The 60,948-nt window shown below is 40.6% G+C and overlaps 8 protein-coding genes and 2 pseudogenes across 10 annotated transcripts; 6 read left to right on the top strand and 4 right to left on the bottom strand.

The window, feature by feature from the left end:
- Positions 1-3,533: 3,533 nt before the first annotated feature.
- LOC121766665 lies at positions 3,534-5,967 on the top strand (annotated as a pseudogene).
- Positions 5,968-6,406: 439 nt separating this feature from the next.
- On the top strand, positions 6,407-8,957 carry LOC121767126. The gene is made up of 2 exons (XM_042163319.1): positions 6,407-7,215; positions 8,490-8,957. The coding sequence occupies exons 1-2, from the start codon at positions 6,607-6,609 to the stop codon at positions 8,931-8,933; spliced, it is 1,053 nt and encodes a 350-aa protein (XP_042019253.1). The 5' UTR covers positions 6,407-6,606; the 3' UTR covers positions 8,934-8,957.
- Positions 8,958-16,720: 7,763 nt separating this feature from the next.
- On the top strand, positions 16,721-18,367 carry LOC121767127. The gene is made up of 2 exons (XM_042163321.1): positions 16,721-17,381; positions 17,876-18,367. Exons 1-2 carry the CDS (start codon positions 16,872-16,874, stop codon positions 18,185-18,187), a joined length of 822 nt encoding a protein of 273 aa, XP_042019255.1. The 5' UTR covers positions 16,721-16,871; the 3' UTR covers positions 18,188-18,367.
- A 7,925-nt stretch (positions 18,368-26,292) lies between these two features.
- LOC121766314 (dnaJ homolog subfamily B member 4-like) lies at positions 26,293-28,620 on the top strand. The gene is made up of 2 exons (XM_042162572.1): positions 26,293-27,181; positions 27,897-28,620. Exons 1-2 carry the CDS (start codon positions 26,688-26,690, stop codon positions 28,342-28,344), a joined length of 942 nt encoding a protein of 313 aa, XP_042018506.1. The 5' UTR covers positions 26,293-26,687; the 3' UTR covers positions 28,345-28,620.
- A 23-nt stretch (positions 28,621-28,643) lies between these two features.
- On the bottom strand, positions 28,644-29,529 carry LOC121766316 (annotated as a pseudogene).
- Positions 29,530-29,991: 462 nt separating this feature from the next.
- LOC121768784 lies at positions 29,992-32,591 on the top strand. Of its 2 annotated transcripts, none has more exons than XM_042165333.1 (4): positions 29,992-30,396; positions 31,122-31,560; positions 31,656-31,881; positions 31,967-32,591. In XM_042165333.1, exons 2-4 carry the CDS (start codon positions 31,297-31,299, stop codon positions 32,032-32,034), a joined length of 558 nt encoding a protein of 185 aa, XP_042021267.1. In that variant the 5' UTR covers positions 29,992-30,396; positions 31,122-31,296; the 3' UTR covers positions 32,035-32,591. The 2 variants fall into 2 exon arrangements, 1 of the variants encoding a protein (XP_042021267.1); XR_006043413.1 differs by having other exon boundaries at positions 29,993-30,396; positions 31,122-31,546.
- A 400-nt stretch (positions 32,592-32,991) lies between these two features.
- Positions 32,992-34,671, bottom strand: LOC121769307. Its single transcript, XM_042166071.1, has 3 exons — positions 34,596-34,671; positions 34,155-34,506; positions 32,992-33,822 (listed from the first exon to the last, which is right to left on the bottom strand). The coding sequence occupies exons 2-3, from the start codon at positions 34,335-34,337 to the stop codon at positions 33,427-33,429; spliced, it is 579 nt and encodes a 192-aa protein (XP_042022005.1). The 5' UTR covers positions 34,338-34,506; positions 34,596-34,671; the 3' UTR covers positions 32,992-33,426.
- A 70-nt stretch (positions 34,672-34,741) lies between these two features.
- Positions 34,742-39,339, bottom strand: LOC121769305. 2 transcript variants are annotated; one of them, XM_042166070.1, is made up of 5 exons: positions 38,479-39,339; positions 37,441-37,652; positions 36,347-36,424; positions 35,887-36,241; positions 34,742-35,187 (listed from the first exon to the last, which is right to left on the bottom strand). In XM_042166070.1, exons 1-4 carry the CDS (start codon positions 39,176-39,178, stop codon positions 35,900-35,902), a joined length of 1,332 nt encoding a protein of 443 aa, XP_042022004.1. In that variant the 5' UTR covers positions 39,179-39,339; the 3' UTR covers positions 34,742-35,187; positions 35,887-35,899. The 2 variants fall into 2 exon arrangements, with proteins under 2 accessions (XP_042022004.1, XP_042022003.1); XM_042166069.1 differs by lacking the exon at positions 34,742-35,187 and having other exon boundaries at positions 35,793-36,241.
- A 7,162-nt stretch (positions 39,340-46,501) lies between these two features.
- LOC121766537 lies at positions 46,502-48,465 on the top strand. The gene is made up of 2 exons (XM_042162795.1): positions 46,502-47,078; positions 47,673-48,465. Exons 1-2 carry the CDS (start codon positions 46,555-46,557, stop codon positions 48,082-48,084), a joined length of 936 nt encoding a protein of 311 aa, XP_042018729.1. The 5' UTR covers positions 46,502-46,554; the 3' UTR covers positions 48,085-48,465.
- Positions 48,466-57,778: 9,313 nt separating this feature from the next.
- LOC121767864 (homeobox-leucine zipper protein HAT5-like) lies at positions 57,779-59,729 on the bottom strand. Its single transcript, XM_042164194.1, has 3 exons — positions 59,353-59,729; positions 58,874-59,256; positions 57,779-58,149 (listed from the first exon to the last, which is right to left on the bottom strand). Exons 1-3 carry the CDS (start codon positions 59,453-59,455, stop codon positions 57,889-57,891), a joined length of 747 nt encoding a protein of 248 aa, XP_042020128.1. The 5' UTR covers positions 59,456-59,729; the 3' UTR covers positions 57,779-57,888.
- Between the last annotated feature and the right edge of the window lie 1,219 nt (positions 59,730-60,948).

Below are 60,948 nucleotides of genomic sequence, written 5' to 3' on the forward strand. Positions count from 1 at the left end.
GTCGGCGCGCGGCTGATTTCGTCATCCGCTTTGGCTTTTCGAATAGGTCAGAGTGCAGTTCGAAAATTTCCGCTCTCGGCTTGTTCAGCGGTACGAACTGAGCGGGCGGCTTCTCGGGATTGAGACGAGGTCCCAATCTGTCTTGCACCGGAGCCCTTTGAATTCTTTCAAATGGAGTCCGGCGAGGATGCCCCTGATCGCTATGATCGGGCTTCCTTCTGTCTCCTCGGGTCGACGAGCTGTCTAACGACCGTTTGCGACGGTCTGCCTCATCGGCCCGGGAGTACTGGTCCGCAATGTCCCACATTTCCTGAGCTGTCTGCGGACCGCACTCAACGAGCTTCCTGTAGAGAGCTCCGGGCAGGATTCCATTTTGGAATGCCGAGATGACAAGCAGATCGTTGAGATCGTCTACTTGCAGGCATTCCTTGTGGAATCTTGTCATAAAGTCGCTGATTTTTTCGTCGCGACCTTGACGAATGGAAAGCAGCTGAGCCGAAGTGATTCGGGCTTCCGCTTTCTGAAAGAACCTCCTGTGGAAGGCATCCATTAGATCTCGGTAAGATCTGATGCTGCCCTGGGGGAGGCTATCGAACCACCTTCTCGCGTTCCCGATGAGCAGCTCGGGAATCAGCTTGCACATGTGGACCTCGTTGAGACCCTGGTTCGCCATGTTATATTGATAGCGCCCCAAGAAATCGTGAGGGTCCACGAGCCCGTCGTAAGTCATCGACGGAGTTCGGTAGTTCTGTGGTAGGGGAGTTCGGGTGATGTCGTCCGAGAACGGAGTCTTCAGTGCTCCGTACACGGCGAATCCGATATCTCGTCGGTATGGAGGAGATTGAGTTCTCCTGTGATTCCGGTACCGAGGAGGAACTGGAATATGTGGGGGACGGGGATTCTTTCTCCTGGGAGATGCGACACTACTGCGGTAGTGACTTTCTTGTGCGGAGGGAGAAGGAGAATCCGCCGTTTTCGTCTCCGGCTGCTTTTGGCCTTTTCGCAGGAAGGTTAAGAATTCCTCCTGCTTCGCCTCCAAAAACTGCTTGACAGCCTCATTCAAATCGGGCTGCTGGGAAGACTCAGTGGGACGATTTTTGGAGCGGCTTGTTCCTTCGCCATGAGAACTGGTGGTGGATTTATCCCTAGGCTGTTTTCCAGACCTGTGGGATGGATTGGCTTCCTCCTGGTTCTCACGGGCAGGAATACGGGTACTCTGCGATCTGGTATGCATTTTTTGGGTGGAAAAAATGGATCAAAAATTCGCTTTATCACAAATTTTGTTCTCTGGTTCCCACAGACGGCGCCAGTGATGAATCCGCGAATTATTGATGATGATAAATGCTCGTAAAAATAAATTACGACACGGTGAATTTACGTGGTTCGATTTACTGAAGTAAATCTACGTCCACGGGAAGAAGGGAGGGCAAGATTGTATTGCTTGATCTGGGATTACAGCTTACAACACAGACTTGCTATATGCTTTTATCTCTAGAGAGCTTAACCCTTTTCTATCTGATCTAAGTTCTATTTATACATTGAACTAAGGTCGTGGTTTGCAGCCCCACTAACAAGATCGTGGGTGAGCAATAACTGCTCAATAACTGCTTCGTACCACTAAATAGATCGTGGGTATAGCGGAGGTCGTGGAGGCCTTTCATGAGTCCACTAACTCCTAGTTCGGTCGAATGCTGAGACCGAACTGCTGGACTTTACCGATCAGCTCTTGCCGATCTGAGAGGAGAGCTTGACTGGTCGGCTTTTACCGAGCTGTAGGCTGAGTCCGAACTCTTTGGTCGTGCCGAACTCTTTGGTGCCGAACAGATACTCTTTCTTGGGCTCTGGGCTGATGGGCCGTCACTGTTATTGGGCTTGCCATTAGGGTTTAGTTCGTACCCCATCAGCGACGGTCTCCCGCGCTCCACCGTCTCGCAGTTCAGCTCCGGGGCACGAAGTTCCTCCGGTTCATCCTCCACTCCCGCCATGTCCTCCGGCTCCGTCAAGTCGTGGGGGGCACCCGTATCAGTGGGTGGGTTGGGGTTCTCCTCCTTTTCACGCTTTCTCTATCTAGAATGAGTTCCTTCTCTCTCTAGACTTATATTGTGGTGGATATTTTGCGAGGGAGATAAATGATCGCGTGCGATCAATTAATTTCTCATGCTCTCGTCATTGCGAAATAGGGTGTAATTTTTCGGTAATTTGTATTGGATATCTGGTTTTGGAGAGACTTCCATCTCTGCCTTCTGATCGTTCCCCCAATAATTTTCCTTTCAATGGTTTCATTTCTCTCTCTCTTTCTCAGGGTGTGTTTTTAGTGCATGTGTGTTGCGAGGTTCAATTAATGAGCGATGTGGTGAAAGTTTAGTGATGCTAGAGTGTGAAAATATATCATTGAACGTGTGAAGTGATGGTATAATTTCTTTTTATTATGGGATTTTGGTTTGTAGCTGATAATGTAGCTGGCTAAGCGAGGTTTTGGTGATTGTAGCTCAACAATTTTAGGTATTACTTTGTTGTAGAAGAAAAAGAGTACAAGTGGGAATTCCAAGATTGATTAGCTGCTTTTGAGAATCTATGAACTCGATCAAGATTGATTATTTTGCCATTTGGAATGTTTTTTTTGTAGGATTTAGTAAATGAGAAGGAGAATTAGAACTCAGAATGGGTTATGGTGTCTAAGATGGTTAAGTTGGGATTTTTTAGCTGGCTAATGAGTGTGTTTAAAGTGTAACTCATGTTCGTATTATAGCATCTGGATACGTGATTATACGTTTAATTTATCAGGTAGATCATTAGGAGCATTATTGATTTTATTCATGTGAACTCATGTTGTATAATAGGCTTTGGTGACAATCACAGTTTAGTTTGATAATGTTTAGGCAGGTGAAGAAATTTATAAGATCAGAACTAAAAAATGAATTTTCGGAGTAGACTTACTTGGTTTTCATTGCTGGCATTGACAGGAAGTGGTGAAGAAGCAGGGCAGTCCCGACAAAATCAGAGGCCCTGTGCAAAAATTGCCTACCACTATAGAAAAAAAGACAATGCATTTTAAAGCTATATGATAATTAAAGAAATATACCATTTTGAACCTCGATTGCATAGTCTTTACTTGAACAACATCATTCTTTTGGTGTTCTTTGAAATGAAATCTTCGACGATGTTCTCATATGCAATCTTCTCCAGCATCTCACTCTCGAGTGCGATTATGGCCAAATCATTCAGTCTATCTTGTGTCATTGTAGAACGCAAATATGACTTCAATAGCTTCAATTTAGAAAAGCTTCGTTCTGACGATGCAACAGTGACAGGAATAGTTAACAGAACTTTATATGCAATAGTTGCATTGGGAAAGCAGCCATGTCGCTTCAAAAACTTTAGAATCTCAATAGGGCACTTGTTTTCTCTTGGAATGAAGCCTTGAAGAAACTTTAACTCTACAAAAAATTCATTAGCATCAATATCAGATTGTCCGTCTTTTCTAAGGGCAGCCTCAAGATTGTCACAAGAAGATTTCAAACTCTTATTATCCAATGACTGTAATGCATCATATGTAAATAAGAAGGCAAAAATATTTTGGTAACTTTGGTACTGTTCGAATCTCCTTGTAAGTGAGGAAATAGCTTGATCAACAAGAGAAAATACATGTATATGGGCTGAAAAAATAGGAATACATGTATATGAGCTGAAATATTTCAGAGGCCCCTGAAAATTGGGGGCCCTGTGCGGTCGCACAGGCCGCACTGGCCAAGGGACGGGCCTGTGACGATTCTGCTCTTGAATCTGACTGGAGTGATGATGATTTCCAAAGCATCCCGGATGGTTTGTAGAAGTCTAGGACGTTGCTTTTCTAAATACTCATTGTTGATTGTTGCAAGTAAGGAAGAGTGGTTGTTAACTAATTGTAAGTGAAAATTGCAGATGTGCCCTCTCTAAGCGGTTTGGAAGGACCATCCCTGGCGAGCTTTGCTTCTCCCAGAGATACAAGTCAAGTAAACTGTGATGTGAGCGTACAGCATGTTTCGTCTCTTGATCATCATGAGGAGTCGTGTAATGGAAGCTCAGCGCGCAATTCTGTAAGCATAGCATCTAGAAGCTCAGTCCATCCGAGTGCTTCTGACTTGAAACCGAAATCTGGTGAGCTGCAGAGTGGAAACACACCCGTATTCATTGATGAAATTTCCTCATCGTCTGGGGAAACTGCTGGAGCTGATGACAGTATATTGGACAATTGTGGACTTCTTCCAAATAACTGTTTGCCTTGTTTAGCTTCAACTGTTCACACTGATGAAAAGAAAAGTAGCTCTAGTCCGAGAAAAAAAGCTGCCTTGAAACTACTGTTCAAGTGGAAGGACAGGACATCCTGCACCGGCTTTATGTAAGTAGTGATTAAGTTTTGATTGGTACAACAAACTCTTAATCTTACAAATAATCCTAATTTTATTAATGGCTTCTTGTCCATGGATGTGTTTCGTTTTCTTTGCAAACTATTTGCTGGCTAAGACTTTGAATTCAATCCTTATGTCAATCATCTACACACACGCACACATATCCCCCCCCACACACATATGTATCCTGATATAGTTTTTTTAATACATTGCAGTTTCTTCAAAGGCGTTACTGCAAAGACCTATTGCTGGTTCCCAAGTGCCTTTCTGCCCCTTGGGGAAGAGAGTGCCAGATAGTTGGTGTTATGGAGTAAAGTAGCACAACTTTCACACACGCAAATTATTTGATAACAGAAGGCAAACGAAGGGTAAGAGTATTTAGTGGAATGGAAATAGGATAAAAAGGAATAAGTAAACAATGATAATCCTCCTTAAGGCCACGGCTACACCGTTTACAATGATTTCCCAGAGATACCTTCTTCTATTCTCTGCCATCTCTTATATAGGGCCTAGCAAATCAAAATCTCAGCCAATTAAATCCCAATCATTGACTAATCAATCAAATCATAATAATTGACTGATCAATCAATCAAATCCTAATCAAACAATCAAAGATAACAATAATATAAGAAAACAATAATAATAAGATAATCAGGATTTTCCTCAATCCTTGTCTTTGCGATCACGCCGTGTATACACCTTCCATGGGCGAGCAGTATCAGTTGGTCTGATGTCGAGCCAGGGACTTTTAGAGTCAGGGGAGTGAATTATTTTAGGTACGTCTCTAAGCTTTCATGGTTAGTCAATTCATATAAAAGAATGTACATATCCTACATCTAGTAAATCTTACTCTTTTGGCTTGGTCTTGGTTTGGTCTGGCAGAGATAAGATGAAGGATTCGGCTCCCAACTGCGCTGCATATTATCCTTTTGGTCTTGATGTGTTCTTATCTCAGAGGAAAATTCATCACATTGCTAGATTTGTGGAGCTTCCTTCTGTCAATTCTTCTGGGAAACTCCCATCGATGCTCGTTGTAAATGTTCAGGTACTGCATTCATTAAAAGTATTTGTATGCTTGATCAAGCAGTTGTGCATGTCCTATATGACATCTGATTTTTTTTCTGTTTGTGCAGATACCATTATATCCAGCAACATTTTTTCAAGGTGAAACAGATGGTGAAGGAATAAACTTCGTTTTGTATTTTAAGCTGTCTGAAAGCTTTGCAAAGGACCTTCCAACCCATTTTGTAGAGAATATTAGGGTAAGTTAATTATAGAATTGAACTTTGCTGTTTCATGTTTAATATTAAATCTATTTTTGAGTTTTGACACGATAAGATTTTAAACTATTATGATAGGACTCTTTTTCTGTATTTGAACTGCAGTATTTTTGCTGTTTCATCTTTTCTATTTCAAAATACAGTATTAGGCAGCTTACATTTCCCTCTATTCACTATTAACTACATCTTCATTGTAAATGCTTATCCAACCACAGAGGTTGATTGATGACGAAGTGGAAAAGGTTAAAAGTTTTCGTACTGAAACAATGCATAATCTTCTTTCTTTTCTTTTTAATTAGCTAGTTCATATTGTATCTTATCGCATGCCAACTAAAATGAATCTTTCCTTTTATTTCGTTTCTTTCTATTAATTCATATTGCACCTTATCCCATGGCAAACAATTTTCCTTTTTTTTCTTTTATTAATCCATATGGAATACATCTTATCTCATTCTTTTCTCGTATTTCTTTATTTTATTAATTCATAATAAATGCTATCTTATTCCTTTTCTTTCTTTTATTAATTCATATTACACCTTAAATTCGTATTTACTGAAATGGATACTTAAAATACTTTATGAGATTAAAACTTTATTTATATTGTTTTTTTTTAATTTATAGTTAAAATTAGTTGACGTTCCCCTCCTCGCGTAAATTTGGTCTTGTACATCGAAACTAAATTCCAAACATGACACAACCTCGAAATTTCAATACACTCAAGACGTCAACTCGTTCCCATTTCCCCTTAATTTAATTAACCCATCTCCCACACCAAGAAACAAAATCCCCACACTTATTAAATTTCTCTAATCACCCAAAACCCAAATTCCAATAACTCGACAAACAATCTCTTTTTCACCCACCTAGTATAAATTTCTTGCATGTCTCAACTATCCTCCAATTAGTACATCTTTTCCCCCCAAAAAAAGTAAAAAAAAATGGAATTCTTCACAAAGACTCCCGCCGTGAGGCTCAAAAGCCACCTCAACAAATACCTCTCCGCCGCCGACGATCAGTCGTCGACGAAGCAAACCCGCCGCGGCGACGCGAGGCGGACGCGCTGGCTGGTGGAGCTCGTCGACACCAACCCGCACGTCGTCCGCCTCAAGAGCTGCCACGGCCGCTACCTCACCGCCGCCGCCGATCCCTTCCTCCTCGGCATGACCGGCCACAAAGTGCTCCAAACCTCGCCGGAGAATCCGGCCAGGGATTTGGCGATCGAGTGGCAGCCGATCAGAGACGGATTTCAGGTCAAGCTCAAGGCGGCGGCGGCCGGCACCTATCTCCGGGCGAACGGCGGCACGCCGCAGTGGAGAAACACGGTCACTCACGACAGCGCGTGCGGCGCCGGCGCCGGCGCGAATTGGGTGGTGTGGGACGTGGAGGCGGTGGAGGACGAGGCGGTGGTGGATTATTGGTCGATGGTGTCGAGCTTCTCGTCCGTGGAGGAGATTTCGGGGCTGGATATCGGGTACGGGTTTGAATCGCCGATGAGGTCGCCGGCGATGACTCCGGCGACGCCTTCGAGGTGGTGGTCAATGAAGAAGGTATGTTTTTTTATTGCAATTATGAGAATAAGTTTTTTTTAATAATTTAATTTTGTTTTCTTAATTGGAGATTAATTGGTTGATTGGTCGTGATTATCATGAATTCGTTATATTTCTTGCGGGTTTAGTTGATTAGGAGATATGTTTTAGATTTGGTAATTAGATAGATTAAATGTTACTAATTCAGGGCTTCTTCTGTGATTAAATTTGGGAGTGAGAAGTGTGATTAAAATGATGAAAGTTGCTAAGATTGAATATTGATTTATTTTTTTGAATATACCGGGAGAAAATAATATGCGTAATAAATTCTATGAAGACATTACGTGGATAGGTTAGTTAAATAGTTGATGATAATTTAATGGAGCTATTTCTTTTATTAATTGTTAAGTACGAATTTTGATCTAATTTTCCACTATAGTTGATAATTTCAAACATTTTAATGATGTCCACATATTTTATCATCGAATGTACGAGCCACAATGTCTAAGCCGTCATTTTGAGTGGTTTGAAAAGTAGTCTTTCTAGTTTGCCGTAAATCGAATTGTGAAACATTAATCATTTTAAAAGTTGAATTATTATTATAAACTGAATAAAAATCATGAATTATTTGATGATATTTATTTTTCTTTTTTTATCAACATTTTCTAAGCTAAGCTCGATGACTTTGTCTAGTACACTGATTTTCTTTATTAGTTATTCCGTATATATCATAAAAGTTGATTTTATTCCGAATCTCCGATACTATTGTTGAATCTACAATTAAGTCATATAAATATTGTCTTAAGTATTTAGGAAAATGTCAAAAACTCTGTATGCGGAATTCCATACATTAAATATCATTGAATACGAAAGTTGACTATGAAGAACCACTTGCCACTATTTATAGCCAGTCCAATTGCTGTGACCCCTCGATATTCAGAATTTCTATCGTGTAAAATGGTTTAGAATCTTCTTTTTCGTTTAGACTAAAGTCTCAAATTTGGTCCTTAACATATTGTGTTTTTTTTTATAAAACATTATCTTTTGAATTATTCGGTTTCTCACATTTGAAATCGGATCACATTTAGTCCAAAATCGACGGATCCGTTAAAATGTAACAGTCAACGAAATTTAAATCAATTTTGACCGGATTAAGAGTTATAAAAATTCAATTTTTTATTCTTTTTCAAATAAATGCAAATTTGGTTCAAAATTATTTTTAATAAAATAAATTGGTTGTCATTTATAAAGAGAATTTTAATTGTTTTCTCTATTCATCTTCTTCGTCGATTTAGGCTGAGAAACGACAAGAAACCCTAGTTCTCGGAAGAACCTCAAGTAACCCCAACTCCCCAACCATGGACCGTTCGAACTATAGCAGAGAGACCGGTGAGAGTGGCGGTGGACGTGACCTCCGATTCCGGTACGAATTTTGCCATTGCAAGAATCGGGCTTCACTCCGAATCGTCAACACCCATGGAAAACCAACAATGGGGAAGCTATACTTTGTTTGTGAGAGAAAAGATTGTCGTTTTTTCAAGTGGTGTGAGCCAATCGACGAAGACGACGCCGTGACATCTGCAATGCCGCTGCCGGAGACCGAAAGTGAGAGTTTTAGTTTGATTTTGTCATCAATCGAGGAGAATAATAGGGCAATAGAGAAATTACGTAGTGTTGTGATGTACGGATTTTGTTTCTTTGTTGTGGTGTTGTTTGTTTGTATATTAGGGTTCAAGTAATGAAATTTCGTTTCCAATGGTGAATCTAGTATGGAATCTGAATCAAATTTCATTTTTGGTGTTTGTTGTACTCCAGAGTGGTATGAATTGCACTCCAAAATGAAGTAGAAGTAGTACATACTTGGTTGCACACCAAGTGTTTGATAAAATAGAATATGTGTTGCACACCAAGTGTTTGATAAAATACCCATTAAGAAGGATATCCTCTTTCTCTCTTGTCAAACACATAAAAATTGTTGATTTTGAGTGAAATTGGTGTATGAATTAGGTATCGTTTGAAGGTTATGTATATCTGCAACTCTATGCATATATTCTTGTTGGCTGTTACTGGACTTTCAATGGCAGAAGGATGGATCCAAAATTATGTTTTCAGATTTTATGAATGGAAGAATGATGGATCCAAAAAGCAATATTACTAAGTGAATGTAGCTTGAACTAAATGGGAGGCTCGTTATTGTGCTCTCGGGTGAGGAGGTGTGTTTAGGGTTTAGCCTTGTCCGAAGTGTTCTGGACGAAGTGTTATGGACGATGCGTCGATTGGAATTTCATGTTTTATTTTGATTTTATGTTTTATTTTTATGTTTAATTTTGATTTTTGTTTTATTTTAAATTACTTTATATTTTAAATTTTTTAGTTTTAGGTTAATTAGATATTAGCCATTAATAAAATATAATTATAACTCTTAATCCGGTCAAAATAGATTTAAATTTCGTTGACTATTACATTTTAACGGTTCCGTCGATTTTGGACTAAATGTGATCCGATTTCAAATGTGAGGGACCGAATAATTCAAAAGATAATGTTTTGGACCAAAATAAAAAAACGCAATATGTTAAGGATCAATTTGGGAATTTAGTCTTTCGTTTATATTTCTTATTAAAGAAAAAGCTGAGATATAAATTCATTTATTTTCAAGATTTATTTTACACTATAGAATGATTACGCCTAGTACTTAGAGCATCCACTATAGCCCCGACGCGGCTATAGCCCCGGAGGGGGCGACGGCGGGGCGCCCTATAGTGAGCGGGACGTCCGCCCCGAGGCGGACGAAAAAGAGGGGGCGGACGGACGATCGGTGACTTGCGGGCGAGGACACGGTGATGCATCGGCGGCGGGGCGATAGGCGCGCCGGCCTATAGTGGGGCGGTGCCCGGCGCGCCAGTCCGGGGCGGACGATTGATTTTATTTTTTTTAAATTCAATTTTTACCTATAAATACACCCCATTCCTTTCATCATTTTCACACCATTCCACCTCTTCATCACTCATATTTTCTCTCACTAGAATTTGTGGACTGAAATGGACGATTTATGGAACGACGCGTGGAATTCTCTGATTCAAGAGGTGCAGTACGAGGCCGAGGAGGAGGAAGCGGCGCGCGCGGCGGAACGCACGACAGAAGTGGCGAAGGGCGCGATCCCTCGTGCGATTAGTCGTCGGCGGACCATCCAACGAGACCATAGCGGAGCACACCAGCGTCTAATGGCGGACTACTTTGTGGATAACCCTAGTTATCCACCGGAGAATTTCCGCCGACGATTCAGAATGTCGCAACGGCTCTTCAACCATATAGCTACGAATTTGGCGGAGTGTTACCGGTGCTTCACCCTCCGGAGTGATTGCACTGGCCGGATCGGGCTGTCTACGCTTCAGAAGTGCACCGCTGCAATCCGGCAGCTTGCGTACGCCGGACCAGCTGATATGTTCGACGAATACCTACAGATGGGTGAAACGACTAGCCTCACGGTGCTTAGGCAGTTTTGTAAGGGGATTCGGGAAATATTTGGTGGGGAGTTCCTACGAAAGCCCACTCCTGATGAGTGTCAATGACTGCTGGATATGCACGGTTCGATCCACGGTTTCCCAGGAATGTTAGGAAGCATCGATTGCATGCATCGGGAGTGGAAGAACTGCCCGGTGGCGTGGAAAGGCCAGTTCACAGCTGGATTCAAAAGCAAACACCCGTCGATGATTTTGGAAGTTGTTGCTGACTACCGCTTGCGGATCTGGTATGCGTATTTCGGTGTTGCAGGTTCGAACAACGACATCAATGTTCTTCAGTCATCGCCGCTCTTCAATGACGAGTGCTGGGGTGAGGGTCCAGAAATCAACTTCGTAGCCAACGGCACGCAGTACAGTAGGGGATACTATTTGGCAGATGGGATATATCCTTGGTGGCCCGTATTCGTCAAGACAATTCGCCAACCGGTGGGACCGAAGAAACAATACTTTGAGCGGAAACAAGAGGGTGCTAGGAAGGATGTTGAGCGAGCTTTTGGTGTCCTCCAACAGCGGTGGGCCATTATACGGTGCCCGACACGAGTTTGGCTCGAAGATGATGTCGCGAATATTATGTTAACACGTATCATATTGCATAATATGATAATAGAAGATGAAGGATTTGCGGCAGAGCGCTAGGCACCGGAAGAGGGCGCAAGTACAAGTAACGGTGTTGCCTCCGTGCCGATCCAGATGGGCGTACCACGGAGCAATGAATATTTGATCCAATGTTTCAGTGATATGCGCAGGAGCACCAACGTTTCAGTGATATGCGCAGGAGCACAACACATACCACACCTGGTTGAAGAAGTTTGGGCACGTAGGGGAGGTGGCGGTGCAGTGTGAACATTATTATGATGTTCAATAGATTAATTTTTCGTTGTATAATTTCCCCCACACTTTAATACGATGAAAATGTAGTGTTTAATTTTAATTTCTTCACTTATAGCCGTTTTTTTTATAATTACGTATAGTCCGATAAATTTAATTACTTATAGTTAAATTAAAATAAACGAAAAAAAATCGGGGCTATTGGAAGTGTCCGTCTATAGTGGCGGAAACAAAAATTTGGGGTTGTGGACAAAAAGGGGGCGGGGCTATTGGGGACGTCCTATAGTGGATGATCTTAGTAGTATTATATTCGATGTTTAAGATTGATTGATTGATTGATTGCAGCATAAAGATTATCGGTAATAGGAGTACTAGTTGATAAAATTGTGTTTAAAGCTCTCATCTACCACTAAAAAGAATACAACCAACAAAACTTACAAATATTTATAGTACTCCCTCCGTCCCGCACTACTTGCACTTATTTCTTTTCTGGACGTTCCAAGTTATTTGCACTCTTTCCATTTTTAGTAACAATTTATACCTACAGCCTAATTGTTGACTTTGTCTATCACTCATTCCTTAATCTCCGCACTACTATCACAATTTATACCTGCAGTCGTAATTGTTGACTTTGATTTAATGAGAATGACTTGCATAATTAATACTCCCTCCGTTCCGGATAATTCGTCTCACTTTGACCGGACACGAGTTTTAAGAAATGTAATAAAAAATGAGTTGAAAAAGTTAGTGGAATGTGGGTCATACTTTTATATATTAGTTTTATAATAAAATGTGAGCACAAATGAGTTATTGGAATATGAGGTCCACTACCAAAATTGGTAAAATGTGAAATGAGACAAATTATGTGGGACGAATTAAAATGGAAAAATGAGATGAATTATGTGGGACGGTGGACGGAGGGAGTAATTAGTTTATGAAAGGGCATAATTGTGAAGCTTTAGGATCTTGAAAGGTGTGGTTATGTCATAGGTAGGAACCTCATTATTTAATTTGATAAGATGATTAGTTTTGGATTATTTGATTTATCAATTGGGTTTCTCATGGTAGGCCACACATGTTACCTTCTACTACTACTACTACTCCTACTCCCTCCGTCCCGCACTACTCGCACATTTCATTTTCGGCACGGAGATTAAGGAATGAGTGTATAGCAAAGTCAAATATTACGGCTATAGGTGAAAATTTTTACTAAAAATGGAAATAGTGCAAATAACTTGGGACGCCCAGAAAGGAAATAAGTGCAAGTAGTCCGGGACGGAGGGAGTACTATATATATAGACACCTTGTATTTATTTATAATTTATTGGTTGATTTGTTGCGTAACTAATTACTCCCTTTGATAAAGATGCAAAAGCATCCTACTTTTAATAGCCGGTTAGAGCATCTCCAATGACGGCGTCGTCACCGGCACGCCGATTTTTCGCGGACGCCGAACCATTGCGAGCGGCGTCGGCAAAATCGGCATGCCCACGCCGATTCTTGGGCTGACGCCGATTCTCACGCCGATCCTCACGGCGCCATTGTAGGCCCCGGATCGGCGTCAGACCGGCGTCAGTTTTTTAATTTTTTTTATTTTTTCGAAACACTATATATGCGCTCTTTGGACGGCGGGTAGGAGTGATTTTTTATGTAATTTTTTATTGTACTTTTTAATTTTTGTACTTTTTTTAATTAATGTACTTTTTTTAAAATTATTGTACTTTTTTAAATTTTAATAGTATTATTCAATTTTCATGTATTTGTCTCATAAATTAAATTCCGTATGTTGCTACGATTGTAAATTAAATTATATAATTGTTATTAGTGATGTGGATAGGCTATGGGAGGGCTATTGCATGTCCAGATGATGTGGCAGGAGGATTTTAGTGCTGATGATGTGGCAGTGGCAAGGCTATGGGAGGGCTATTGCATGTCCAGAACCACTGGAGATGCTCTTAGTATTTGTTTTTGTCTTTCATTTATTGAAATGGTTCTGATATTTTAGGATTTTGAGACTAATTTTAAGGTGCTAAGTTAATGAAAAATACACAGAATCATATGGTGTGTCATAGTATTAATTATCAGTCTATGCTCTATCAATAACAATCATTTGTATTAGATGTAACAAACAGGAAAACAAAAATTGTTAGTACAATTCAATTTCTTAGTAGTAATATACACTAAAAATTAGTTCATGAGACCAACCCACACTAAACCTAATAGATTATTGATGTCACGTTTTGCACTTTTGCCGATTCCTAAATCAGGTGATATTTGTTTCAGACTTTAGAGTTTAGCCTATTACTCCTCCATTTGGAGCGCTTCTTTTCAGCATGTAGATTAAAAATAGTATGTTAAGTAGATGATGAATAAATTAAAAGAGAATAAAATAAAAGAGAATAAAATAAAAGAGAATAAAATAAAAGCCAAAATTGAAATGACTTAATTATATTAAAACTTCATAAAGTAGAAAATGACTCAATTGATATGGATCAATTAGCATGGAACAAAGTGAGAATATCTATATAATGTATTTTGCAGATTTAATTTATAAATGTATTAACTAGGTGGCTAGGATCCACTATTATAATGTAGTAGTACTAGGAATGTTTTGTCACTTAAAAAATACAAAGAAAATTAAATTCTTTTAAGGCCATCCACAACGCTGTTCCTATACCGTTCCTAAACCGTTCCTTAAACTACTATTTGCGGGGCCCACTGTACTTTTTTACTTCATTCCTTAACTAAGGAACGGAACCTGCAACCCTCCGTTCCTTAACCGTTCCTTAAATGACTATTCATTCAATTTCATTTTTTATTTTTATTTCCAACTCAATTCAATTAAAACAAACACACTTTAATAAAAAAACAAACACACTTTATTAAAAAACACACAACATTAAAACAAAGTTACAACTTAAACTTAAAAAAATAAAAAGCACACAATTAAAATCCTAAAAAAAATAAAAGTACATAATTTTAATAATTTCATCCACCAAAGTTTACCCCATTTTATAAAGCCGGTTGTTGGAGACGAAGTTGATGGCCGGCGCTTTACCATCCAAAACTTCGGTCAAATAGGAGTATTTATAGAGTAAATAAATTATAAATAAATAAATAAATAAAAAATGGCAAAAAAAAACGGTAACAATACCGTTGCAATTTTTTTTTTAATTAAATTCGAATTTTTTTTTAAAAAAAACGAATTATTGCGTCACCGTGACGACGCCCACTCGCGGGGCAGCGAGTGGGCGTCACGCGTCGAATGGGAGGCCGCCACGTCGCCTCGGCGCGTGGCGGAACGTGTCGTTCCGCGTCTCGGCACGGCACCGGCACGGAATGGCGACGGCACGGCAACGGCACCCGGCACGGAATGGCGACGACACGGGCGGCTGCAACGCGTGCCGCCGCGGTTCCGTTCCTCCGGAACGAAATAAGGCACCGCAACGGCACGCGTTGCGGGTGCTCTAAAGGGCATCAGTAACCCCGTCCCCATTTCCGGCCCCAAGTCCCCTCCACGTCATCATTCCTCTACAGTTGCGGCCCAGGCCCCAACTGCTGTAACCTTGCAGGCCGCAACTCGGGCCGCAACTAATAATTGACAATATTCACAACTCCAACCTATTTAACTCGAAAACGCAATTCGTTGAACAATTGAAACCGGGAAAATGCATTGTTCATTCGAAATTAACATTACATTACTACACGAAGCAAATTTAAAATACAAGAAACCCGGGCCACGACTACTACTTCTTCATTTGGGCGCGAAGGTAGGCAATCATCTCACGGTGCAACTCGAGCTCCTCGTCCGACATCTTCGATGTATCCCTCGCTGTCAACTCCGTCAGCTGGCTCATCCGCCATGTAATATTCATCTCCGATAAAGTGTCGGACATCTTATCCAGAGACGGATTGGTCGGCGGTGGCACCATAGCGGAGTTGCTCGCAGTTGCCTTCCCCTTTGCTTTCCTCTTGGCCGCCTTTGTTCCTGTCGGGCGGCTCTGAATGCTAGGAGAGGAGTAGAAGACATCGTCGTCCGTCACGTTGAGGTCAATCGCCGGACCTCCTTCGCTCGAAGAGTAGTTTCCGGAGGCGGAAACTTTGGTTCTCTTCGCCGCCCCAGTTGCCGCTGGCTCAGCACCGCTGGTGTACTTCGGGCTCTTCTCGACGAGCTTCCAAACTTCGAAGTACTTGAAGGTCTTCTTCCCGTCAGTGAAGAACGCTTCCTTTGCCTTCTCGACGAGGTCCGCCTCGCTGTGCCCGCTCGGCCACATACGAACTACGTTGGCCCACTTTCCGTTCCACTTGCTCATATCCGCCTGGACCCGGCCCCAATGCTTGCGCAGCTTCACGTAGCTACGCTCGCTCGACCCTTCCGGACGGCCAGCGTTATATTTCTGCGCAATCCGCTCCCAAAAAGCCTTGCCGGTCTGCTGGTTGCCGATGATAGGATCCTCGGAGACGTCGATGTAGTTCCTCGCAAGCCACATTGTCTCGGGCGGAGTGTACTTCTTCGGCCCATCCTCCTCCCCGACCTTCTCCTTTCCCCGCTCTTGAGCGGGCTCCATCTCACTGACCTCGAACTCGTCGGTGTTGACCGGCGATGTAATGTTGCCGTTGCTACCGACTCCCGGACTAGGTTGTGTCTGTGATGGTTGCGATGACGGTATGTACCAATTGTTCGAGTTAACGAACTCCTCCATCTCACGTTGATCGCTGTTGAACCAATCCATTGGCGCCGAAACAAAGGGTATAATAGAGTATTGAAATGGAACGCGGGATTGAAATGGATGGAACGCAAGCTCGTATTTATAGACATCGAATTTAAAAAAAAATACAAAATTGGATTTGCGTCCCGGCCCGAAGACCGTGTAACGCTGGGCCGGGACGCGGGACTTGCGGCCCGTCACCGTGCAACCCCGTCCCGGGCCGGGACGCGGGACGCTCCCCAGGCCGGTCACGCGTCACCGGGACGGGCCTGAGCCGTGCCGCCCTTCCGTGTAATGCATGGGACGGGCCGGGACTCGCGAGATGCGGCCCGGCCCCTTGCGTTACGCATGCTCTAAAGACCTTAGTCAGTCACATACATGTTCAATGTTCTCACATTTTCCCTTAAATTAAGAAGGCATATATTCATAAATAGAGGTGAATAAAATAAAAATAAATAAATATTTCAGCACAACAAAAATATGACAGCAAAAAACCCAAATTATCATTCAAATCACACTAATTTCCCCACCAAAAACCTAATCCCCAATTAGCAACTCAATTTTTCTCTCTACAAATCTGCAGAATCATCATCAACATCTCTTCTCGATCGGGCCACGAATGTCAGCAATCGACTCGTTTCAGAACTCGAAAGCGGTGCGGCTTAAAGGTTCGCACGGCAAGTACCTCGTGGCCGAGGACGACGAGGTTTCCGTCACGCAGGAGCGCAGCGGCGAATCAAAATCGGCCAAATGGGCGGTCGAGTTCGTCGAGAGCTCCGACACCATAATCCGCCTGAGGAGCTGCTACGGCAAGTACCTGACGCTGCCCCCGCGCCTCGACAGCTCCGTCGAGTGGGAGCCGATCAGGGAGAGCGGCGCCGTAAAATTGAAGACTAGGTACGGGCATTTTCTGCGGGCTAACGGCGGGCTGCCGCCTTGGAGGAACTCGATCACGCATGATATTCCGCATCGGACAGTCACAAGGGACTGGATTCTTTGGGAGGTTCAGGTTGTGGAGTTTCTGCCGCCGCCGCAGATCGTGGTGGAAAAGGAGGATTGTTTTGCCTCCGACGAGACCTCGCCGACCACTAGCCAGTCGTCTCAGTCTGCTAGCTTTTCTAGGCAAGAGGTAGTTTCGACTATTGAGCTTTTTTTTTGTTCTGATCTTCATTTGTTTTGTTGATCTCTGGTTTTTTCCATTTGCGATTGAACGAATTGGAATGTTTAATTAAAGAATTAATGTTCAAAAAATGATGGTCGACTTTGTGTTGAAGCAAGTGAATACCTAAATTTTTCCCATTCTCTGTGTATGTTCATACTCTCCAATGGTGTGTAATGTCTATTGATAAAAAAATTGACAATATGAATACATTTCCTCTCTTCTGCTAATGATTCTTGGTGTGTGTGTGTTTATAGATAAAAAAAAAATTGGACAAAAAATTGAATTGATTTATTGCTGTTATAGGAATGCAGTTCATATGATTTACACTTTCATCTATGATTCTTGGTGTGTGTCTGTGTGTTCATGCTTACTGTAACAAAAATGAATCGATATCAGTTATCATATCCATGAATGTGGTTGGTTTGATGGAATGATTTTGGGAGTGTTTAATTTTGGTGCAGTGGGATGGTTCGCCTTCAAAGGCAAGCGATGGCAGGCTGATCTATTTCCAACTAGCCAATGAGTATGGCGAAGTCGAGAGTGAGTCCGAGGACCTCAGCATTGCATTCAAGGGCTTCCAAGTGAGTGAACTAGCAAGCAGGCTGGAGGACGAGCTGGGAATCCCTGGCCTCACGGTCTGCACCAAAAGCCCGTTGAACGGGAAGCTCTACCCTCTCCGCCTCCACCTCCCTCCCAACAACGCCACCATGCACGTTATCGTGCTCCCCCCTTCATCAAAAGTTGACCCTTCTCATATTGTACTTGATTCTTGAATATTGAACGAGCCCTTGACTCGAAATGCTTGCATTTGGTTGTGTTTTTATCTCTTGGTAGCCAAGTTCATTGACTGATTGCGCCATCTACATTATGTGTGTTTGTGTGTGTGTGTGTAATCTTGATTGTGTTCATTCAGCTTTGGTGAAAATGAAACATTTCTGTGACGTCTTCTTTTATTCTGGCAATGTCAGTTAGCGAAGAATCGAAGAAGACTGGAAGTATTGTAGAAAGGAGCTCAGAAATATAAACAGTTTTGCATGTTTGATAGTTAAACCTCGGAAGATGACATAAAAATCCTCAAGATTTTTGGTTCGTATAAAGTGATAGAAGGTAATAAAATGTAAGTGTAATTGCTAGTTTCTTTATGTTCCGTCCCCCTTTTTTCCATCAATATATATCCCAATAAATGGGATATTACTGTGTTTGGAACAGTTAATTTATGATTGGCTGCTGAGTTTGTTGATAATACAATAATGTCTTCAATCATGCTAACAAATCTATGCGACTGAATTTTGTATACTGTCACAACTTCCATTTTATGTTAAAACCTTAATCTACAATTCGAAGTACATTGCTCTAACTTTAATTAATTTTGCACGAAACGTCACGCGATATTGAGGATAAGATGGTTAAAGAAACTCGAAATTAATCAATGTATCAAATAAACAGTCACTTAATTTAGATTATTTTGTAATTGATTCGTCTTACTGCTCAAAGTGAACATCCTCTTCAAGTATGAGATCGAATACGATAAAATGCTCCAAGATAAGCTAAATGCATTGAAAGGCACAACGCCATAAACAAACAGCTAAAAATATGTCCGAATAGGCCCAAAAACTTGGGTTATGGTTTAGCCCAATAATCCAGTACTAACTTAATAGGTTTTAAATTGACAAATAAATGTAACAAATCAAGGTATAATAATGGCTTGTTATATTTCTGTTTAATGAGAATGAAAATGAAATAAACAAGGAGTACCATGTCCCAGGATCTCATCACGACATTCAATAAGTATGTAACTAAGTGTCGGACCTCATTACGACATTCAATAGATAAAAAAACATCTCAATAGAAAAGGTGTTCTCATCTCTCTATCAAAAGTAAAAGAAATTTGAAGCAATAATGATAGAAAAATAATGAATAAACCTTCCCTCCCAATCTACATAAAGAAAAAACAAGGTAGAGAAAATAAATAGCCGACTCCACAAGATCTTGGCCAGAATAATAGCCACGCTTCAAAACTCTAATAACCTCCACTTTTTTGAGGGGGGGTCCCCTCTTTGTGTTTATATAGAATTAGAAAATTTTCATTTAAATGAAAATAATAAAAACTTTAAGGAAATGGACAAAATTATTATTGGGCCAGGGAAATAAAGTTTTGACCCACTTGATAGTAACCCATTATTGTTAGTAATGCAAATGGGCCCAATGTTATGTCGATGAGCAGATCCCAAACGACGCCGTATTCAGACGAATGATTGATTCCTTGCCACGCATTTCACATCGCACGAGTAGACACTCGCGGTGGGCCCCACTCGATTACGCGCCTGCACGTTCTCGCCCTTTCCACACATGACATACACTTTCTATTTATTTTCTTTTCTTTATAATTTAATAATTAAAAATACTGTTCCTTTTTTTTGCTGAAACTGTTAAAGATTAAGAGCATCCGCAGCGGTGGCGGTCGTCGCCACCGCCGTCCGTGCCAGCGGCAAGGAGAAGGGTCGCCGCCGCTGCGCTCGCGCCGCTGGCACGGCGCTGCTCGATGTATCGAGCACGTTCGTGCCAGCGGACGCACACGTGGCGGCACGGGATTGGGCAACGGCGTAGCCGTTGCATTCAAACTTTTTTTTTAAATCGGTATTTAATTATAAATAATGCTAAAAAAAAATTCCAAATCCCAAAAATATGGCCGTTTTTTCCCCGTTTTTTCTGAATTTTTTTGATTTTTTTTTTATTTTTTTTCCCAAAATCATCTATAAATACACACATTCATCACTCATTTATCACATCAATTCATCTCTCATTCATAATTCTTATACAAACTATCAACACATTCAATCTTCACTCAAAACATCAAATGGATTTCACTCATCTCATGGCGGAAGCGGAGCGCGAAGAACAAGAATACTACGAACAACATCGTGCCGCTTACGAAGCATATGTCGCGGCGAATACCCCCGCTCATCCTCCTCAACGCACTAGATCAAATCGCCGCTACATCCATCGTGACCGGGAGGGAGCCCACGAAAGGCTCGTTGCCGACTACTTTGCCGACCATCCGCGGTTTCCGGCAGATTACTTCAGGCTCCGTTTTCGCATGTCAAAGCGCTTGTTCATGCGAATTGTCAACACATTGTCCGCACGTGTTGAATACTTTCAAACAGGTGTAGATGCAGCCGGCCGGCAAAGTATCACGGCGTTGCAGAAGTGTACGTGTGCCATCCGACAACTCGCTACTGGGCAAACGGCCGACATCTTCGACGAGTATTTGCATATCGGTGAGTCCACTGGAATCCTTTGTTTAAAGAATTTTTGCGAGGGCGTTCGTTCTGCTTTTGGGGATGAATTCCTTCGGGCACCCACCACCGATGATTGCCAACGGTTGCTTCGTCTTCACGAATCAGTCCATGGCTTTCCCGGAATGCCTGGCAGCATTGACTGCATGCATTGGAGGTGGAAGAATTGCCCGACTGCTTGGAGGGGGCAACACTTAAGCGGTCACAAAGGCGGCGGCCCAACACTTATCCTTGAGGCGGTCGCCGACTATCGCCTATGGATTTGGCATGCATATTTCGGCGTTGCCGGATCCAACAACGAACGTGCTCTATTCTTCACCACTCTTCAATGATGTGATGAATGGTGTAGCACCGGCGATCGACTTCACCATCAACGGAAATACATACCGCATGGGTTACTATCTCGCCGATGGTATCTACCCAAGGTGGTCGACGTTCATGAAGACTCTCCACAACCCGCACGACCCGAGCCGGGTTCTTTTTGCGCAGCGTCAAGAGTCAGCGCGGAAGGACGTCGAAAGAGCCTTCGGGGTCCTTCAAGCTCGATTCAACATTGTGAAGGCCCCGGCTCGGCTGTGGTACGTGAATAATATCGCCGACATCATGTTCACGTGTATTATATTACACAACATGATTATAGCCGACGAAGGGCCGAGGGCGGCTAGCTTCTACGACGAGGACGAAGCCGGAAGCTCAACAGCGAGGTCTCCCCCACTCCGAGGCGAGCATACGACGGTTGGCCAGAGGATCGAGACAAGACACACAATGCGCGATACTCGAATCCACAATCAACTACAAGAAGACCTAATCAACCACATGTGGACGAAATTCGGCAACGAGTAATGGTTTTTTTAATTTTTAGGATTTTAATTATGTAATTTTTAATTTTTAGGATTTTAATTATGTAATGTTTAATTTTATTTGTAATATTTATTGTGGTTTTTAAATGAATTTTAATATTATGGAAATGTTATTGTTTAATTGAATTTTAAATTAATTGTGCTCGTCCTTGCGGAAGAGCACAGTTGTGGGTGTTGTGCTCTTGCCAGAGAGCAGGCATGAATAGTACCGCCCGGGCCCACAACCGTGCTGCTGGCAAGAGCACGGTTGTGGATGCTCTAAAAGTGAAAGAGTCAAATCTCTCAATATTTGGGGTGCAACTAGAAAATAATTTACTTTTAGCTTAGGAGGGATGTGTTTGATATCTGAAAAGTGAAAAGGGTGTCTTCTTTTTTTCGTTTTGTTTAACTAAGGTGAAGAGACTAAGAGCATCCGCAGCGGTGGCGAAAGTCGCCACCGCCGTCCGCACCGTTGGCAAGGCGAAGGACCGCCGCTGCTGCAGCCGCGCCGCTGGCACGGCGCTGCTCGATGTATCGAGCACGTCCGTGCCAGCGGACGCACACGTATCGCGCTCCCATTCGTCAACGGCATAGCCATTGTGTTTAAACTTTTTTTTTATTTTTTTTTAAAAATCGGTTTTTTATTAAAAAACCGATAAAAAATAAAAAAAAATTCACTTCCCCAAAAAAATATATCCGTTTATAACCGTTTTTTACACCTTTTAATTTTTTTTCATTTTTTTTACCCCAAAAATACACACTTTCATCTACAAATACCCTCAATTTCACCCCAAAAATTCACATCAAACTACACAACTCTCATCATCATTCTCCAATATCCATTCTCATCTCCATTCTCTCATATCCATTTTCATCTTCATTCTCTCATACCCTACAACATCACTATGTCCGGCCAAGACGATAACCCTTCGGGCTCCCACGGTTGGAACCCCGAATGGTTCGGTTCACAACCGTTTCCTAGTCCGGAAACGGAATATTCGGCCCCTCCTCAAACCCAAGATTCGGCCGTTCCGAGTGGCTACCGTCCATACCCAATCGACGACCAAGGTGCCTCCGAAGGGCGCTACGGGTGGACACCGGAGCCTAGGCCTCGCGCCCCTTCCCAAATGCCGACTCCTCCATCTCGCGCCGGTGTCCGCACACCGTACTCACCGGCGGAGATGGAAAGATTGTTCAAGGCGTACTTGGAAATCTCCGAAGATGCGGTGGTTGGAACGAACCAATCCGGCGATCACTTTTGGTGGCGCGTCTCTAGCCGGTACAATGCAAACCGGCCGCCGGGAACGATCGAGCGCAACGAGAGTATGGTGCGCAACTGCATCGGCCGAGCCAATGAAGAAATTGGCAAGTTCAACGGCTATTTCATCCAGGAGTCCCGGAATGCCGGGAGCGGCCGAAGCGAGGTCGACATCATCACCGCCGCGCTGAGCACCTACCAATCCATGAACGGTAAGTCGTTCAAATATCTTAACGTTTGGCAGGAGACGCGGACGCACCCGAAGTATAAGGGAGGCATAACATCCTCCTCTAGCGGCTCCTCCAAACGATCAAGGTCGGTAGCCCTATCCGACTCCGGCTCGGAAGAAGTGGCTAGCCAACTCGCCGGAGCTAATTTGGGTAGCCCCGACGCCGGACCGAGCAGTTCCCAATGCCGCCCCCAAGGAAGGAAGAAGGCGGCGGCCAACCGTCGTCGCGGCTCGACTCCCGAAGCCACTCCCGAAGCCGCTCCCGCTCCCTATGTGCCACCTCCACCCCCGAACAACTCGCTGTGGATGCTCTTAAGCCAACTCAATATGGCCGATAGGTCATCTATGACCCCCACGCAACTTGAAACACACGAGACCATGATAAAAGGTCTCCAAAAACAATTGGGGTTGATCCCGCCGGATGCGTAGTCTTATTAGGAGTTTAATTATGTAATTTTTAATTTTTAGGATTTTAATTATGTAATTTTTAATTTTAAGGAGTTTAATTATGTAATTTTTAATTTTTAGGATTTTAATTATGTATTTTTTAATTTTATTTGTAATTTGTAATATTTATTATGGTTTTTAAATGGATTTTAATATTATGGAAATGTTATTGTTTAATTGAATTTTATATTAATTGTGCTCGTCCTTGCGGAAGAGCACAATTGTGGGTGTTGTGCTCTTGCCAGAGAGCAGGCATGAATAGTACCGCCCGGGCCCACAACCGTGCCACTGGCAAGAGCACAGTTGTGGATGCTCTAAGGAGTAAGCCCTCACTTGTTGAGGCAGTGTGTTTCATCTAAGAATTCAATTTATTTTTGGTTGTTATTAGAAATATGTCACATACCCCGCTCACGTGTGGGCCGGAAAGGATATCGGTCTTCCATTACGTGGGTAGGCAATGCAAGAGATAAGAGAATCATTATCGATGTAGGCTGGAAAGGACATCGGTCTTCCACTCGTGAGGTAGATAAGAGATAAAGAGAAAACCATCATTGACTTGGGTCCGCTCTGATACCATATTAGAAATGTGTCGCTCACCCATAAAAGACTTTATAAGGGGGTTATCCACACTTATATATATAGATTATATGAGATCTTCACAAAGTCGATGTGGGAGAGAATTTTTAGAGAATTTAACATTATCTTTGTTCATCGATGGAAATCGGAAAATTGAATCATTGTGTTTGGGGAAATTATAATATGGAAGTTTGAAAGATGTGTTTAAAATACACCTATTGGTTTTAAAATTGGTTTTCAAAGAGAATACTAGTACTTTGTTTGGAGATGAAGGGAGAATGATAGTAAAACTCAATCATGAGATTTTGAAGATGAAATTTATATTTCACAAACTTTAAGATTTATTTGGTGTATTGATGGAATCTTTGAGAAATATGGATGTAATCAATTATAGGAGTAGTACTTACTTTTCTTGGCAATGATGTATGCGTCAAAACTGCGTACCATTGTTTTCTGAAGAAAATTGGAGTATACTCCCTCTCACCCCGAAAAAGTATGGACTATTACTTTTTTTTTCTGACTTTGAAAAGTTATGATCCTTCTAATTTCGAAAGCTTTTTTCTTTTTAAAGAGGCTTGATTCATTCTTCGCTAATAATACGTTATTTACTTTTTTTTTATCTCTCTCTTTTACTTTACCAATTATGAATTAAAATCTGTATCAAACCAAATATTCATATTTTTCAGAGACGGAGGGAGTATTTTTTTCAAAGGCATAATTACAAATATCTCCATTTTAAGACGTGTGGGACGGAGGGAGACAAAATATATATCAAGTACTTATAACAATATAGGACTGCTAAATTATACTTCATTAGTCTAATTAAAAATAAAATAATTTTCTTTTTGGGTTATCTCATTAAAAATGAAACATTTTCTAATATAGAAACAACATCATCTTTACCTTTTCATCTCTCTTACTTTTACTTTCTCTTCATTAGCTTACAAAATAACACTAGATACAATATCACGCCGAAAACATATGTTTCATATTTATTGGAACGAAGGGAGTATATATTCTTACTTTTTTTTTCTTTAGCATATAAAACATGCACTAGGATAATTTGAGCTAATTCGCATTTAAACTCCTATACTATACACAAGTTAGCGCGGAAGAATGCATTAAGTTAAATTTATGTGACAAACACTGTTATGCTCGCACCATATAATCTGTCAGAATGTACGATTTGCATTTCATAGAAAGATAAACATAAACACAGAATTGCATGCGATGAGGAGGATGTGAAGTTGAGTGGTGACGATGGGGTGAAGGAAGATGATTAGAGAAAGTTGAGGCTTGAATTGAGGGGAGTTTGGGTGATCAGTGCATTGGGAGGGGTTCAGCACCGGGCCGGGCGAGGTTTGGGGCCACTGGAGGGGTGGGAGACTGCTCGTTGTCGCCTCGTTATGATTTCTTCGTAATTCTGATTTTATTATCTTATATCTTTACTTAATTTTGATTAATTGCAAGATGTGACAAACTTATCTTATTTTGGTGTGTTCATAGTTTTTTTTGTTTATTGTGGTGTTTTCTTTATTATGTTGATTTTTGCCCAATCTGATTGAAGGTTTTCTTGTGTTTTGATTCAATAGATAAAGGATATTGTTTATGGTTTTTGCAACATAGTAGCATTACAAAAATCCCTTGTGTATATCATTCATATCATTACAAAAATCCATTGTGTATATCATTCATATCAAATTTCATAAACTTTGGCGGCAATTTTCAGCTATAACGACAATTTTTTGACTGTACCATAAATGAATCAACAAAATTTTTTATTAAAAGTAATAAAATATTATAGTCATTTTGTAGGTCAAGATTAATATATTTTATTATTTTGAAATTTATGAATAAGTATTAATTTCAATTATATGAAGAAGTCAACTTAGAAATCACCGTAAACAAATTTGTCCACTTTTTTGGTATACATTTTTTGACCGCTAAATATACGTTTTCGAGTACGCAACAAACTAATCTTTTTTACTCAAATAAAAAAAAACTACATTCAAATCTTAGACGATTCATTTTTTTTATATATGACGCAATCCAAGTAGTTAAAGCAAAATATTTTTACTCCTTGAATACTCTTAAAAGATCAAAATTAAACTCAATTTATAAAAAAAATTATTTTACTTTTCGAACCCACAAACATTCAACTATACACTTGGTCACCCTATAAATTAATCTGCCCCAGGCAGAAGAAACATAAAATAAAACAAAACAATTGAAAAAAAAAGAGAGTAGAAAACATGTTCTTTTGTTGTTACTTTTGGTTAAGTACTTTTGGTTGAGATGGATTTATTCTCGTGATCATTCCCAAACACGCCCTAGGATTTCACGACCACTTTTCTTCCTCTCCTAACTGTAATCTCAGATTCTCCAAAAACTCCTCTCACTTTAACCAACCACCTTGAAAATATCGACACTCACTCACCTCTCTCTTCCCCAATTCCAATTCCAATTCCTCACCGGAAAAAAACTCCAATTTACCGTCTCCCATTTCGCCCTCTTCCCTGAATTTTCCTTATCGCACCTCGAAGCATTCCGATTTTCGATTTTTTGGGGGGTTTAGTGTCACAAAAGAGGGGAAAACCAAAAAAGGTGGAATCTTTATTCAGTTTGGAAATGGGGGTTGATTACTACAACATACTGAAAGTGTCTAGAAACGCGACGGAGGAAGATTTGAAGAAATCGTACAAGAGATTGGCGATGAAATGGCACCCTGACAAGAACGCGGTAAACACTAAAGAGGCGGAGGCCAAATTCAAGCAGATTAGTGAGGCCTACGATGTCCTGAGCGATTCGCAGAAGCGGCAGATCTACGATTTGTACGGCGAAGAGGGGCTGAAATCGGGTCTCTACCCGCCGCCGAGCTCGAAGGACAGGGATTCCGGCTACGGCGGCGGAGGGGCGGGGTTTAAGTTCAGTCCCAGAGATGCAGAGGATATTTTTGAGGAGTTTTTTGGTGGAATGGATGGAGGGAGTAGTGGCGGCGGCGGAGGAGGGGAATTGAAGAAGGCGGCGGTGATGGAGAGTAAACTGGCGTGTAGCTTGGAGGATCTGTATAAGGGGTCAAAGAGGAAGATGAAGATATCAAGAATTGTTCTTGATGGGTCAGGGTAGGTGATTTGTTTATTATTTATTGTGTTTCTTGAATTTTTTAATTTTTTGTGTCCAATTGTGATGAGATTTGTGAGGTTTATTGCAATTAGTCTAAGAAAGTTTGTGAGAATTTTTGTTGCTTGTTTTATGGTTAATTGATATTCCTTATTGTAAAGCTTTTGGCTTTGAGAATATTGGGTTTTTGGCCTTCTTGTGATTGAAGTGTGAATGAGGTAGGAGACAGGTTTTCCTTTGTTCTTATCTTGGTTTGCTATTTTGAGAAAAAGCATTACTTTTAAAGGTATATGTTTCTTGTTTTAGGTGTTGGTGGATAGAAGACAATAGAGTTAAACTGTGCTTCTTTTTTGTATAAGCATCTTCTGATGTATGTTCTGTGCAATGTTGCATCGCTTGCTCGGGTTAGCTTGAAGTCCTCAGGTTCATCATAGTGTCGTGGTTGTGGTTTTGTGTGCATTCTTGATCCCAATATGAGTTTTGCTATGTTGGATGTGTTCACGTCTAACTCAGTAGTTTGAATTGTTGTCATAGTATATGTTTTTCACTCGTTTCTTGCTTGTTCTTTCTGATCTCGAATAATATTAGATTCTCAAAAAATTTGTCAAGATGCATGAATTCTTAACCAGAAACATGATGCTAGAGATATGATAAGTGTTTGCTGCATTCTTTTGTTGTATTCTTGTTTTCATGTGAGTATCATGTTGTCTATTGCAGCAAGCCAGCCACAGTTGAAGAGGTTTTATCAATACACATCAAGCCCGGTTGGAAGAAGGGAACCAAGATTACCTTTCCTGAGAAAGGGAACCATGAAGCTGGCGCTGCCCCGGGAGACCTAATCTTCATTGTCGACGAGAAGCCCCACCAGGTCTTCAAGAGGGATGGCAATGATCTAATAATCAACCAAAAGATCTCTCTGCTCGATGCTCTCACAGGAAAGACTCTGAAAATATTAACCTTAGACGGCCGAGACCTCACTGTCACAGTGTCGGATATCGTAAAACCTGGCTATGAAATGATGATCCAGAACGAGGGCATGCCTATATCGAAAGAACCAGGCAAACGCGGAGATCTACGGATCAAGTTTGACATCAAGTTTCCCTCGAGACTCACGTCTGATCAGAAATCGGACCTCAGGAGGGTTTTGGGCAGGACATCCGGTTAATTCTTGGGTCAGTCGGAATGCTTATTAATTACCCATCTTAACTCTATTGTATATTCTTGAACCAATCGATTTTCGGAACAGAAAAAAAAAGTTCCTGTGCATAGTAGGCAAAGCAGATTGAGATTGGTTTCCTTTTCGTGCTTAGCGAATATCTTCTAGCTCAGACTTAGCTGCTAAACAGAAATCTTCCCTTGAAATTGATGTGGAAATCTGTAAAATGCAATATTTCTTTGTAATTTTGTTTCAAGTTATATATCTTGATTTCTTGGTTGTTTCTTTGGAGATGTCTTGTTTGTTCATTTTTTAACACAGAAATGTTCCTTTTACTATTTGTTTGGCCCAACTCACCACTAGAAACATATGGATTGCACTCTCTCAACTATTTGTGTGTTTAGATTCTATGCTTGTCAATCTTCTTCCTCAGGTCTTCCTTCTTGGCTCCTACAACCTTGTCGACCTCTCTCCCACTTTTCATCAGCACGAAAGTCGGCATTGTCTGAACCCCGAATTCCTGTGCCACATCCTGTTCGTATAATTACAGAAAGATCAGTTTTTTCAGACATAAATGGCTAGAATTTTGACTAAAAACAGGGCATCGTCCATACATCCAACTCATCAACATCAATCTTGACGAAGTCCACATCTGTTTATATTTCTGCAAACTCATCCACTGCAGGTTGAATATACTGGCAGTGCCCGCACCAGGCTGCTGTGAAGTCGACAACGAGCTTTCAACGCATGAGAATTTGTCAGAATCTCACATCAGTTCAGGTATCAAATTAGTAGCAAGTAACAAACACAATCTTTACCAGTTTCGGGGTCTGTTTAGAGGCTTCAAAGTGGATTTTCCAGGTCTTCGACGAATGGAAAGCAACCACATGGCCTTTCCTCGTCGCTGATCCATAAGTTACTGCAGGTGTAGTCTCATAACCAGTTGAAACTCCAGCTCCCATCTTCTTCTTCTTCTTCACTAATTTGAATGTATATTTTGGTTTGAATTGAGGATTGCTAGTAATGCTTGATTTTGTAGTGGTTGATGATCCACTTTTTCCATGCAGAATATGTTCCTGAATAGACTCTTTCTTTATGTTGATGGCTTCTATTAATCATGGAAATATAATATGGTTTTCATTGTAATCTATTTCTCATAAAAGAGTCCAAAAATTATTGTGGAGCACTCTTTATTCTAATATTCCTGACTTTTCATTTTTTTAATTTATATTTTATACTCCATTTAAATGTTTTAATTTGTTATAATTACAACATTTTTTGGTAAGAGTGCATGGAACCGGTGCTTTGATGAATAAGCATATATAAAAACGAAGTAGGTATGGTTAGGATTCGTACGAGTATCCTTATCTTGAATCGATCAAATGAAGCAACCTATGTACTCCCTCTTTTTAATTTTTTTTATGATTATGCAAACTACAAGTGCTATTCCATTGAATGTACAAGTCAATTTTCATATGATGAATAAAGTATTCTTTGCATAACGTGCCAAGGGTAAAAAAAGAATCTCTATGGATGACAAAAAAACAACTTAACTTAACCCCTGTCATCTAGATAATGAGGATTCCTTTTTTAACTACAATCGGCGTCTTCTTCAATTCGATTATTTTTTCCATAAGTTAGTTCAGCTTTCTTGTTTTTTCCTTAGTAGCAAGAATATGGTTAGGGCTTGATTGATTGGTAGTAATACGTCCGATAGAGATATTTATATAGGCTTTTCTAGCTGATTGATAGGAATGTTAGTCTCCCGGGTTTATTTTCTTGACCCGCTAAAATTTTGTTTATTATCTACCATTCACAGAATAGGCAATATCACCAACACCCTTCCGATAGTGTGAAACCCAAATTTACCAATAGAATTTAGGGCACTTTGCAGACCATTTTGCCCTTCAATTCCTCTTCTTCTTCTTTGTTGTGGCCTCACCCCAAATTGAAGTGAGAGCTCCAACACTTGAGTTTCTCCAGCTGTGGCCATAAGAGGACGATCGATTTAGAGGCGAAGGTATTAGCGTAGAAATGACAAACGAACTAACTCAGACTAAGGTGTGTCTATTTCCCCTCAATTGGCTTCCCTCTGTTACCCCTTTTGATTGAATTCACAAATCGATTTTGCTGATATGTTTCTGATATGGCGTCGAAGGGTTAGGGTTCCTTTTGTTACCATTTTTTGTCTAATTCAGAAATCGATTTTGCATTTCTGGTTCTGATATTGCGTCAAAGGGTTTGGGTTCCCCTCTGTTACCATTTTTGGTCGAATTCACCAATCGATTTTGCATTCACAGTTCTGCTATTGCGCTGTAGGGAGAGGGTTCCCTTTGTAACCATTTTTTGTCGAATTTCACAAATGGATTTCGCAATTAGAGGTTCTGATATTGCATCGAAAGTTAGATATAATGTTTTTTATTGACCACTTGTTCCACGAATTTGCAGTAAGGGATCAGTTCATTCAATTCTCAATTGGTTACTGTGTTGAAGGTGTAAGTGAATTTGCATTGAAGTCTAGATTCAATGAATGAGATGTAGAATTTATTATGTATGTTGTACTGAAGTATACTTTTGAAGTATACTTTTCAGTAGAAAGATTTCTGTAATTTGAATAAATTGATATCCTAATATTTCTGCAGTTTGGATTGAGCATCTTAGAAACTATGTTGATACCAGTATCTTGTTATGGTTTCCAGTTGGTTGACGAAACAAATTTATGATTTTTGTGGCAATCATTTTTAGCTATTGAAATCAATAATTCTCTGTTTTGCATCGTTCTTTAGGTTGCACGTCGGCGGAAAAAGCTTTCATACTTCATGCTAGTGCTAGAGGAGATATTTACAAGCCATTGCTCGAGCGCATTCCGGCGAATGTACACCACATCAACAGATTGGTTGGTGTAACTGATCGGTCATGCATGGATAATCTACGCATGGATAGGAACACATTCGGTCGACTATGCCGTTTATTGAAGGATGTCAGTGGTCTTTTGTGGATAAGAAGTTTGTCACCGTTGAAGAAATGGTAGCAATGTTCTTGGGTATACTAACTCACCACAATAAAACTCGTGTGGTTGGTTTCCATTTTCTCCGCTCATCGCAGACCGTTTCTTGCTACTTGTACGTTGTCTTATATGGAGTGCTAAAGCTTCATGAGATTTTGCTAGTGAAATCTGAATCTGTTGATGAAAATTGCATCGACGCAAGGTGTAAGTGGTTTAAGGTTTGGTTATTTGTGTCAATTAATAGTTGATTGAATCTTATATGCTTATCTCCAACTGAACTAATCCATCTCACTTGTTGTTACTACTTCAAAAGGGTTGTCTAGGAGCATTGGACACGACATATATCAACGTTTGTGTTCCTGCCACAGATCTTCCCAGATATCGCAATAGGAAAGGACAAATAGCCACCAACACATTGGCTGTATGTGACCACCGTCTAAGATTTGTCTATGTGTTACATGGGTGGGATGGATCTGCCGGGGACTCGAGGATATTGCGAGACGCACTCAGTAGACCACTTGGCTTCAAAGTACCAAGAGGTACTATATAATTTATTGTAATTTTTGGCTCAGTAGTTCCACTCTTGTTTTATATGTTCCTATAGCTTAGTATTGTCTTACGCAGGACAATACTATTTGTTTCGAATAGTGAAGGCTTTATCACTCCATACAAAGGAGTTAGATACCATTTGAAAGAATGACGACCCTCTTGTCAAGCCCCTCAGACACCGGCATAATTGTTCAACATGCGCCATACCAAGGCTCAAAACATCATAGAGCGAGCCTTTGCTGTGATGAAAATGCGCTGGGGGATTCTTCGCAGTGCAAGCTATTATCCTATTGATGTGCAAACAAATCTTATCAGTGCTTGTTTTTTGGCTCCACAATTTCATTCGCGGTCAAATGGATATTGATCCTCTTGAAGTGCAAATGGATAGCCAAGGGGACAATGGCAGTCGATCTGATCCTGATGATGATCGAGTGGATTTCATACAGAGCATCGAACCTACCACCCCTTGGGCTAAGAAGAGAGACGATTTAGCAGCTGAAATGTGGCTTGATTTCAGTTCATAATTTGTTGATGAAACTGTGTACTACTTAAGAACTTGTTTTCATTTTGATTTTAGGATTTTCGATATATTCCTGATGGTACTTTGAAATAGACAGAATTTTATATGCACTAGTTGATTTTATGGAAGCTACTGATCCATTATAAATTGCTACCAATTCTAATTTTCTTGGGACTACCATTGTCATTAGTTTCAATTTGTTTTTGTTTCTTTCTCCACAACGTTGCTCACATTTTGCTAAGTATCCATTATATTATGTACAAATGAATTGCAGCGTTTGCAATAGGAACACTAACCCATAGAAACCAAAGTACTAAATAATAAATGAATCAAATTGTGGGGGGAAATAAGCACAGTTAGGCACATAATAAGCAAACAAGGTAAGCAAAATTTTAGTCAAATTGAGGGATTTTTGGCTCCCAAAAAGCAAATAAGGTAAGCAAAATTTTAGTTTGAGGATTTTTTTTGCTCCCACAGATTAAGCAAATTCTCAAACATATTAAGATAACTTATGGAAAACAAATGTAACTTTCTCAAACAAGCAAATTCTCAAACATATTATGCAAACTTTCGGTAAACAAAGGCAACATTGATCACTTCCATTAGAATGAGGAAATAAACAAAGCTTCTTTACAAAAATTACAAAGTCATTTAGTTCCACAACTACAAAACAAGATAGCATATTGTTGAATGTTTGGCCCATCATGGAGCCATCATCAAAAAAACCTAATAACCATTCCACCATTTGCACTAGCAAAGTTCAAAAAAAGATGGAAAACAGTCTAACCAGTCGATCTGACTGCTATATCATGCCATCACTTTCCAGCTTGAACACCACAAATTCAGGGCGGTCATCCTCCGGCATACTCCTGAAGAGATCCAACAGCTCCGACTCTTTGACAAGTTTTGCAGATGTGTAGAATTTTTGCTTCATTGTTAACCCGGAGATTTGTCCTAGCAGCTTGTAGACCTCTTCCCGCTTAGCACTTTATTCGAACTCGTATCCTATCCTTTTTTATAAGGTATCTAGCCGTGCGGTTGTATTGTCATTCATCTTGTTCATGATATCAAGGACACACTCCAGCCGGTCTATAGATTTCCGTTTTTTACCTCCTATTTTGACAGGTTTTTGAGCAGACCTCTCCCCATGAGTGTTGCTTGAATTCCCAGGCTCTGGGATGGCATGTTCACCAACTACTTCATTAGCTACTACTTCATCAGGAAATAGTTCATCCAAGCTTGGATGGTAATCGACATCCATATCCATTGGCCTGCTCCCGTGCATCATAGCAGCGGACTCCGCTGCACCTCTCGACCGAGCACCAACAGCACGATCTTTGCCAAATATCTCTTTCCATTCTTCCCAAAGAGGCCAAGATTTGTTGCGCATGTATCTAGCGTTGTTGTCCTTCTAATTAATATCAGAGATCGAATACAAAGTCATTATGCATATTGAAATAAAGATGGACTACGACCTCAATTGACACATATGAATTATAGCATTGGATAAAATTTTGCAAGCAACCTGTTATAAACTAATTCATGATTCAGTCCAGAGCCTTTGTCCTAGCGGTAAGGAGCTTAGACATTATTGCATGAGGTGCCGAGTTCGAGTCCTCTTGACATTAGTTGTAATTTCCTCATATCTATAGTATACGAGTTTATTTGTAATTCTCTCCCTTATATAGGAGTTAATTTTTTTTTAAAAAAAAACTTATTCATGATTCAATACTCAGCTCGTACCTGCACAATCTGAGACCACTGCTCATCCTCGCACTCTATTTTGTAATCATCGTGTGCATTGAAACCTACCCCGCTCCGATCGAGGATGGAACAAATTGAGGAGTAGTTCTTCTTCCAAGTATTGACCTTCGAGTAAATATGGGGACGGGGCTTTATATCGGTTCTTGGAAATTCCTTTTTCATTGCTTCATGAAGACATTGTAAATATCCAGCTCTAAAACCATTATCGGATTCCACCCAATTGCAACCAATTCCTTCAATCCAGCTATTAGCGTAGCCTCCTCTCGGTCTGACCAACAACGTCTAGACCTATCTCCTTTCATTGCCTTACTTTGACCACACTCACTGCTATCTGTACAGCATACTCATTGACAATTCTTCATTCGTAAGAAGCACCGAGAGAAAGCAGTTAAATACCCAATTTGTAATGCATACACTAACCTTGAAAACTTGTATTCCTTTCGAAAGCATTGGAACGTAGTTGCGAGTCTGCCATAGGTCCTCACCAAAATCCTACATTTTATTTCATGCCATGACATAAACTGCCAACTATGTATAAATATTCTAGATGAAGAAACACATATGAAATCAATCAAGCTCGCCACACAACGTCATGAATAGAAACATGGTGAGTAATTCCCCGATTGAGAGCCAACATAAATCAACTGCCCCAAATTTGGGGGAAAAATAGGCACATATAAAGCATAGCAAATTAACAAACATAGTGAGCACAATACAAACCGCCGTCGACGATTTACGAAACAAAAATATGTTGTTCTAAAACCAGAAACCCTTCAACACAGACTAAGTTTCGGGAGTTTTCATAACGTTAGAGCGAGTAAATACGTGAATCGAAACCATGCCTGATTATACGCAGTGTAGCGTCGAGCGTCAATCTACGCCTCTTCCCTCATCCACAAGCTGCTGAGAGTCTCTCTCAATTGAGGTATGTATATGATTTCTAGAAGGCATTGCTGAAGTTGGAGGGAAGAAAATTTGGGGAATGCATTTTGGGAACAATGACTGCTATCACCTATCAAGCACCAGTTTGTCAAACCTAAGTTAGTAATGTAGATAATCAAACACTGATATGGGATTACTAACTCTGCCCCAAAATATGGAAAAGCATATTACTAATTTATCTGAGATTTTCCTTTCTCTACAATCAATCGCGCCGTTAGTGTTGAGTTAGGTGCAACGAGTGAAAAGAATATAGTCCACATATACGTAACTATCTCATACTCAAGTCCAATGTGAGAAAATTGTGAGGAAAGACTATTTTGTCATCTCATGCGTCGTCCAGCACTTGAAAATCATTCATTCTACGTAAATCATTGAACTTAAAAAAGAAATACTGAACCACTAGAATTTTAGCCACTTATATGAAGATAAAGACATACGTAATGATCTTAAAACACTTTTTTTTGCTAATATCATTATTCCCCCCCAAAAGCTGGCTTAGACTGGTAAATATCTGAGCCCAAATGGCTCAAGTTTGAGTCCACTGTAGCATAGTCTTTAAATTTTAATTCATAAATCCATAAAAAAAGTATAGCATCAAGACTAAGGAGATCACGATATCTTGAACGAACAATTAGCGTGCTAATCGACCAGTAAATCCTAGCTCAGATGGGCAAGTTTGAAGTTCAAAAGTATTTCATTTACTCCTCAATGTACTTCCACATTAAACACACACAAAAAAGGGTGCAGGTTTCCATGATACTAGTACTACCTTAGAAAAAGATCTAGGATGCAGTTTGAGCGTTGCCAGGTGGGCCCTGGTAACCAAAGTTTCCACCCATACCCCTGCCGCCTCGGCCTCTGTAGTTATAATTGTTCCTTGGCTGATAACCACCAGGCTGATCATAGCCTCCCCTATTGCCCCCTCGCCCTCCACGGCCATTGCTGTATCCTCCTCTGCGGCCACCACCACCACGACCACCTCTGTAGTTCTGATATGGCTTACGAGGGGCGTGATGCTGCTCCTTCATGTCAGCATCTGTCAAGTCTTGATAAGCATCACTGTCGGGAATGCCATGATCTGTTTCGGTCTGATCTTCTGATTGATTTTCTACATCTAATCCTCCCTAAGACCAATATGGCGGAACATTAATGAATGGTCAGGGCAGAGAGTGGAAATCGAAGTGCACTGCCTCTAGCTAAATACTTATACTAAGGGGGGAAAGGACTACCTGGTGCAGTTCTTCAACTCGTGCGGCTGCTTCATTGCCATATATTTCATTGTCGTGGGAATTGGGTGACTGTTCTTCCTGAAAGGCACAAGGTTCAGTTAATGGGATACAAAGGAAAAGAACATTACAACTAATATGAAATGAAAAATATCAAGACCAAATTAAACTATGTAGTAATTCGTAGAGTATAGATTCTGACAAATATGGTCTCATATCCACTTGAGTTCTGGTTAGCTTACTTTGACACCGAAATTGACCATGATATCCACTAGATAACCAAAAAATGCAAGAAAATGACCCACTTCTCATTGCTCACTACCATAGCCATAAAGATATTCAGCAATCTTTATTCTGGCAAGGTAGTACTAGTGAAACGAGTTTGAAAAAGATAAATAAAAGGATTTAAAGATGTCAACATAACAGTTGTCGACATTCTTGGGAAAACTCTTGTCTGCTCTTTTACTGGAGGAGGATTATATTAACCGTTCAAATTTTGGACAAATGGAGAGGATGGAGTGGTTGAGTCCAGTTCTTTAACTGGTGGAAGATCATTGGAGAAGACGATAGAGAAAGAGACGAATAGCGTTGAGGAAAAAGAGTTTATTTTGATTTCAGAATTTTTATTTATTTACTGATGATATGGATGGCAGCAGTTCATGATTTAAACTAATATAATCAGGTCATTTTGATATAACAGAAATAGTTTGGTATTAAAATTGGTATTTATCCAATTACACAAGGTCTTTTGAGGTTCTGAACAACAGGCATAAACTTGGTCACGAAGAGATGCTTGGAGGACTATTCTGCGATTATTCAGTGGTATAGATTTCTAAGCAAACTACTTGATCAGTTTCAAGATTCTAAAAAATTTATAAGTATAGGAACTTCCTAAATGATATACATGAGGCTTTGGGGTCCTGTTGCTATAGTTCATCAAGAATTGCAACATTTTCTCGCACAAAGAATGACAGACAGAAAATGATAACACATAATAATTCAGCATCATTCGATTAAAGAACTTCCAATTGTATAGACAATGTCAAACTAGACCTAGTACATTTTAGCAATATATACATATATCATGATGATCTTACCTCTTGCTGAAACTCAGTACCCGAGCTTTCCACTGGGACATGCATGCTGGCTGGAGGAATCACAGAACCATGGACTGGCAGCACCTGAAAAGTATAATTTCCAGCAGCAGCAGCAGCAGCAGCAGCAGCATCAACTGGAGCCTTTATCTCTGGAGTAGTTGTAAAGTACTCTGAAGCCATAATTTTGTTTAACTTTTCCCTCAATCCAGCATCTGAAACAAATCATGTGAGTGAAAAAATGTAAACACTAATTCCTCAAGAAACATCATTTTGCATTGTTGAAAACATATTTTATGAAAAATAAGCATCAACAAAATCACGTAGCAGAACATAATCAGGGATCAACAGCAAAATCACATTTCAAGACAGAATCAAAGTACCGGCCAGAGAATCATATTACAGGACAGAAGATATTGACATAAAAATCACATTACAGGACAGAATCAAGGTACCCACCCTAAATCATGACATGAATCAAGGTACTAGCAAAAAATACATATTACAGGATACAATCTCTGTATGAGCCACATAATTTCATTTGAACAACACAATCAAGAATCACAACAAGAATAGCACAATTAAAGTAACATTATAGTTATAATACATAATTCGGGCTTCGGCCATACAGATAGAGAGATACACATGCAAATATGAATGCCAAGAAAGAGACAAGACGACTTGACGTGATATTAGCTTCACAAATCAGTATTTTAACCAATAAGCCAAAAACAATACTGATAATATCAATCAACACCAGGCTAATCATGCATCGCAATTTACATATGCACAAAAACTAGCTACGCATTGCCACAATCCAAGGAAACATCTCTATCTAAATGATTAAACTCAAACAAACCAAAAATAGCCAGAACTGACAGCTAGTAAAAAAGAAGCAGATATAACTTCAACCAAAACTAGAATCTACGATATGACAATCACACAGTTATTACAAACACAACGAAGAATACGCATAAAATTCACAAATGTAAACATATCACAATCAAATTTCCACAAACAACGATTGCAAGGTGTTCATACAAGTGATATTTGACCCCGCCTCAATTGGTTGATCAGCGTTGGTGAGCCATAGCTTAGCATGCTTCGCACACTTCTCCAGTGAATCCTTATGCGACAAGTTCGAATTAACCGGCCGTGAAATCAACAAACCCCCAACCGCCGCAATCACGTCCAAATCTAACTCTTTCAGAGGATCGCCAGCAGCATCATCATCTGTAACGTAATCGTACGTCAAGCAGCAATTCCTCTCGTGCGTCCTCCTCAGCATGTCATCGTTCGCCCTCATTAGAGTCTGCACATCGAAAATGCTACCGAAATACAGCAGATTTAGCAGATCAGAAACCGCAGAAGCGTCGCCGATCTGTTGCTTCCCCTCCGGCTCGGCGGCGGCGACTCCTTCGTTCGCGAATTCGCCCGACGAGCTGCCGGTTTTGTGGCTGTTCTTCGCTAGAGCGAGTTCAATTTCCTGATCGACGGCGCTGAGGAGCGGCTGGCGGATTTTCTCGAACTCGTCTATGCCGGCAACGACGTAGGGTTTGGAACGGATAGTTTCCTCCTGCTCTTTGTTGAGAGTTTTTCCCTGAGCGCGAGACTCTTCCATCTGCGAGATGCGATTGAGCTTCTTCCGCAGCGCGCGGAGACGCTTGTTGACTAGATTGAGAACCGGTCCTTCGTTCGCGATTTCGGATTGAGACGGTGCTGGTGTTTCCGCCGCCGCCATTGATGATGGTTGGGGTAAGTGCGAGGGAGAGTTGAATCGGAGAAAGCTAGGGTTTTGCGCTGCCGCGGAGCAGCAGAAAGAGGCGAGAAAAAGGCGGGAGGAGGAAGGTGGGGTTTTGTGGACAGATAGATGAAAGGGTTTAAGTGAAGAGAGAGAGTGGATTTTTATTCAGTGTTTTGGAAGAGCGGTGAGATGAGGTGTTTTTTATCACCATTCTGAGCGTCTCCAGTAGGGATGTCAATTTAGCCCGCAACCCGTGGACTGACCCGAATAGCCCGCCAAATTTATAGGGTTAGGGTTGAAAATTTCCAGCCTGATAAAATTACAGCCCGATTAGCCCGCACCTGATTAACCCGCAACCCGTTAGGGCCAGACCCGAAAACCCGATGGGCTGGCCCGAAAACCCGATAAAATTTATATTATTCTATTTGTTTGACTCTAATTCGACACTTCATTGATTATTTTATAATACAGATTACTGAAAAAATAACTTTCCATTTTATATATTAAATATATAAATTATATATTAAGTTTTTATTAATATAATAATAGATAAATGAATTAGAAACTTCAAATTCACTAAAAAAATATATTTAAATTTCTAAACATGCTTTAAAATTTCTTGATGTTTATGTTTTATGTTGCATAAATCTCAAATATTAGTATTTGATCATGTTAATATTTGAGTTTATGCATATATCTCAAATTTATTATAATTAAATATTTTACATTTTATAAATATAACTAATTTTTACCAGTATTTATTGGATTGATCGCATGTTAATTTTATCGGTAGCAACCTGATTAACCCGATGGGCTAGCCCGAAACCCGAGCTTTTAGGGTTAGGGCTGAACTTTCATAACCCGAAAAAATAACAACCCGATTAGCCCGCACCCGATTGACCCGCAACCCGAATAGGGTTGGCCCGAAACCCGGTGGGCTGGCCCGATTGACATCCCTAATCTCCAGTAAGACTGGACGTCAAATAGCCCTCACATAGCCTTCACACTACCACATCATAAGCACTACAATTCTCCTACCACATCAGCTTGCCAAATCAACTGGACATCAAATAGCCCTCACATAGCCTTCACACTACCTATCCACATCACTAATAACAATTATATAATTTAATTTACAATCGTATCAACATACGGAATTTAATTTACGAGACAAATACGGGAAATTCGAATAATACTATTAAAATTTAAAAAGTACATTAATTTTAAAAAAAGTACAATAATTTAAAAAAAGTACAAAAATTAAAAAGTACAATTAAAAAAGTACAATATTTCTATATGGAAACATAAAACATTCAAAGATGTCTCTATAAAAGAGAGACAACCTAGAATGATTTTTGTCCCACATCGAATGTGAAACATAAAACATTCAAGGATGTTTCTATAAAAGATAGACTACCTAGAGTGGTTTTTGTCCCACATCGAATGTGGAACATAAAACATTCAAGGATGTCTCTATAAAAGAGACACAACCTAGAATGGTTTCATAATTCGCAAGCCCATTAAATATATATGGGCTATTACGAATTTCTTGTATAAATTTATTTGTAAAAATTGTTTTTAAATATTAAAAACAATTTTCATAAATAAATAGTATTTTTTTAAAAAAAATTTAAATTCGAATTTTTAAAACTTGAATTAAAAAAAAATTAAAAATTTGACGCCGGTTTGACGCCGATCCGGGGCCTACAATGGCGCCGTGAGGATCGGCGTCAGAACCGGCGTCATCGCGCGAATCGGCATGGCCACGCCGATTTTGACGCCGATTTCGCCGACGCCGGTCACAATGGTTCGGCGTCAGAACCGGCGTCGGCGAAAAATCGGCGTCGCGGTTTTGACGCCGGCATTGGAGATGCTCTTAATAGTCGGATTTTTGCATCATGCCATCAATATTATTATATTTTAAATTTTAATACTAATGACTAAAAGTTAACTAAGTGGGAGTAGTACTGTAGTAGTATGAAAACTCATCGTTATATTTTAATAATAACAATGTAATTGCTAACCTATGCTTCCCTGCGAGAATGACAAAACTCACTCGATTAATTCAATACATAACGACAATCTTGCACAACATAATTAGAGAGGAGATAATTCGATTTTCATAAAATTACACCACTTCACAAGTAATTTTTTCAAAAAATAATGATGTAGGGTAGGTAGAGATATACATCGACACATTATTCATGGCACAACATAATTAGAGAGGAGATAATTCGATTTTCATAAAATTACACCATTTCACAAGTAATTTTTTCAAAAAATAATGATGTAGGGTAGGTAGAGATATACATCGACACATTATTGATCATAGTATGTGTTTATTATGAGCATCTCATGTAATAGTATAACATACGTATTTACTTTTTAAGATATACTAAGAGCATCCTGTTAAAGACCTAAATCCTTAACGTCGATTTCCACACAAAATCAAGAAACGAGATGTCGTTGTTGTCGAGCGCCCAACGTTGGGTCGTGACTTGGACGGCAAAAAGGGGCAGTTGAGCGCGAGATCAGCCTCGTCGGCAACCTTAGGAGATGTTTCTTGTTTGCTACTCAATTGAGCCAAAAGAATGATAATTTCATATATTGATTGAATGAATAAAAAAGATAACAGTCTATCCTATTTATAATGCTACTGACTTAATGAACAAGAAAACAAAGATATAGAAAAAGATATGCTAAATCCCTATAATATCTAAACTAAATAATAATAATAGAGGTTCGTATCAACTCCCCCCGGTTAAAATCCACCTTGTCCTCAAGGTGGGAACCACGAAGCAAAAAGGAGAGATGAAAGCAGAAGCTTCGGCAATGCAACTCCTCCTGGATCAAACACACAACGAACAGATGAACGTCTCCCTTCTTCACTTCCATAAAAAATCAACAAAGGAGACCCAACTTTGTCGGAAAAATTCTTTGCCAAATCGAAAAGCTTGTCCACGCCTCCCAGAATGCCCAAGCATGGCATGTCATTACTCGGAGGGATCAACCTTGCATCTTTGTCGAGCGATGTTGATCGATGATTCATACTTGGAACATCACCGATATTCAAATCCATATAGACACAAGCAATTACGAGCAAATCGGTGTAAGCACCATCTCCTTTCTTGCCCCAACAATTTCCAACAACATTTTTGGATGACACTTGAACAACATTGAGTGAGGTGATTATCTTCTCCACTTCACCAATAGAACCATACTCCTCTTTATTTTCTAGCAATGTCTCCTCCTTTTCACCAATCTTCTCATCATATATCCCAACGAGCACTTGCGGTGACTCATTGTCGTTCTTGACAATCCCTTTGTTCTTGACGAACTCTCCAGGGGACTCGTTGTTTGGAACATCAAGAGGAGCGCCATCATTGTGAACATCGGTAACGTCATTGGGAACATCATCACCGAATACTATCGTGGGAGTATTATCAATTTTCTCTTCGGCTAAATTCTCATCTTGAATGTTCTCCTCAAACTCCTCCCCATCATCCACATAACATAGAATGTGTTGTTTACACACATGTCCCCTCACCCATTTCTCGGGACAGTGCCAGCAGAGACCCAACCTGGACCGTTCTGACTTCTCCGCTTGGGAGACCCGTATTAGCGGCAGGCGTGGCTGCTCTGGAGTTTGACTGGTCACACACGCGGGCTGACTGTACAGGTCCCGCGTTGGCTTTTCAGTGGAGTAGCGGGGCTGGTGGGAGGCGGGCTGGACTCGCGCTCTCACCTCCTCCCGAGGGCGAGGTCGGTCCCAGCACGTCTCCGAGCGTCGGGGCCGGTCAACGGTCGGGTAGCCGCGGTCCTGCTGTTGAGCCGGTGGGTCCCCCAACGTTGGACGGTGCCGCTGCGTTGCGGTTGGCGGGTAGCGATCAAACCCTAATTGGGTCTGATGATCTCCGCGATCAGATAGGTGCCCACCCCTCTCGACGTAGCCACCGTGGTGTCGGGGCCAGGCGTCTTGCGCGCGGTCGCGGTACCTGATGTGCTGGTATCTCGGCCGTGGGCGACGATCAGGTGGATCCAAGTGGTGTGAGACGTAGGGTGATTCTGGATCAGGCCACGAGGGCGGACGGATTACTTTCACCCGGCTGCTCGGAGGGTCCCAACTGGTTACACGGCGAGGTTGGGCCGGCTGGTAGGGACGGAATAACTGTGTGGCCTGAGGGAAGTCGTATTGACGACGGCGATAGCCGGCGTAGTCGTATGACATGTTGACGGACTGAGGCGTGGCTGTGGTGGATGATGATCGTCTGACTTCGACGCGGCACGCGAGAATCCTTCCCGTCGGCGTTGCAGAAGTAGTGTTGTCCTGCGGATAGAGCTCGGCAGGAAGACGGGACTCGACAACCAAAGCAGTTGCTGTGCGCGGAATGTTTTCCGTCTGGCAGCGGTGTAGCTTCGGTTCGAGATGGTGGGAGGGTCAGCTCTCAATGAAAGCACCAGTTGTTAAGGACCTAAATCCTTAACGTCGATTTCCACACAAAATCAAGAAATGAGATGTCGCGTTGTCGAGCGCCCAACGTTGGGTCGTGACTTGGACGACAAAAAGGGGCGGTTGAGCGCGAGATCAGCCTCGTCGGCAACCTTAGGAGATGTTTCTTGTTTGCTACTCAATTGAGCCAAAAGAATGATAATTTCATATATTGATTGAATGAATAAAAAAGATAACAGTCTATCCTATTTATAATGCTACTGACTTAATGAACAAGAAAACAAAGATATAGAAAAAGATATGCTAAATCCCTATAATATCTAAACTAAATAATAATAATAGAGGTTCGTAGCACATCCACAATTGGACGGATGTCCCGACGGACATCCCGACCGACTTCCCAAAAACACCTCATGTCACGTCATAAGGACCTCCCACTGCACTACCACGTCATAATGGCATCTCACTGTACAATGGCAGACATCCCGACGGACATCCACAGTAATAAAAAATCACAAATTCACCGAATTAAACAATTTACGGAATTAAACAATCTTGACACGAATACGGAGAAAATACAACCACTTTATTTTAAAAAATACATACATAATTATTTTTAAAAAATAAATACATAGTTAAAAAAACAACCCCAAGCTTCGATAAATGCGGCCCCATCTCACTCCTTGTCATCCTTGTCACTAGTCCCGGCGCCACTCCCGGGCAGGGGTGGCATCCCCAAATCGGCCCTCAGAGAGTCGATGGCATCCTTCAACATCATCTTGTATAAGGGATCAGTCTTAGCATGCCACTTGTCCATGATGTCTATCAGGCTCTGCGTTTGCTGCATGCGGGTGAGATGGTTGAGCTCGGGAGTGACCTGGGAAGAAGCTTCTGATTGGACCTTGTGAGACCCGCTGGCGCTTCTCCTAGCCATCCGCATCGCGGTCTTTTGCCCAACCGGGCGACGACGGCGGGAAGACGATTGAGGGGTCGGGAACTCTGCCTATGCGTCAGGGAGTTCGTGGGAACCAGCACTGCTGCTGTACTCGCCGGAGGCGTTGATTTTCGTCTGCTTCGGCCAGCCAGCTTCAACACCCGCACTAAACTTGGCGGAAGTCTGCACCACAAGATAGACCTCTCAATATTTGAATTCCCCGAAACCCAATTCACTGTCAGGGTAATGCTGGTGAGACAGAAGCTTCACATCATCGGCCGACATGCCGCTGGTTTCCGTGTGGAGGTTGTTTTGGTAGATGCCGGAAAATCGGCTGAGGTGCCTCCTCAGCCGCTGCCACTGTTTCCGGCATTGCTCTCCATCGTGAGGCTTCCCACCTGGCGGTTTGAATTGGAGGTAGCTTTGGCTAATGCGCCACCACATTCTGTCGATATGCTGGTTAACCCCGACGTAGGGATCCTCGACTACACCGACCCAGGCCTTCGCCAGCGTAACGCACTCCCCTATGCTCCAGATGGTCCTCTTTCTCCTGCCGGCTTCCTCCGCCCCCCCATCGGCCCCCGCCCCACTCTCGTTCCCCACACGCGAGGATGAGGTAGTGCCCTTGCCCTTCCCTCTCTCTTGCTTCCGCGTCCTCCCTGCCGCCAGTGGCATCTCACTGGGAGACTCCCTGGCCGGAGATAGCCCCAACTCCTCAAAAGAGAAAATCTCAATGCCGGTGAACTGAATCTCCAGAGGAGTACTCTGGGGAGAATCACTAGACAATAAATCCATGTAGGGGCGATAGACACTGTACCCAGGTGATTGGGGGACCCCCTGCCTGCTTCCCCCCGCAGCGGCAGGCATGCCTTGCATCATCCCGAGCATCATCATCCCGTGCATTTGGGGCATCATCCTGTCATCGCGGCACTCACCCCGGGCATTTGGGGCATCATCCCACCCATCCCTGCACACCAAGGGGGGTACATATTGTAGTACCCTGGCATCAACCCCGCCATTTGGGGTTGGGGCATCATCGGCGCCATTCCGGGCATCATCCCCGGACATCGGTGCACTTCCGCCGGCGTTTCCCCCAACTCTAACGGGAAACGTCGGCGTTTGTGACTCGCTCGTGACGGGGGAATCACTATCGTAGTGCTCCATTTATCTTCAAAAGAAATAAAAGTAGAGAGAGAGAAACTCGTTAAAACAAGTGGTGCGAATGAAATGAAGTTCAACGAGCCGTATATATAGAGTTTTTTTTAAATAAAAAAAATTAAAAATCGGGACGTCCGTCGTGGCACCGCAATGGCGGACGTCACGACGGACGTCGTCGGAGAGCCGCGGATCTGCGGTGTCTGCAAGCGACGTCTGCGTCTGCCTCCCGCACTCCTAATGGCGGACGTCTCGCGCGGACATTCAGCACGCCGGTCCGACGTCCGCCATTGCTGATGCTCTATGTATTTTACAATTTTGAATACTATGTAATTATATTCTTTACACCATTTTTAACTTTCCTCTATTCGGGTAAAAAATGCTCCATAAATACTCCTATTTAATTTTGTCATATATTTTGATAATGTGATGCTTTCTTAATTCTATATGTTCACATATTTCTTTATAAATTCACACGAACCATATAGAACTTGAGTTTCCCTAGCTCTATGGCATTGGTTTTTCGTCTACTCGGCTAGCCTATCGCAATAGCGGACTAGCCGAGCGCTTATTTGCACGGCCAGGGTACTGTGGATGCTCTAAATTACATGGGTCTAAATTACATGGGTTAATTAATTACCTCCAACTATATAATCCGATCTGACTGGTAAAAGATTGGTGTGACTAAATACTCACGATCTTTCAGTATTTCCCTAAATAAACTCCCAAAAATTAAAAAAAGAAAATAGTTTATATTAGTATTATCTAAAATCATGGAAATCAAATGCCGCTGCACTTTCACACTACCTCTCTATTTTTGCAGAACCCTCATCAATGGCTGCCGTTCTATCATTCTCTTCCAAAACCATTTCTACTTTACCTCAATCCAACTCCAATCCCAAATTTCCCTCTCAAAATGCCCATTTCTCTCCATCCCGAAACCCTCAAATTCTCCCCAAATTAAACTTCTCCCACCTGGGCCGTCGCAAAATCTCCTTAACCCGAGCAAAATCCAAAGAATTTATCCAGAAAATTGCCAAGGACGAACCTCTACTAACCTCCGACGTGAAGCCAGTGAAATTCCTATTCTGGGTGTTGCTGTGGGCGTCTGTCTCCGTTGGGCTCTACGCATTTTCCGGCGAAGCCAAAGCCGTCGTTGCAGCTGTCGCTTCCGATTCAATTAGGGCTTCGGGCTTCGGCGTTAGGGTTGTTAACTCATTGCGGGCTTCGGGATGGCCCGATGAGGCTGTTGTTATTGCCTTGGCCACGCTTCCATTGATCGAGCTGCGCGGCGCGATCCCTGTTGGTTATTGGCTGCAGATGAAGCCTGTGATACTCACTGTCTTGTCTGTTCTTGGGTTAGTCTCAATTTTCTGCAGATGTTTTTAGGGGTTTTAAAGTTCAATTTTTGATTAGTTAAGTATGGAATTGGCAATGTGAATATTTTGCTTGTCTTAGAGTTTTGTTTGAGGCTATTGGTTGTCAGAGAATAGAATTTTTAGGGTTTAGAATTTTGGTGAATTGGGATTTTGTGAATTGTAAGAATGTGTAATAATGAGAGATTTTTCCTTGTTCTTGAATTGGGAGAGCGAGTACTTTGATTGCAAATGTGAAATGTGAGAAATGATATTTTCTACAATTCTTTCAAAAGGAAAATTCGAGTATGTTTTAGCTTTTCTGTAAATTAAATTTGTGCCTTCTCTTTAGCTAAAAGTGCATCTCATTTACTGAATCTTGAAAAAAGACCTCATGTAAATTTGTAGGTGAATATTAGTATCATAGTCATTATCTACTTTCTTGGTTTGGGATCTGCTCTCAAGAATGATTTAAGATGTGATTCAGTTAAATATACACAGCAAATCTAGCTTTATTCGGTGTAGATGATGGATGTTGTTTTTGTCACTAAACACAAATCAGGATTCATCAACAACACAACCTTATACTTGCTGCAGGAACATGGTCCCCGTGCCCTTTATCGTGCTATATCTGAAAGCATTCGCGACTTTTCTAGCTGGAAAGAAAGAATCACCGGCTTCCCAATTCCTCGACATGCTATTCAAGAGGGCCAAGGAGAAGGCCGGGCCAGTAGAGGAGTTTCAGTGGCTCGGGCTGATGCTGTTCGTTGCAGTGCCCTTTCCTGGCACGGGGACAGGGGCCATCATTGCCTCTGTATTGGACATGCCCTTCTGGCCTGCTGTCACGGCCAATTTTGTCGGAGTTGTGCTAGCCGGACTTCTGGTGAACTTGTTGGTGAACCTTGGGCTCAAATACGCCATTGCGACCGGTATTGTTCTATTCATCGTCTCCACATTCATGTGGAGCTTCCTTCGAGGATTGAAGAAGTCTTTCTCTGCATCAAACTGATGTTAGCAGCATAGCACATTCTTAGCTTGGATCAAAAGCAGAATCCTTGAGACCTTGACTGTTTAGGTTTAGATGAGAGAAATCCGAGGGTATGTTAAAGTAGTAAACATTTAAAGTGAGGCTTATTGCGCAATTGCAAAATATGTGTCCATTAGCTTTGGGTTTATTGGACCTTTTACATGGTAACATAATATTGAATGTGCCTCAATCTAGGCCTCACCCACGAGCCCATCGGGCCATAATGGCACTGTCGTGAATATTTGTTTTTTATATGCTTCTTTAATTTTGTAGAAATTCGCATTTACATAACATTATATTGTATAAATAAGGATTAGATTCATATAACATTTCATTTAAAGTAATAATTTTAAACATTTTACACTTTGACGTTTCCTTATAAATTATTTTCATTTTCGTGGTTCCTATTCGAATCAACGGGATCATGGTGCAATTATGCAACCGCTAAAGTGTACTTACTTTATATTGTACTCTAAATATAGTTTATTTTTCTATTTTGGTGTCCATGAAAAAAATCTTATTTTTAAAAATTAAAAGTTTCTCTTGTATTTTTCTCCGCTCTCTTATGCTTTACTCACATTTTCTCCTTCTTTTATACTTTACTAATTTTTCATTAAAACATGTGTCGTCCTCATATAGGACTATTTTTCATGGAAAGGAGTACTAAATTCATTAACTATGCTATGTGTGTCAAGTTCAAGATTTCGTAGTTTTTACCCACAATCAAATTTTTATTATATCTCCACTCCTATCACTAAGAGCATCCACATCCGTGCTCTTGCCAACGAGCACGGATGTGGGCCCGGACCCACTTTTACTCTCCGCTCTTAGGCAAGAGCACAACACCCACATCCGTGCTCTTCCGCAAGGACAAGCTCAAGGGTCCCACCATTCTATTATTCAATTTAAATAAAAACATTTCCACAAATTTAAAATGCATTAAAAATATCCGAAATACTATTACAAATTACAAAAAATTAAAAATTACATAATTAAAATCCTAAGAATTAAAAAGTACATAATTAAAATCCTAAAAATTAAAAATTACATAATTAAAATCCTAAAAATTAAAAATTACATAATTAAATTCATAAAATAAAAAAACCCACTACTCGTGGTCGAATTTCACCCAAATGTGTTTGATTAGGTCTTCTTGTAGCTCAATGTGGGCTCGGGTATCGCGCATTGTGTTCCTCGTTTCGATCCTCTCGCCCACCGTCGTATGCACACCTCGGCGTGGGGGATACCTCGCGGTTGAGCTTCCGGCTTAATCCTCGTCGTAAAAGCTAGCCGCCATTGGACCTTCGTCAGCTATAATCATGTTGTGCAAGATAATACACGTGTGCATGATGTCGGCGATATTTTTCACGTACCACAGCCGAGAGGGGCTTTCACAATGTTGAATCGGGCTTGAAGGACCCCAAAAGCTCTTTCGACGTCTTTCCGAGCGGACTCTTGACGCTGCGCAAAAAGAACTCGTCTCGGGTCTTGCAGGTTGCTGAGGGTCTTCACGAAAGTCGATCACCTTGGGTAGATACCATCGGCGAGATAGTAACCCATGTGGTATGCATTTCCGTTGACGGTGAAGTCGATCGCCGGTGCTACACCATTCAAAACATCATTGAACAATGGTGAAGAATAGAGAACGTTCAAGTCGTTGTTAGATCCGGCAATACCAAAATATGCATGTCAAATTCATAGGCGATAATCGACGACTGCTTCAAGGATAAGTGTTGGGCCGCCGCCTTTGTGGCGGCTTAAGTGTTGCCCCCTCCAAGCAGTCGGGCAATTCTCTCACCTCCAATGCATGCAGTCAATGCTGCCAAGCATACCGGGAAAACCATGGACTGTTTCGTGAGGACGAAGCAACCGTCGGTGGTGGGTGCCCGAAGGAATTCCTCACCGAAAGCTGAACGAACGTCGTCGCAAAATTTTTTAAGACAAAGGTTAGCCGTTTGCCCAGTAGCAAGATGTCGGATGACACACATACACTTCTGCAACGCCGAGAGACTTTCCCGACCGGTTGCGTCTGTACTTATTTGAAAGTATTCAACACGGGCAGACAATGTGTTGACAATACGCATAAACAAGCGTTTTGACATGCGAAACGGCGCCGAAAGTAATCTTCCGGAAACCGCGGCTGGTCGGAAAAATAGTCGGCAACGAGACTTTTGTTGGCTCTCTCCCGGTCACGGTGGATGTAGCGGCGAGTTGATATAGTTGGTCGAGGAGGAGGGGCGGGAGTATTCGCGGCGACATAGGCTTCATATGCGGCACGATTTTGTTCATAATATTCTTGTTCTTCGCGCTCCGCTTCCGCAATGAGATGGGTGAAATCCATTTGAGAGGGTTTGAGTGAGAGAGGAAGATGTAGATAAGTTGTATGAAAAAATATGAATGAGAGATGAATGAGAGATGATTTGATGTGAATAATGGATAATGAATATGTGTATTTATAGATAATTTTAGGAATAAAAAAAATAAAAAAATACCAGAAAACAGAAAAAAAAACGGCCATATTTTTGGGAATCTGAAAATATATTTTTTTAAATTTTTGGTATTATTTTTTATTTTAAAAAAATAAATTTCCAACGGAAATGCCGTTGGCCAATCAGGAGCTGTCACGTCAGCTGCTCGATGGCACGGACGTGCTCTTAGCTCAGAGTAGCGCCGCGCCAGCGGCAAGAGCGCAGCGACGAGCAGGCGGTGAAATAGACGTGTTTCTTATAATACTCCTAATATTTTTTAAAATCTGTGCTCACATCAAATGTAACTCCTATTGTGAAACGTATGAAGTAATATTTAAAATAAAATTATTTATGAATTATTGAGACTTTCACAAGGGGCGAATTAGGGTTAGACGAAAATGTCATGGCCGCCTCCCGATTTTGCAGAAAATATTTTTTCGAAGAAGAATACATCAAAAAAAATGTTTTAGAATATTTGTTTTTCTCGATACATAGATTATTTGTTTTTTAAACTTACACTGTGAATACTCTACATTAATAAAGTAAAAATAAAACTCTTACCCGTTCGTTCAATTCAGACTATAAAGTATTTCACCCCACTAAATTTATCCCCAAACATGCATGTTTCTTATAATACTTTGGGATACGACATGAATACATCTCAAAATCGCAGATTAAATCCAGAAAAAGGAAAAAAAACTATCTAACACAACTTTATTATCTCGCCAAAATTGTATACTACCTCTCACCCAATTATAAGGCCATCCACAATAGCAATAGCCCAGCAATAGCCCAGCCATAGCCTAGCCACTGCCACATCATCAGCACTAAAAATCCTCCTGCCACATCATCAAAACAAACAAATAGCCCAGCAATAGCCCAGCCATAGCCTAGCCACATAATATCCACGTCACTATTAACAAATATATACAAAATGAAATAATTAACAATCACACAATATACGAAATTTAATTTACGAGACATATACGGGAAAGATTAATAATACTATTAAAATTTTAAAAAGTACAATAATTTTAAAAAAAATACAATAATTAAACAAAAATTACAATAATTTTTAAAAATGTACAATAATTCACTCCTCGTCGCCGTCGTCGTCTCCTCCGTCGCTATCGCCACCATCGCCTCCGCCTCCGTCGACGCCGCCTCTACTCCCGTCGGCTTCCCTCCGTGCCGCCTCCAAATCCTTCTGCATGCTCAGGAGCAATGTTTGAAGCAAACTCTTCTCCACGGGGTCCACCGCCGCCCGCCATTCGGCCACCGTCTTGACCATCTGAGCGCGCGTTTGTTGACGCGCGAAGAATTTGAGATCCGCTGTGGATTGGCCAAGGGGGGATGCCGACTGGACCTCCTGTGAACCCCCGGCGACCCCCCTCGCCTCCCGTTGAGCCCGCCTGTGCCCAACCGGGCGAGTACGGCGAGCAAACGAACGAGGGGTCGGGACCTCCTGGGCAGTCTCAGGGAGGTCGTGGGAACCACCGCTACTGCCGCTGAAATCACCGGAATAGTTCAACCGTTGCTTCTTCGGCCAGCCAGAGTCGACACCTACTCGGAACTTCTCGGAGTCGTTCAGCACAAGATAGCAGTTTCAGTAGGTGAAGTCCTTGTACACCCCCTTCAAGGGGAAGGCTTTCTCCGCTATCCTCCTGTTGTCGTCCTCCGTTCGCCCACTGCTCATCATGCGGAGGGCGTTGGTGTACAAGCCCGAAAATCGGGAAACCGCAACCCTGATTCGGTCCCACCCCTTCGGCAATCCTCCCCATTGCGTGGCCTCCCCTCCGGGCAAAACCTCTGGTAGGCTGCTGCTATCTTGCCCCACAAGTTGACGATCCTCTGGTTGTTCGAAACGAGAGGATCGTGACAAACACTCACCCACGCCTTGGACAACGCGACGTTCTCCGCGTCCGTCCACCTCCTCCGTACCGAATTGTCGTCCTCACCCGGCTGCGAGGACTCGCCGACCCTTTTCCCCTTGCCTTTCTTCTTTGGGGCGCCCCGACCCCGCCCTGCGCCCCCCGTTTGAACGGGAGCATCCGGAACACCGGAAAGATCTAACCCCAAGTCATCGAAGGAGAAAGTGTCAAACTGGGCCGGAGGCGCAGCCTCCGTTGGCGTCGATGTGTGCGACGAACCAGTCGAAAAATCAAAACTGGGGCGATAGACGTCCCCCGGCGTCCCCTGTGTCGCGGGCGTCCCCAGCGTCGCCGGTACCCCCCCCCGGGCATCATCTGCATCCCGGGTGTCCACCCCGGCATCTGGACACTGGGTGCCACCCCGACATCGCCAGAAACGCCTCCGGCGGACTCCCCCCCGCTGGTATCCCGGGCATCATCTGCTGCCACGGGTACATGTTGTAGTATGGGGGCATCTGACTCCATCCACCTCCCACGGGGATCGGGGGAGTTTGAGATCCGCTACTCCCTGAAGTAGGCTCGTTGTTGAGATCCATTTACCGTTGTTGATCTTGTACAAAAATTTAGATAGAGAGAGTACTCGTTAATACAAGTGGTGCGAATGAAAATGACAGGAAAGTCGCGTATATATAGTGTTTCGGAAACAAAAAAAATTTAAAATTCGCGCTATGCGGTGCACTAGGCGATCCGGACGCTGCAGTAGCGCCTAGCGGATCGCCTAGCTCACTGCCTACCTCCGCGGAACCGCCGAGCGCTAGGCGGTTTTTTTTCGCGAAATCCGCTAGGCGGCTGCAATAGATCGCCTAGCATACCGCCTAGCGCCGGCGCTCGGCTAGGCGGTGCGCTAGGCGCTATTGTGGATGCTCTAAGGTATATGATGAATAGGGCCCGGCCGACTCGAGTTTAATGGGGCCCGTAATGTAGAGTTAGTGAAATTAACTTACATCACCTTCCACTTATTTAATGCCTTCCTTCTCTGGAATAAAAACGCGCGACAACGACGTGTTCGCTCGCGTAGGCCCGGTCCACACCTTCACCGTAGGATGCGTGCCACGTCTCAGGCCCTGTCACGATCAGCCCACTGTTGGCGGGTCCATTAGTCCGTGGCGTAGGCATCTATCTGCTGCTCCATCGTAGCATGGTTTTGACATACGATTTGATGGGAAGGGACACGTGTGTGGCTAGTGTTCCTCATGGATGGGTCCCACTTCCTTCAGATTAGATATTCAATTTAATTGAGTGGCTCTGCTAATTTCAGGTGGGGATCTTTGTTTATACTGTCCGCAACACCTCCCTTAGCCGTCTCTTATCTCATTCCGGAGAGATGAGACGGATAAGAGACTGCATTGCAGCCTTCCGTCTCCATCCCATCTCGGAGAGACGCCCGTCCCGGAGGGACAGCTCACGATACGTCTCGCCACACGCGTTGGCAACGTGGCGAGCTCCGGTTCGTCCGTGACGCTTATTCGCCGGCCCACGAGTGGGCGTCGTTTTTATCTGAAAAATATTTTTTTTGTTTTTTTCAAAATTCAGGAAAAATTCAAAAATAAAAAAAAAAACTCCCAAAAATATACTAGCTGTCTATAGGAGTTTTTTTTGCAAATTTTTAGTTTTTTTATTATTTTTTTAAGCCTCCAATCACTTCTATAAATATCAAATCATTCCCACAAATTAATCCACTATAAAAAATATGTTTTTTTATTTAAATTATGTATTTAAATTTTTTTAGGATTTTATTAATGAGGTTTTTAATTTTTTTAGAATTTTAAGTTGTAATTTTTTTTAATGAAGTGTGTTTTTATTAATTGAATTCGTTGGAAATAAAAATAAAAAATGAAATTGAATGAATAGTTAATGGATGAGATGGTTAAGAGACGGATAAGAGAGGGAGGGTTGCAGGTGCTGTCTCTTAGTTAAGAAATGGAGTAAAAAGTACAGTGGGGCCCATGAATAGTTAAGAGATGGATAATAGACAATGTTGCGGATGACCTTAGCATTGTAATCACTAATCAGAGATTTGGAGGATGTTGCTATTGGATAATTTAAATATTCGTATGATCGAGCATTTATTTTATTAAATTTTTTCTTCTTATTCTGAGATGTTTGTTTTTTGTCTGGAATAGAATTGGGATTCTTTTGTTTGAATGTCAATTGAGTTGGTTCAACAGGTTTTGGATAAATCTAATTTAAATAACTGGTTCATTGGATGTAAGCTAATCAGATAGAAATTATATCGAGCTAGAGATTTTCGATACTAAAACTAAATACTCGTATTTCAAGTTAGTCCGATGAATTAATTGAATTGCTAATGATAAAATTACCATATAATCATTTCAGTGCATAATGATGAAGTTTAGAGTATATATTAAACCCGGAAATACATAAATTTTATATGATACTATGTTACATTTAATAAATCTTGAGTTGTTAAATTGTTTAAATATAGAAATATAGTATTATGGAACATGACATTGAACACCTAATTCATTATTTTTTAAACTAAAATAAAAATTAATATATTTCAAAGTATGTTTTAGAATTTAAAATATTTCTTATAATGAATAAAAAATTTCAATTTATTTATTGTTCATTATATTATGTAAATAAAAATCTTACTTAAATACTCTAAAATGGAATATTAATTTTTATAATTACATACTCCTTATAATAAAAATTGACATTAAAATGTTAAATCAGTTGTTAAGCAAGATGAAATGATATATATCGTGCACCAAGGTCTTACAAGTTAGGCTAATTCATCGGATTTTGGATCAACCCTACTTTGTTTCAAACCAATAGGACTGTAATTTTATTGCGCCAAATGTTTTTAACTCTAACCGTCATATTTAGCAGGGCATCCGGACCCGTCCACGGGTTTCGGACTACATTGACATTCATATTTATATACATTAAATGTATACAATTTTATTTTCTATTTAAGATATATTCCCCCGTCACATAAAATATGAGCATTGTAGTGAAGGTAGTGTTAGTGAATAGTGAGAGATCCACATTATTATTAGAGGGAACATCATTTTTTGTCCACGAACTTTGCCAAAGTATCATTTTAGGTCCGTGAACTTTGAAAATATCATTTTTTATCCGTGAACTTTGAGTTAGTATCATTTGAGGTACTTTTTACTATTTTCAAGTTTTTTTGGACGAAAATACCCTCAATACCTTAAAGTGTATATATTTTTAATAAATTTATCATATACTCATATTTTTTTATAACTATCTTTACAATATATTTTTGACAAATTTTCTAAATATAATTTGACCTTAATATCACTTAATTTTGTGAAATGCAAGTAAAATTGTTTCTTCAATTTTTTATATTAAATTTTTTTAAAAATTGAATAAAGAACTTTCTTTAATAATAAAAAATTGAATAAAGATCTTTTTATAAATATCTTTATAATATATTTTTGACAAATTTTCTAAATATAATTTGACCTTCAATATTATCATTTAATTTTGTGACATGCAAGAAAAGATCTTTATTCAATTTTTTATTATAAAGAAAAGTTCTTTATTCAGTTAAAAAAAATTAATATAAAAAATTGAAGAAGCAATTTTACTTGCATGTCACAAAATTAAGTGATAATATTTAAGGTCAAATTATATTTAGAAAATTTGTCAAAAATATATTGTAAAGATATTTATAAAAAATTATGAGTATATGATAAATTTATTAAAAATATATACACTTTAAGGTATTGAGGGTATTTTCGTCCAAAAAAACTTGAAAATAGTAAAAAGTACCTCAAATGATACTAACTCAAAGTTCACGGACCTAAAATGATATTTTCAAAGTTCACGGACCTAAAATGATACTTTGGCAAAGTTCGTGGACCAAAATGATGTTCCCTCTTATTATTAATGTTTAAGTAGACTATAGTAGTATAAGTTGTAAATAAATTGATACATATGAGTAATGAGTTGGAGAAACTTTCCACAAATACTTATATTTTTATGGATCAGATAAAAAAATACTCATATTTTTATAGGACGGATGAAGTATATTGTAATAAATTGGAGGAAAAGTCCATTGTGCATGAATTTCACATCTATTCCTTAAGTACAGTAAAAAAATCCTTTGTACATTAATTTCACATCCATCCCTTGTAATTCCCAGTATACCAAGTTAGTTGATTTTTCTAAACATTCCAAATTAATTACTAATTTTTTTGAAAAAAACAAATTGTTATTTTCTCTTTTATATGCACAAGTATATAATTTAACATTATATGATTCTTTGTGTAATACAATATGCACAAGTACATAGTTTACGCACATGTATCATAACACACATTTCCTTTGTCCCATTTTAATTTGTCTCAACAACTCAATTAGAAGTATATATAGGGGTACAAGTTTAGAGTGACATTCTTAGGGTCAAGTTTAAGCCTTTTTTTAAACATTCTAATCTTAGCTATTTCAACTTTGAAAAACACTAGGATCCAATTTAGCATTTGATGAAAGATTAAGATTTGAGTCTCATCTTTTTAAATGGATTAGCATTTAACTCTTCAAAAAAAACATTACAAATTTTCAACCACCAAAGTCGAAATCAAACATTTAACGAATAAATTAATAGCAACGTCTGTCACGCACTTCTGCCACGCTTGCACAAAGTCTCACCAAATATCATAAAGTTATTCCATATAACAACATTTTAATAGTTGAAAAATCCCCACATAAACATAGGAGTTTACGCCAATCAGCGCCTCACACATTCACTAACTTAATATATAATCATTAATTAAAACTTAATGGTAGCAATAGTTATACGCTGGTGTAAACAATATTGTATTGTCCCAACTTTGAATTTATCGAAATAAACTTTAAGTAAAATATTGATATATTTATCATTTTCCCAGTGTGAACAACATCATATCAGCATCAATATAGTCTCAGAACACAGAAGTCATTGCTCTGAAGTGAAAGTTATGTGTACATTAATATTTTGACTTTTTTGTCCTAATTTATTGCGATCCCCAATTGTGAATTTCAATATTAATGTGGCAATTCTTTTCCATTCTAGAATTATGACATGAAAGCACCACATTGTGTTTCAATTTCATAGAATTCTTTTTCCGAATTTGGAAAAATATTTATTCTAAACTAAGTACATTATTTTTGTTACTCTCTGTATTATTTTTATGCATTAATAAGGGTTCCGAGGTTTTTTTTTCAGAGAAACCAAAATCATAACTTCACAGTCAAATTCCATCACAATCATCAAGAATACTAAAACAAGAAATTATACCACAATTTAAGAAGAAACATAAAATTAAAACCTTCCATTATTTCATCTTTGCCCTTATCAACACACATACACATAAAACTGGAGCAAGAACAAATACACATTCATGAACCCCAAATCAACATTGCCAAAACCACGTTCCTTGATTTTGGACAGGAAATCCAAGGTTGCAAGAATTAGGCTGCAAATGATCGTCATAGTATTCACTCTCAAGCTTAGGCAAACACAATATTTGCACAAGACTCTCATCCTCTTGCTCCAAAGCCGACGCTTGATCCGCCTCGAACACATGGGACGAGTTGCTCAAAGCATCCTCCTGCTTGCAGGGCGTACTTCCGTCATTTCCCTTCTCCACCAGCTTTGCGCTTAATAGACAAATCTGCAAATAGCATTTTCGTAAGAGAGCATGTACAATGTATCAGGATTGAGATCCTCGCTGTGCAATTTTGCAAAATAGTCCCTACTCTTCCTAATACAGCCAAGTTTGTTCATACGCAATAATTTTTTCTATTTTATTTATTTGTATATATATATATATATATATATTTGTATTAGGAAAAGCCTATGCAAAATTGCATGACAAAGGATCCCCACCTGATGTATCAGCCCGTCAACATACCAAATCATTGTTCGCCTGCTTTGCATTCCTAATGTAGACGGACAAAGATGAGGGCAGATTTAGAAAAAAAACTCTTGTGAGAGTTCAATTTTTAAAATTTTGCGCTTTAAGTTTTGAACACACTTAATTACTACTATCTGACTTGGAACGGAAATTAGTAGGAGTATTACACAAAATATCGTAAAAATTGATCTGTCAACATTTCTGCATAATTTTGTTCGGTGGGGCCTACGCGTCTAGAAGCTTTTATAGTTAACCTAAACTACCACAATAATTTAATATAATTGTAAAGAATTTTTAGGAAAAAAAAAATTTGTTTAGAGGGAGCTTAAGCCCCCCTTAGTTCCACAAATGACTACGATGAAGATTTGAAGTTTTATTCTTACTATTATAGTATTATTATTGTTATTATTTTTATTATTAGGTCGTATACTACGTATAAAAATGTAATTTTGCTCGCTTATTATAAAAATTCTGCATATACCTCGTTTCTAAGCTTCTCATTATCTGAGGAAAGGGAATCGTAATCGGACTTGAGCTTATCGTAGGATGATTTCAATGAACCGTATTCTCGCTCGAGAACTTTGGTCTTGGACCTGGCTCGCCGGTTTTGGAACCAGATTGCGACTTGCCTCGGCTGCAAACCGATTTTTTTGGCCAGCTCTATTTTCCGGTCCGGTTCGAGCTTATTCTCCACGGCGAAGCTCTTCTCTAGGAACTGAACCTGCTCCGCCGTCAGCCGCCGCTTCTTCTCCGGCGGCTGGTGGAGGCAGCTCTCGAACTCGTCGCCGCAGTTCTCCGCTCCGCAATCGGACTGCCTTGATCGGATGCTTCTCTCTCCTCGCGCCTGCTCGAAGTTCACCATACCTGAGACATTCAAAATCGATTGAAATTAGACGTATGGAAACCTAGAACAGCAATTGCAATCAAATCCCTCACGAATTTCAGTGTGATTTTTGTTACCGTGAAATTTAGGGGAAGAATTCGCGATCCAGTGAGAATCGGAGGGGATTTTCTCATCATTCAAGAGAGAATCTTCGAAATCTGTGGAGCTTTTCATTTTCATGTTTCCTTTTTTGCTGGAAAACAAATGTGAATTTTAGGGGAGAAGATGAAGATGCATTTAAAGGCGTAAGAAATTTAAAGCCTGTGGCGGAAGAAAGTGGTGTGGAGCATAATGCTGATATAGGAGTTGTGTGAGAGAAAGAGAGGGCTCAAGAACATCGCTCAGAAGAAGAGAGAGAATCGGATGAGAGAGAAAACCATGCGCCGCGATTTGTGAGTGGGATGAAGAAGAAGACGAGGAGCAAAATGGTGAAACAAAAATTGGGGATTAGTTGTTTTTTTTTATAGTACTATTAATAAGCTGCTGTTTCTTGTTGCTCTGGAACTTGTTTTTGTTACCAAAATGCCCTTCACTGTTTACGATATTGACCTATCGCCCTCTCACTACGGCGATATTTGATTAAATTGTGGTAGTTTGATTAATGTGGATATTAATTGAAATTATTTCAACTATTTGCAATATGTTAGGTTTGAATTCATATTTATTTGTATTTGGAAAAATAGTTTGAAGATTTCTGATATAGGTCATAATTAGTAAATGTATCAATGCATCTGAGATTGTAAATCTATTCTACTCCATGTCTATATATTGTTTGTTTGCATTAGATTGATTATTGAGCATATTATTTAAAAGCCTTTGTCATCTATTCGTTTGAAATAGGAAGATTTTATCTATTAACATCCTATAAATTTTAATAATTTTGAAATAGCCCATGATTTAGACATCATTGTTTATAAATTGTTAGCAAATTATTAATGAATCATTGGATTTGAGAGGGATTTAGATAAAACAGAAATTTAGACAGTAACAAAATAGAAATGCCAGAATATAATATTTTGTGTTAGGTGCCTCCATTCCTATTCGTTGTCACAATATTTACACGTGTTAGAGTAGAGTACTCCATAAAAGAAGTTTGTAACATGCAATGTAAATGTAGCAATTAAATCAGTAATAAGGTGAAGGTAGCGTAACGAATCGAAAGTGGGACAGGCGGACAGCTATTCATGTTTAGTCATAGTATATAATCTGTAAGTAACGTGCTTTGGCCATGTAGATGGAAAGATGTGAACTTTGATGTTGTAGCCATTTTTCATCGAAACTGATTTTTCTCAAATGATGAAATCATATAGCATGTCAAAAGTCTATGCGACCCAAAATAATAGTACTACTGTAAATCAGAATGTGTGGCCCAAAATGATGTCAAGTACTCATAAATTTTGTAAGTATCTTGTATCTCTCTCATCCCCCAACGCGGCCTGTCCTCGCCTTTGTCGTTCACTTACCATTTTTCTATCCTATAACCTAATTAAATCCGCAATGGTGACATGTAAAACTCGATCCATTCATGAAGTTCCATCTCCGATTTGAACTGATCTATTAACGAAGAATCACATTTAGAGGATTATCATCCCAAAAATATTGTTTCCGCTATAACTATTGCCCCATTTCTGCTCCATCTGCAAACCTGCTTAGATTTGTTCGATTTGATCTTT

This window comes from Salvia splendens, chromosome 15 (assembly GCF_004379255.2).
Source record: "Salvia splendens isolate huo1 chromosome 15, SspV2, whole genome shotgun sequence".
Taxonomy (NCBI): Eukaryota; Viridiplantae; Streptophyta; class Magnoliopsida; order Lamiales; family Lamiaceae; genus Salvia; species Salvia splendens.

Excerpts from the sequence above, each read along its gene's own strand:
- LOC121769307 (XM_042166071.1), bottom strand. The coding sequence starts at position 34,337 with ATGAAAAAGGAATTTCCAAGAACCGATATAAAGCCCCGTCCCCATATT. Across the intron at positions 33,823-34,154 it reads AGTGGTCTCAGATTGTGCAG|AAGGACAACAACGCTAGATA; the intron begins GTACGAGCTGAG and ends GATATTAATTAG.
- LOC121769305 (XM_042166070.1), bottom strand. The coding sequence starts at position 39,178 with ATGGCGGCGGCGGAAACACCAGCACCGTCTCAATCCGAAATCGCGAAC. Across the intron at positions 37,653-38,478 it reads GGCGGGGTCAAATATCACTT|ATGCTGGATTGAGGGAAAAG; the intron begins GTATGAACACCT and ends GATTTGTTTCAG. Across the intron at positions 36,425-37,440 it reads GTACTGAGTTTCAGCAAGAG|GAAGAACAGTCACCCAATTC; the intron begins GTAAGATCATCA and ends TGTGCCTTTCAG.
- LOC121766314 (XM_042162572.1), top strand. The coding sequence starts at position 26,688 with ATGGGGGTTGATTACTACAACATACTGAAAGTGTCTAGAAACGCGACG. Across the intron at positions 27,182-27,896 it reads ATTGTTCTTGATGGGTCAGG|CAAGCCAGCCACAGTTGAAG; the intron begins GTAGGTGATTTG and ends TGTCTATTGCAG.
- LOC121767126 (XM_042163319.1), top strand. The coding sequence starts at position 6,607 with ATGGAATTCTTCACAAAGACTCCCGCCGTGAGGCTCAAAAGCCACCTC. Across the intron at positions 7,216-8,489 it reads GGTGGTGGTCAATGAAGAAG|GCTGAGAAACGACAAGAAAC; the intron begins GTATGTTTTTTT and ends TCGTCGATTTAG.
- LOC121768784 (XM_042165333.1), top strand. The coding sequence starts at position 31,297 with ATGCCGTTTATTGAAGGATGTCAGTGGTCTTTTGTGGATAAGAAGTTT. Across the intron at positions 31,561-31,655 it reads CAAGGTGTAAGTGGTTTAAG|GGTTGTCTAGGAGCATTGGA; the intron begins GTTTGGTTATTT and ends CTACTTCAAAAG. Across the intron at positions 31,882-31,966 it reads TGGCTTCAAAGTACCAAGAG|GACAATACTATTTGTTTCGA; the intron begins GTACTATATAAT and ends TGTCTTACGCAG.
- LOC121767127 (XM_042163321.1), top strand. The coding sequence starts at position 16,872 with ATGTCAGCAATCGACTCGTTTCAGAACTCGAAAGCGGTGCGGCTTAAA. Across the intron at positions 17,382-17,875 it reads CTAGCTTTTCTAGGCAAGAG|TGGGATGGTTCGCCTTCAAA; the intron begins GTAGTTTCGACT and ends ATTTTGGTGCAG.
- LOC121767864 (XM_042164194.1), bottom strand. The coding sequence starts at position 59,455 with ATGAAAATGAAAAGCTCCACAGATTTCGAAGATTCTCTCTTGAATGAT. Across the intron at positions 59,257-59,352 it reads TTCTTCCCCTAAATTTCACG|GTATGGTGAACTTCGAGCAG; the intron begins GTAACAAAAATC and ends TGAATGTCTCAG. Across the intron at positions 58,150-58,873 it reads ATGAGAAGCTTAGAAACGAG|ATTTGTCTATTAAGCGCAAA; the intron begins GTATATGCAGAA and ends TGCTATTTGCAG.
- LOC121766537 (XM_042162795.1), top strand. The coding sequence starts at position 46,555 with ATGGCTGCCGTTCTATCATTCTCTTCCAAAACCATTTCTACTTTACCT. Across the intron at positions 47,079-47,672 it reads ACTGTCTTGTCTGTTCTTGG|GAACATGGTCCCCGTGCCCT; the intron begins GTTAGTCTCAAT and ends TACTTGCTGCAG.